At 44.9% G+C, this 72089-nt stretch overlaps 1 protein-coding gene and 2 long non-coding RNA genes across 3 annotated transcripts; all 3 read left to right on the forward strand.

The window, feature by feature from the left end:
- Positions 1–20240: 20240 nt before the first annotated feature.
- LOC127918464 (signal-induced proliferation-associated 1-like protein 2) lies at positions 20241–47532 on the forward strand. Its single transcript, XM_052501741.1, has 6 exons — positions 20241–20258; positions 20581–20797; positions 23907–24038; positions 36119–36236; positions 38361–38442; positions 47247–47532. Exons 1-6 carry the CDS (start codon positions 20241–20243, stop codon positions 47391–47393), a joined length of 714 nt encoding a protein of 237 aa, XP_052357701.1. The 3' UTR covers positions 47394–47532.
- Positions 47533–49141: 1609 nt separating this feature from the next.
- Positions 49142–52729, forward strand: LOC127918465 (uncharacterized). Its single transcript, XR_008100104.1, has 2 exons — positions 49142–52361; positions 52408–52729. It is a non-coding gene; the product is annotated as an uncharacterized LOC127918465 (long non-coding RNA).
- Positions 52730–62212: 9483 nt separating this feature from the next.
- LOC127918463 (uncharacterized) lies at positions 62213–66940 on the forward strand. Its single transcript, XR_008100103.1, has 3 exons — positions 62213–62312; positions 66397–66538; positions 66905–66940. It is a non-coding gene; the product is annotated as an uncharacterized LOC127918463 (long non-coding RNA).
- Positions 66941–72089: the final 5149 nt, after the last annotated feature.

Genomic DNA, 72089 nt, shown 5'->3' on the forward strand with positions numbered 1-72089 from the left:
AAACCAACTTTATGGAGAGGGTTAGCCGGAACCTAAAGATGATGTTAGTCTCTTACGTCAAGGCTAATCACCAGAACTGGGATATGTGTTTGGGAGCGTTCTGTTTTTCCATCAAAATTGCCTACCATGAGAGCACAGGCTTCTCTCCTGTCGGGGTCGCTCTGGGAAGAAAACTGAAAGGTCCTCTAGAGCGACTTTTGTCTCAGCCTCCAAACCAAAAAGCCTACGCTGAGATGGCAGTGGCAGATCCAACAACAGGGGAATATGACCCAGAAGTGTTAGGCTCGCAGCTACAACCGACGGCTGACAGCTGTTGCTTTCAAAGAAGCTGAGGATCAGGCTACACCCTACCGGGTAGCACCAATGAACTACAGGGTAGCACCAATGAACTACAGGGTAGCACCAATGAACTACCGGGTAGCACCAGTGAACTACAGGGTAGCACCAATGAACTACAGGGTAGCACCAATGAACTACAGGGTAGCACCAATGAACTACAGGGTAGCACCAATGAACTACAGGGTAGCACCAGTGAACTACAGGGTAGCACCAGTGAACTACAGGGTAGCACCAGTGAACTACAGGGTAGCACCAGTGATCTACAGGGTAGCACCAGTGAACTACAGGGTAGCACCAGTGATCTACAGGGTAGCACCAGTGAACTACTGGGTAGCACCAGTGATCTACAGGGTAGCACCAGTGAACTACAGGGTAGCACCAATGAACTACAGGGTAGCACCAGTAAACTACAGGGTAGCACCAGAGATCTACAGGGTAGCACCAGTGAACTACAGGGTAGCACCAGTGATCTACAGGGTAGCACCAGTGAACTACAGGGTAGCACCAATGAACTACAGGGTAGCACCAGTAAACTACAGGGTAGCACCAGTAAACTACAGGGTAGCACCAGTGAACTACAGGGTAGCACCAGTGATCTACAGGGTAGCACCAGTGAACTACAGGGTAGCACCAGTGATCTACAGGGTAGCACCAGTGAACTACAGGGTAGCACCAGTGATCTACAGGGTAGCACCAGTGAACTACAGGGTAGCACCAATGAACTACAGGGTAGCACCAGTAAACTACAGGGTAGCACCAGTGATCTACAGGGTAGCACCAGTGAACTACAGGGTAGCACCATGATCTACAGGGTAGCACCAGTGAACTACAGGGTAGCACCAATGAACTACAGGGTAGCACCAGTAAACTACAGGGTAGCACCAGTAAACTACAGGGTAGCACCAGTAAACTATAGGGTAGCAGCCGTGGAACTACAGGGCAGAACCAGTGAACTACAGGGCAGAACCAGTGAACTACAGGGCAGAACCAGTGAACTACAGGCAGAACCAGTGAACTACAGGGTAGCACCAGTGAACTACAGGGTAGCACCAGTGAACTACAGGGTAGCACCAGTGAACTACAGGGCAGCACCAGTGAACTACAGGGTAGCACCAGTGAACTAAGCAGGTAGCACCAGTGAACTACAGGGTAGCACCAGTGAACTACAGGGCAGCACCAGTGAACTACAGGGCACGCACCAGTGAACTACAGGGCAGCACCAGTGAACTACAGGGCAACACCAGTGAACTACAGGGTAGCACCAGTGAACTACAGGGCAGCACCAGTGAACTACAGGGTAGCACCAGTGAACTACAGGGTAGCACCAGTGAACTATAGGGTAGCACCAGTGAACTACAGGGTAGCACCAGTGAACTACAGGGTAGCACCAGTGAACTACAGGGTAGCACCAGTGAACCAGGGCAGCACCAGTGAACTACAGGGTAGCACCAATGAACTACAGGGTAGCACCAGTAAACTATAGGGTAGCACCAGTGAACTACAGGGTAGCACCAGTGAACTACAGGGCAGAACCAGTGAACTACAGGGTAGCACCAGTGAACTACAGGGTAGCACCAGTGAACTATAGGGTAGCACCAGTGAACTACAGGGTAGCACCAGTGATCTACAGGGTAGCACCAGTGAACTACAGGGTAGCACCAGTGAACTATAGGTAGCACCAGTGAACTACAGGGTAGCACCAGTGAACTACAGGGTAGCACCAGTGAACTATAGGGTAGCACCAGTGAACTACAGGGTAGCACCAGTGAACTACAGGGTAGCACCAGTGAACTACAGGGTAGCACCAGTGAACTATAGGGTAGCACCAGTGAACTACAGGGTAGCACCAGTGAACTACAGGGTAGCACCAGTGAACTACAGGGTAGCACCAGTGAACTACAGGGTAGCACCAGTGAACTATAGGGTAGCACCAGTGAACTACAGGGTAGCACCAGTGAACTACAGGGTAGCACCAGTGAACTACAGGGTAGCACCAGTGAACTAGGGTAGCACCAGTGAACTACAGGGTAGCACCAGTGAACTACAGGGGCACCAGTGAACTACAGGGTAGCACCAGTGAACTATAGGGTAGCACCAGTGAACTACAGGGTAGCACCAGTGAGGTCTACAGGGTAGCACCAGTGAACCACAGGGTAGCACCAGTGAACTATAGGGTAGCACCAGTGAACTACAGGGTAGCACCAGTGAACTACAGGGTAGAACCAGTGAACTATAGGGTAGCACCAGTGAACTACAGGGTAGCACCAGTGAACTACAGGGTAGCACCAGTGAACTACAGGGTAGCACCAGTGAACTACAGGGTAGCACCAGTGAACTACAGGGCAGCACCAGTGAACTACAGGGTAGCACCAGTGAACTACAGGGTAGCACCAGTGAACTACAGGTAGCACCAGTGAACTATAGGGTAGCACCAGTGAACTACAGGGTAGCACCAGTGAACTATAGGGCAGCACCAGTGAACTACAGGGTAGCACCAGTGAACTACAGGGTAGCACCAGTGAACTACAGGGTAGCACCAGTGAACTACAGGGTAGCACCAGTGAACTACAGGGTAGCACCAGTGAACTACAGGGTAGCACCAGTGAACTACAGGGCAGCACCAGTGAACTACAGGGTAGCACCAGTGAACTACAGGGTAGCACCAGTGAACTATAGGGTAGCACCAGTGAACTACAGGGTAGCACCAGTGAACTATAGGGCAGCACCAGTGAACTACAGGGTAGCACCAGTGAACTACAGGGTAGCACCAGTGAACTACAGGGTAGCACCAGTGAACTATAGGGTAGAACCAGTGAACTACAGGGCAGCACCAGTGAACTACAGGGTAGCACCAGTGAACTACAGGGTAGCACCAGTGGGGAACTACAGGGCAGCACCAGTGAACTACAGGGTACACACAGTGAACTAAAGGGTAGCACCAGTGAACTATAGATTACAGCACCAGTGAACTACAGGGTAGCACCAGTGAACTTTGCCAAGATCAGGGTAGCACCAGTGAACTACAGGGCAGCCATGGACAGCAATCCTAACACCCATGAAACGTTAGTGAGCATGTTGAGAACATGAAGATGGTCTTTGTGGGTTATACTTGGGGGTATAAAAATTAGATGAAACATTGCCCCTAAAATACATTAAAGGATGAACATACAAAAGAATGTGTGAGCATCTCTCCTTTGCAAAGATTACACTAACACACTGATTCCTTTAATATACTTAAATATAAATATATAATACACTTTGTAAAAATATATCCAGCATTCCTGTAAAGTTGAGTTTCATCTGAAATGTTGCCAAGATAACATTCATCCAGCATTCCTGTTAGTGAGCATCTCTCCTTTGCCAAGATCATTCATCCAGCATTCCTGTTAGTGAGCATCTCTCCTTTGCCAAGATCATTCATCCAGCATTCCTGTTAGTGAGCATCTCCTTTGCCAAGATCATTCATCCAGCATTCCTGTTAGTGAGCATCTCTCCTTTGCCAAGATCATTCATCCACATTCCTGTTAGTGAGCATCTCTCCTTTGCCAAGATCATTCATCCAGCATTCCTGTTAGTGAGCATCTCTCCTTTGCCAAGATCATTCATCCAGCATTCCTGTTAGTGAGCATCTCTCCCTTTGCCAAGATCATTCATCCAGCATTCCTGTTAGTGAGCATCTCTCCTTTGCCAAGATCATTCATCCAGCATTCCTGTTAGTGAGCATCTCTCCTTTGCCAAGATCATTCATCCAGCATTCCTGTTAGTGAGCATCTCTCCTTTGCCAAGATCATTCATCCAGCATTCCTGTTAGTGAGCATCTCCTTTGCCAAGATCATTCATCCAGCATTCCAAGATCTCTCCTTTGCCAAGATCATTCATCCAGCATTCCTGTTAGTGAGCATCTCTCCTTTGCCAAGATCATTCATCCAGCATTCCTGTTAGTGAGCATCTCTCCTTTGCCAAGATCATTCATCCAGCATTCCTGTTAGTGAGCATCTCTCCTTTGCCAAGATCATTCATCCAGCATTCCTGTTAGCATCTCTCCTTTTGAGCATCCAGCATTCCTGTTTTGATCATTCATCCAGCATTCCTGATCATCCAGCTCTGTTAGTGAGCCTTTTCATCCAGCATTCCTGTTAGTGCCAAGATCATTCATCCAGCATTCCTCTCCTTTGCCAAGATCATTCATCCAGCATTCCTGTTAGTGAGCATCTCTCCTTTGCCAAGATCATTCATCCAGCATTCCTGTTAGTGAGCATCTCTCCTTTGCCAAGATCATTCATCCAGCATTCCTGTTAGTGAGCATCTCTCCTTTGCCAAGATCATTCATCCAGCATTCCTGTTAGTGAGCATCTCTCCTTTGCCAAGATCATTCATCCTTCGCATCTCTCCTTTCCTGTTATCCAGCATTCCTGTGAGCATCTCTCCTTTGCCAAGATCATTCATCCACCTGACAGGTGTGGCATATCAAGAAGCTGAATAAACAGCATGATCATTAGGGGCGGCAGGAAGCCTAGTTGTTAGAGCGTTGGACGAGTAACCGACAGGTTACAAATCTGTTGTTCCTGAACAAGGCAGTTAGTAACCCACTGTTCCTGGGCTGTCATTGACAATGAGAATGTGTTCTTAACTGACTTGCCTATCCAAAAAAGTGTTAAACAAATAAAAAAATATTTTAGATTTTAGATTCTTCAAAGTAGCCAGCCTTGATGACAGTTTTGCACACAAACTTAAACTTTCGCCTTTTTTCAATCTTGATTTAAATATCATTGAGAAAACAGAAAGGTGTCAAATTTGGCAAACATCCTTTCAGAATTTAAAATGACTCCTAGAAGTAATCATCTATTCCTTCAAAATATCTGTAATCTGATTACAATATTTATGCTAGTAAAGTAACAGATTACAGTTACAGTTTTTTTGTAATCCGTTACTCCCCAACCCTGCCTCCCAAGAAAGTATTTGTTACCCCAGAAAAATAGTTACTTTCCACAAAGCATAGTTAAAACTATAGTTGTCCCAGGTTTGACATGTGTACATTTAATCATAACAAGTTCAATTTTAAATTTAACAAATTCAACATTAGACTCCTAAACTGCCCTTGCAGTTTAGATGCTGGGAGTTCATTTAAACTGAAGGAGGATTTACCCAGTTGAGACTAGAGGGACCTCAACCATCCCTGCTAACATGTTTGGTGTCTTGTATTTTTTTACTTTATTAAAAGTGAATTGAGAAGCTTGTTGGAAGCTTGTGCAGCTTATCGTTGTAAACGAAAAGGGAGGAATGAAGTGATCTATGGGACTTTGGTGAGTTCATTCGACGTTCTGATACAATATGATGAGTATTAAACCTGTCACCTGTGATAAGCGAAGGCTGAATCCAAATGTTTTTCTGTTTGGCTGCCTGCACTCCTGATAAATGGAGGCACCATAGTTCAGAGCTGGCAGGAAAATCTATGTCTGTATGTTTTTAAACGTTAGATTTTTGTCCAAAAGCCCAGATATTTAAAACCCAAGAGATGAGAGAACCATCCAATGAATACATGGGTAAAATCCATTTGAAACATTTGCAAAGAAAATTAGAAAAACAACATATTTCGTTTTTCCTGCATTTAGTGCTAATTTTAAACCACAGGGCTTTCTGCAAGGCAACAAAATCACAGCTCTAAATCAGCCTGGTCAGCTGTCGGAGTAATAGCATCACGGTGTTGTCTGCATACAGGTGAATGTTACAGGTTTCACACCAATATTATCATTAGTAAAGAGAACAGGTTCCAATATTCACCCTTGAGGGACACCTTTCATTATATCGAAATAAGTGACTGAGTGAAGAGCAAAATAATCCTAACATTTCCACACAACAAAGAAACGAAGCTTACTAGGTCCATAGTGCCACTAACAAAGATAGCAGGCAACAAAAACAAGATCCCACAAAATACAATGGAAAAAGGCTGCCTAAGTATGATCCCCAATCAGAGACAACGATAGACAGCTTTCCCTGATTGAAATCCATACTCGGCCAAAACATAGAAATAAAGAAACTAGAATGCCCACCTAGTCACACGCTTGCCTAACCAAAATAGAGAGAATAAAAGCCTCTCTATGGCCAGGTGTGACAATTGTCCTTGTCACGCCCTGACCTTAGAGCCTTTTTATTTCTCTATTTGGTTAGGTCAGAGTGTGATTTGGATGGGCATTCTATTTTTCTATTTCTTTGTTGGCCGGGTATGGTTCCCAATCAGAGGCAGCTGTCTATCGTTGGATCTGATTGGGGGATCATACACCAAACAGCCTGTTTTCCACCTTTAGTTTGTGGGATCTTGTTTTTGTTGCCTGTGAACCTAGTCGTTACGTCTCGTTTGTTGTATTGTGTTTCATTTGAATAAACATGTGGAACTCTATGTACGCTGCGCCTTAGGTCCGCTCATTTCAACGTGACAGTCCTGTTGATAGCCCATCAAGGGTGGACCGCTTTTTTGTATTCTTAAAATAACTCCAGCACAGAGAAGTGTGCTATTCCAAGAAAAGGAGACTTGAATAATTAAGCAATAATAAACTGCAACGTGTTGGTTAAAGCAATTGAATGCAGGAATTAATTCAAAATATGTGAAAATATTATTCTATTTTTTTTTAAATCTGTTTTTATGGCAATCAAACAAAAACACAGCATCTACAGTGAATCAAATCAAATCAAATGTATTTATATAGCCCTTCGTACATCAGCTGATATCTCAAAGTGCTGTACAGAAACCCAGCCTAAAACCCCAAACAGCAAGCAATGCAGGTGTAGAAGCACGGTGGCTAGGAAAAACCCCCGAGAAAGGCCAAAACCTAGGAAGAAACCAAGAGAGGAACCAGGCTATGTGGGGTGGCCAGTCCTCTTCTGGCTGTGCTGGGTGGAGATTATAACAGAACCAGGCCAAGATGTTCAAATGTTCATAAATGACCAGCATGGTCGAATAATAATAAGGTAGAACAGTTGAAACTGGAGCAGCAGCATGGCCAGGTGGACTGGGGACAGCAAGGAGTCATCATGTCAGGTAGTCCTGGGGCATGGTCCTAGGGAAGAAAGAGAGAAGGAGAGAATTAGAGAGAGCACACTTAGATTCACACAGGACACCGAATAGGACAGGAGAAGTACTCCAGATATAACAAACTGACCCTAGCCCCCAGACACATAAACTACTGCAGCATATATACTGGAGGCTGAGACAGGAGGGGTCAGGAGACACTGTGGCCCCATCCGAGGACACCCCGGACAGGGCAAAACAGGAAGGATATAACCCCACCCACTTTGCCCAAAGCACAGCCACCACACCACTAGAGGGATATCTTCAACCACCAACTTACCATCCTGAGACAAGGCCGAGTATAGCCCACAAAGATCTCCGCCACGGTACAACCCAAGGGGGGCGCCAACCCAGACAGGATGACCACATCATCATAGAAATAAGGAAACTAGAATGCCCACCCTAGTCACACCCTGACCTAACCAAAATAGAGAATAAAAACCTCTATACGGCCAGGGCATGACACTTTCTCTCTTGCATCAAAGGTTCAGAAAGTGTTGATAGGAGACAGAATGATCAGATCATCATCTAATTGACCAAAACTACTAGTGAAATGCATAGCACTCAGAATCAGAAAGTTTTTACCAGGTATTGTTCATCTTGATCAGACAGGTTTTTCCATGGACGATACATTGGAGACAATATACGACAACTACTAGAAAAACATGAAACATCAAAGAAGCAGAATGTATTGGGGCGGCAGGGTGGCCTAGTGGTTAGAGTGTAGAGGAGGCAGGGTAGCCTAGTGGTTAGAGTGTAGAGGTGGCAGGGTAGCCTAGTGGTTAGAGTGTAGAGGTGGCAGGGTAGCCTAGTGGTTAGAGTGTAGAGGTGGCAGGGTGGCCTAGTGGTTAGAGTGTAGAGGCGGCAGGGTAGCCTAGTGGTTAGAGTGTAGAGGTGGCAGGGTGGCCTAGTGGTTAGAGTGTAGAGGCGGCAGGTAGCCTAGTGGTTAGAGTGTAGAGGTGGCAGGGTGGCCTAGTGGTTAGAGTGTAGAGGTGGCAGGGTGGCCTAGTGGTTAGAGTGTAGAGGCGGCAGGTAGCCTAGTGGTTAGAGTGTAGAGGCGGCAGGTAGCCTAGTGGTTAGAGTGTAGAGGTGGCAGGGTAGCCTAGTGGTTAGAGTGTAGAGGTGGCAGGGTAGCCTAGTGGTTAGAGTGTAGAGGTGGCAGGTAGCCTAGTGGTTAGAGTGTAGAGGTGGCAGGGTGGCCTAGTGGTTAGAGTGTAGAGGTGGCAGGGTGGCCTAGTGGTTAGAGTGTAGAGGTGGCAGGGTAGCCTAGTGGTTAGAGTGTAGAGGTGGCAGGGTGGCCTAGTGGTTAGAGTGTAGAGGTGGCAGGGTAGCCTAGTGGTTAGAGTGTAGAGGTGGCAGGGTGGCCTAGTGGTTAGAGTGTAGAGGTGGCAGGGTAGCCTAGTGGTTAGAGTGTAGAGGAGGCAGGTAGCCTAGTGGTTAGAGTGTAGAGGTGGCAGGGTGGCCTAGTGGTTAGAGTCTAGAGGTGGCAGGGTGGCCTAGTGGTTAGAGTGTAGAGGTGGCAGGGTAGCCTAGTGGTTAGAGTGTAGAGGCGGCAGGTAGCCTAGTGGTTAGAGTGTAGAGGTGGCAGGGTGGCCTAGTGGTTAGAGTGTAGAGGTGGCAGGGTAGCCTAGTGGTTAGAGTGTAGAGGTGGCAGGGTAGCCTAGTGGTTAGAGTGTAGAGGTGGCAGGGTAGCCTAGTGGTTAGAGTGTAGAGGTGGCAGGGTAGTCTAGTGGTTAGAGTGTAGAGGTGGCAGGGTGGCCTAGTGGTTAGAGTGTAGAGGTGGCAGGGTGGCCTAGTGGTTAGAGTGTAGAGGTGGCAGGGTAGCCTAGTGGTTAGAGTGTAGAGGTGGCAGGGTAGCCTAGTGGTTAGAGTGTAGAGGTGGCAGGGTAGCCTAGTGGTTAGAGTGTAGAGGTGGCAGGGTAGCCTAGTGGTTAGAGTGTAGAGGTGGCAGGGTGGCCTAGTGGTTAGAGTGTAGAGGTGGCAGGGTGGCCTAGTGGTTAGAGTGTAGAGGTGGCAGGGTGGCCTAGTGGTTAGAGTGTAGAGGTGGCAGGGTGGCCTAGTGGTTAGAGTGTAGAGGTGGCAGGGTAGCCTAGTGGTTAGAGTGTAGAGGTGGCAGGGTGGCCTAGTGGTTAGAGTGTAGAGGTGGCAGGGTAGCCTAGTGGTTAGAGTGTAGAGGCGGCAGGTAGCCTAGTGGTTAGAGTGTAGAGGTGGCAGGGTAGCCTAGTGGTTAGAGTGTAGAGGTGGCAGGGTAGCCTAGTGGTTAGAGTGTAGAGGTGGCAGGGTAGCCTAGTGGTTAGAGTGTAGAGGTGGCAGGGTGGCCTAGTGGTTAGAGTGTAGAGGTGGCAGGGTAGCCTAGTGGTTAGAGTGTAGAGGTGGCAGGGTAGCCTAGTGGTTAGAGTGTAGAGGTGGCAGGTAGCCTAGTGGTTAGAGTGTAGAGGTGGCAGGTAGCCTAGTGGTTAGAGTGTAGAGGTGGCAGGGTAGCCTAGTGGTTAGAGTGTAGAGGCGGCAGGGTAGCCTAGTGGTTAGAGTGTAGAGGCGGCAGGTAGCCTAGTGGTTAGAGTGTAGAGGTGGCAGGGTGGCCTAGTGGTTAGAGTGTAGAGGCGGCAGGGTGGCCTAGTGGTTAGAGTGTAGAGGTGGCAGGGTAGCCTAGTGGTTAGAGTGTAGAGGTGGCAGGTAGCCTAGTGGTCAGAGTGTAGAGGTGGCAGGGTGGCCTAGTGGTTAGAGTGTAGAGGTGGCAGGTAGCCTAGTGGTTAGAGTGTAGAGGTGGCAGGTAGCCTAGTGGTTAGAGTGTAGAGGTGGCAGGGTGGCCTAGTGGTTAGAGTGTAGAGGTGGCAGGGTAGCCTAGTGGTTAGAGTGTAGAGGTGGCAGGGTGGCCTAGTGGTTAGAGTGTAGAGGTGGCAGGGTAGCCTAGTGGTTAGAGTGTAGAGGTGGCAGGGTGGCCTAGTGGTTAGAGTGTAGAGGTGGCAGGGTGGCCTAGTGGTTAGAGTGTAGAGGTGGCAGGGTAGCCTAGTGGTTAGAGTGTAGAGGTGGCAGGGTGGCCTAGTGGTTAGAGTGTAGAGGTGGCAGGGTAGCCTAGTGGTTAGAGTGTAGAGGTGGCAGGGTAGTGGTTAGAGTGTAGAGGTGGCAGGTAGCCTAGTGGTTAGAGTGTAGAGGTGGCAGGGTAGCCTAGTGGTTAGAGTGTAGAGGTGGCAGGGTAGCCTAGTGGTTAGAGTGTAGAGGTGGCAGGGTGGCCTAGTGGTTAGAGTGTAGAGGTGGCAGGGTGGCCTAGTGGTTAGAGTGTAGAGGTGGCAGGGTAGCCTAGTGGTTAGAGTGTAGAGGTGGCAGGGTGGCCTAGTGGTTAGAGTGTAGAGGTGGCAGGGTAGCCTAGTGGTTAGAGTGTAGAGGTGGCAGGGTAGCCTAGTGGTTAGAGTGTAGAGGTGGCAGGGTGGCCTAGTGGTTAGAGTGTAGAGGTGGCAGGGTGGCCTAGTGGTTAGAGTGTAGAGGTGGCAGGGTGGCCTAGTGGTTAGAGTGTAGAGGTGGCAGGGTGGCCTAGTGGTTAGAGTGTAGAGGTGGCAGGGTGGCCTAGTGGTTAGAGTGTAGAGGTGGCAGGGTGGCCTAGTGGTTAGAGTGTAGAGGTGGCAGGGTGGCCTAGTGGTTAGAGTGTAGAGGTGGCAGGGTGGCCTAGTGGTTAGAGTGTAGAGGTGGCAGGGTGGCCTAGTGGTTAGAGTGTAGAGGTGGCAGGGTGGCCTAGTGGTTAGAGTGTAGAGGTGGCAGGGTAGCCTAGTGGTTAGAGTGTAGAGGTGGCAGGGTAGCCTAGTGGTTAGAGTGTAGAGGTGGCAGGGTAGCCTAGTGGTTAGAGTGTAGAGGTGGCAGGGTGGCCTAGTGGTTAGAGTGTAGAGGTGGCAGGGTAGCCTAGTGGTTAGAGTGTAGAGGTGGCAGGGTAGCCTAGTGGTTAGAGTGTAGAGGTGGCAGGGTAGCCTAGTGGTTAGAGTGTAGAGGTGGCAGGTAGCCTAGTGGTTAGAGTGTAGAGGTGGCAGGGTAGCCTAGTGGTTAGAGTGTAGAGGTGGCAGGTAGCCTAGTGGTTAGAGTGTAGAGGTGGCAGGGTAGCCTAGTGGTTAGAGTGTAGAGGTGGCAGGGTAGCCTAGTGGTTAGAGTGTAGAGGTGGCAGGGTAGCCTAGTGGTTAGAGTGTAGAGGCGGCAGGGTAGCCTAGTGGTTAGAGTGTAGAGGTGGCAGGGTAGCCTAGTGGTTAGAGTGTAGAGGTGGCAGGGTGGCCTAGTGGTTAGAGTGTAGAGGCGGCAGGGTGGCCTAGTGGTTAGAGTGTAGAGGTGGCAGGGTTGCCTAGTGGTTAGAGTGTAGAGGTGGCAGGGTAGCCTAGTGGTTAGAGTGTAGAGGTGGCAGGGTGGCCTAGTGGTTAGAGTGTAGAGGTGGCAGGGTAGCCTAGTGGTTAGAGTGTAGAGGAGGCAGGTAGCCTAGTGGTTAGAGTGTAGAGGTGGCAGGGTAGCCTAGTGGTTAGAGTGTAGAGGTGGCAGGGTGGCCTAGTGGTTAGAGTGTAGAGGTGGCAGGGTAGCCTAGTGGTTAGAGTGTAGAGGTGGCAGGGTGGCCTAGTGGTTAGAGTGTAGAGGTGGCAGGGTAGCCTAGTGGTTAGAGTGTAGAGGTGGCAGGGTAGCCTAGTGGTTAGAGTGTAGAGGTGGCAGGGTAGCCTAGTGGTTAGAGTGTAGAGGTGGCAGGGTGGCCTAGTGGTTAGAGTGTAGAGGTGGCAGGGTGGCCTAGTGGTTAGAGTGTAGAGGTGGCAGGGTGGCCTAGTGGTTAGAGTGTAGAGGTGGCAGGGTGGCCTAGTGGTTAGAGTGTAGAGGTGGCAGGGTGGCCTAGTGGTTAGAGTGTAGAGGTGGCAGGGTGGCCTAGTGGTTAGAGTGTAGAGGCGGCAGGGTGGCCTAGTGGTTAGAGTGTAGAGGTGGCAGGGTAGCCTAGTGGTTAGAGTGTAGAGGCGGCAGGGTGGCCTAGTGGTTAGAGTGTAGAGGCGGCAGGGTGGCCTAGTGGTTAGAGTGTAGAGGTGGCAGGGTGGCCTAGTGGTTAGAGTGTAGAGGTGGCAGGGTGGCCTAGTGGTTAGAGTGTAGAGGCGGCAGGTAGCCTAGTGGTTAGAGTGGAGAGGTGGCAGGTAGCCTAGTGGTTAGAGTGTAGAGGAGGCAGGTAGCCTAGTGGTTAGAGTGTAGAGGCGGCAGGTAGCCTAGTGGTTAGAGTGTAGAGGAGGCAGGTAGCCTAGTGGTTAGAGTGTAGAGGTGGCAGGGTAGCCTAGTGGTTAGAGTGTAGAGGTGGCAGGGTGGCCTAGTGGTTAGAGTGTAGAGGTGGCAGGGTGGCCTAGTGGTTAGAGTGTAGAGGTGGCAGGGTGGCCTAGTGGTTAGAGTGTAGAGGTGGCAGGGTGGCCTAGTGGTTAGAGTGTAGAGGCGGCAGGGTGGCCTAGTGGTTAGAGTGTAGAGGTGGCAGGGTGGCCTAGTGGTTAGAGTGTAGAGGTGGCAGGGTGGCCTAGTGGTTAGAGTGTAGAGGTGGCAGGGTGGCCTAGTGGTTAGAGTGTAGAGGCGGCAGGGTGGCCTAGTGGTTAGAGTGTAGAGGTGGCAGGGTAGCCTAGTGGTTAGAGTGTAGAGGTGGCAGGGTGGCCTAGTGGTTAGAGTGTAGAGGTGGCAGGGTGGCCTAGTGGTTAGAGTGTAGAGGCGGCAGGTAGCCTAGTGGTTAGAGTGTAGAGGTGGCAGGGTGGCCTAGTGGTTAGAGTGTAGAGGCGGCAGGTAGTCTAGTGGTTAGAGTGTAGAGGTGGCAGGGTGGCCTAGTGGTTAGAGTGTAGAGGTGGTAGGGTGGCCTAGTGGTTAGAGTGTAGAGGTGGCAGGTAGCCTAGTGGTTAGAGTGTAGAGGTGGCAGGGTGGCCTAGTGGTTAGAGTGTAGAGGTGGCAGGGTGGCCTAGTGGTTAGAGTGTAGAGGTGGCAGGGTGGCCTAGTGGTTAGAGTGTAGAGGCGGCAGGTAGCCTAGTGGTTAGAGTGTAGAGGTGGCAGGGTGGCCTAGTGGTTAGAGTGTAGAGGTGGCAGGGTGGCCTAGTGGTTAGAGTGTAGAGGTGGCAGGGTGGCCTAGTGGTTAGAGTGTAGAGGCGGCAGGTAGCCTAGTGGTTAGAGTGTAGAGGTGGCAGGGTGGCCTAGTGGTTAGAGTGTAGAGGTGGCAGGGTAGCCTAGTGGTTAGAGTGTAGAGGGGGCAGCGTAGCCTAGTGGTTAGAGTGTAGAGGTGGCAGGGTGGCCTAGTGGTTAGAGTGTAGAGGCGGCAGGTAGCCTAGTTGTTAGAGTGTAGAGGTGGCAGGGTGGCCTAGTGGTTAGAGTGTAGAGGTGGCAGGGTGGCCTAGTGGTTAGAGTGTAGAGGTGGCAGGGTGGCCTAGTGGTTAGAGTGTTGGGGCGGCAGGTAGCCTAGTGGTTAGAGTGTAGAGGTGGCAGGGTGGCCTAGTGGTTAGAGTGTAGAGGTGGCAGGGTAGCCTAGTGGTTAGAGTGTTGGGGCGGCAGGTAGCCTAGTGGTTAGAGTGTTGAGGCGGCAGGTAGCCTAGTGGTTAGAGTGTTAGAGGCGGCAGGTAGCCTAGTGGTTAGAGTGTTAGGCGGCAGGTAGCCTAGTGGTTAGAGTGTAGAGGTGGCAGGGTGGCCTAGTGGTTAGAGTGTTGGGGCGGCAGGTAGCCTAGTGGTTAGAGTGTTGAGGCGGCAGGGTGGCCTAGTGGTTAGAGTGTAGAGGTGGCAGGGTGGCCTAGTGGTTAGAGTGTAGAGGTGGCAGGGTGGCCTAGTGGTTAGAGTGTTGGGGCGGCAGGTAGCCTAGTGGTTAGAGTGTAGAGGTGGCAGGGTGGCCTAGTGGTTAGAGTGTTGGGGCGGCAGGTAGCCTAGTGGTTAGAGTGTAGAGGTGGCAGGGTGGCCTAGTGGTTAGAGTGTAGAGGTGGCAGGGTAGCCTAGTGGTTAGAGTGTTGGGGCGGCAGGTAGCCTAGTGGTTAGAGTGTAGAGGCGGCAGGGTAGCCTAGTGGTTAGAGTGTAGAGGTGGCAGGGTGGCCTAGTGGTTAGAGCGTTAGGGGCGGCAGGTAGCCTAGTGGTTAGAGTGTAGAGGTGGCAGGGTGGCCTAGTGGTTAGAGTGTAGAGGTGGCAGGGTAGCCTAGTGGTTAGAGTGTAGAGGTGGCAGGGTGGCCTAGTGGTTAGAGTGTAGAGGTGTAGAGGGAGTGGCCTAGATGGTTAGAGTGTTGGGCGGCAGAGTAGCTAGTGGTTAGAGGTGTTGGGGGCGGCAGGTAGCTAGTGGTTAGGGAGTGTTGGGGCGGCAGGTAGCCTAGTGGTTAGAGTGTTGGGGCGGCAGAGTAGCCTAGTGGTTAGAGTGTAGAGGTGGCAGGGTGGCTAGTGGTTAAGAGTGTAAGAGGTGGCAGGGTGGCCCTAGTGGTTAGAGTGTAGAGGTGGCAGGGTGGCTAGTGGTTAGAGTGTAGAGGTGGCAGGGTGGCTAGTGGTTAGAGTGTAGAGGTGGCAGGAGTGGCCTAGTGGTTAGAGTGTAGAGGTGGCAGGGTGGCCTAGTGGTTAGAGTGTTGGGGGCGGCAGGTAGCCTAGTGGTTAGGTGTGAGGTGGCAGGGTGGCCTAGTGGTTAGAGTGTAGAGGTGGCAGGGTGGCCTAGTGGTTAGAGTGTGGGTGGCAGGGGTAGCCTAGTGGTTAGAGTGTAGAGGTGGCAGGGTAGCCTAGTGGTTAGAGTGTAGAGGTGGCAGGGTAGCCTAGTGGTTAGAGTGTAGAGGTGGCAGGGTAGCCTAGTGGTTAGAGTGTAGAGGCAGCAGGTAGCCTAGTGGTTAGAGTGTAGAGGTGGCAGGGTAGCCTAGTGGTTAGAGTGTAGAGGAGGCAGGGTAGCTAGTGGTTAGAAGTGTTGAGGTGGCAGGAGTAGCCTAGTGGTTAGAGTGTAGAGGTGGCAGGGTGGCTTCTAGTGGTTAGAGTGTAGAGGTGGCAGGGTGGCCTAGTGGTTAGAGTGTAGAGGTGGCAGGGTAGCCTAGTGGTTAGAGTGTGGGGTGGCAGGGTAGCCCTGGTGGTTAGAGTGTAGAGGTGGCAGGGTAGCCTAGTGGTTAGAGTGTTGGGGCGGCAGGTAGCCTGGTGGTTAGAGTGTAGAGGTGGCAGGGTGGCCTAGTGGTTAGAGTGTAGAGGCGGCAGGGGTGGCCTAGTGGTTAGAGTGTTGGGGCGGCAGGGTAGCCTGGTGGTTAGAGTGTAGAGGCGGCAGGGTGGCCTAGTGGTTAGAGTGTAGAGGTGGCAGGGTGGCCTAGTGGTTAGAGCGTGGGGCGGCAGGGTAGCCTAGTGGTTAGGTGTAGAGGTGGCAGGGTGGCCTAGTGGTTAGAGTGTAGAGGCGGGGGTAGCCTAGTGGTTAGAGTGTAGAGGTGGCAGGGTGGCTAGTGGTTAGAGTGTAGAGGTGGCAGGGTGGCCTAGTGGTTAGAGTGTTGGGGGTGGCGGGGTAGCCTAGTGGTTTAGAAGTGTTGGGCGGCAGCTAGTGGTTGTGCAGGGTAGCCTAGTGGTTAGAGTGTTAGGGCGGCAGGGTAGCCTAGTGGTTAGAGTGTAGAGGTGGCAGGGTGGCCCTGGTGGTTAGAGTGGGGCGGCAGGTAGCCTAGTGGTTGGAGTGTAGAGGCGGCAGGGTGGCCTAGTGGTTAGAGTGTAGAGGTGGCAGGGTAGCCTAGTGGTTAGAGTGTAGAGGTGGCAGGGTGGCCTAGTGGTTGGGTGTTGGGCGGCAGGGTAGCCTAGTGAGTTGGAGAGTGTTGGGGCGGCAGGGTAGCCTGGTGGTTAGAGTGTTGGGGCGGCAGGGTAGCCTAGTGGTTTGAGTGTTGGGGCGGCAGGGTAGCCTAGTGGTTAGAGTGTAGAGGTGGCAGGGTGGCCTAGTGGTTAGAGTGTTAGGGGCGGCAGGTAGCCTAGTGGTTAGAGTGTAGAGGCGGCAGGGTGGCCTAGTGGTTAGAGTGTAGAGGTGGCAGGGTGGCCTAGTGGTTAGAGTGTAGAGATGGCAGGGTGGCCTAGTGGTTAGAGTGTTAGGGGCGGCAGGTAGCCTAGTGGTTAGAGTGTAGAGGTGGCAGGGTGGCCTAGTGGTTAGAGTGTTGGGGCGGCAGGGTAGCCTAGTGGTTAGAGTGTAGAGGTGGCAGGGTGGCCTAGTGGTTAGAGTGTAGAGGTGGCAGGGTGGCCTAGTGGTTAGAGTGTTGGGGCGGCAGGTAGCCTAGTGGTTAGAGTGTAGAGGCGGCAGGGTAGCCTAGTGGTTAGAGTGTAGAGGTGGCAGGGTGGCCTAGTGGTTAGCGTTGGGGCGGCAGGGTAGCCTAGTGGTTAGAGTGTAGAGGTGGCAGGGTAGCCTAGTGGTTAGAGTGTAGGGTGGCAGGGTAGCCTAGTGGTTAGAGTGTAGAGGTGGCAGGGTGGCCTAGTGGTTAGAGTGTAGAGGTGGCAGGGTGGCCTAGTGGTTAGAGTGTTGGGCGGCAGGTAGCCTAGTGGTTAGAGTGTTGGGGGGCGGCAGGTAGCCTAGTGGTTAGAGTGGAGGGTGGCAGGGTAGCCTAGTGGTTAGAGTGTAGGGGCGGCAGGTAGCCTAGTGGTTAGAGTGTAGAGGTGGCAGGGTGGCCTAGTGGTTAGAGTGTTGGGCAGGGTAGCCTAGTGGTTAGAGTGTAAAGGTGGCAGGGTGGCCTAGTGGTTAGAGTGTAGAGGTGGCAGGGTGGCCTAGTGGTTAGAGTGTAGAGGTGGCAGGGTGGCCTGAGTGGTTAGAGTGTTGGGCGGCAGGTAGCCTAGTGGTTAGAGTGTAGAGGTGGCAGGGTGGCCTAGTGGTTAGAGTGTTGGGGCGGCAGGTAGCCTAGTGGTTAGAGTGTAGAGGTGGCAGGGTGGCCTAGTGGTTAGAGTGTAGAGGTGGCAGGGTGGCCTAGTGGTTAGAGTGTTGGGGCGGCAGGGTAGCCTAGTGGTTAGAGTGTAGAGGCGGCAGGGTAGCCTAGTGGTTAGAGTGTAGAGGTGGCAGGGTGGCCTGGTGGTTAGAGTGTAGAGGCGGCAGGGTGGCCTAGTGGTTAGAGTGTTGGGGCGGCAGGTAGCCTAGTGGTTAGAGTGTAGAGGTGGCAGGGTAGCCTAGTGGTTAGAGTGTAGAGGTGGCAGGGTGGCCTAGTGGTTAGAGTGTTGGGCGGCAGGGTAGCCTAGTGGTTAGGTGTAGAGGCGGCAGGGTGGCCTAGTGGTTAGAGTGTAGAGGTGGCAGGGTGGCCTAGTGGTTAGAGGTGGGGCGGCAGGTAGCCTAGTGGTTAGAGTGTAGAGGTGGCAGGGTGGCCTAGTGGTTAGAGTGTAGAGGTGGCAGGGTAGCCTAGTGGTTAGAGTGTAGAGGTGGCAGGGTAGCCTAGTGGTTAGAGTGTAGAGGTGGCAGGGTAGCCTAGTGGTTAGAGTGTAGAGGTGGCAGGGTAGCCTAGTGGTTAGAGTGTAGAGGTGGCAGGGTGGCCTAGTGGTTAGAGTGTAGAGGTGGCAGGGTGCCCTAGTGGTTAGAGTGTAGAGGTGGCAGGGTGGCCTAGTGGTTAGAGTGTAGAGGTGGCAGGGTGGCCTAGTGGTTAGAGTGTAGAGGTGGCAGGGTGGCCTAGTGGTTAGAGTGTTGGGGGGTGGCAGGGTAGCCTAGTGGTTAGAGTGTAGAGGTGGCAGGGTGGCCTAGTGGTTAGAGTGTAGAGGTGGCAGGGTGGCCTAGTGGTTAGAGTGTTGGGCGGCAGGGTAGCCTAGTGGTTAGAGTGTATGAGGCGGCAGGGTGGCCTAGTGGTTAGAGTGTAGAGGTGGCAGGGTGGCCTAGTGGTTAGAGCGTTGGGCGGCAGGGTAGCCTAGTGGTTAGAGTGTAGAGGTGGCAGGGTGGCTAGTGGTTAGAGTGTAGAGGTGGCAGGGTAGCCAAGTGGTTAGAGTGTAGAGGTGGCAGGGTGGCCTGGTGGTTAGAGTGTAGAGGTGGCAGGGTAGCCTAGTGGTTAGAGTGTAGAGGTGGCAGGTAGCCTAGTGGTTAGAGTGTAGGGGTGGCAGGGTGGCCTAGTGGTTAGAGTGTAGGGGCGGCAGGTAGCCTAGTGGTTAGAGTGTAGGGTGGCAGGTAGCCTAGTGGTTAGAGTGTAGGGGTGGCAGGTAGCCTAGTGGTTAGAGTGTAGGGGTGGCAGGGTGGCCTAGTGGTTAGAGTGTAGAGGCGGCAGGTAGCCTAGTGGTTAGAGTGTTGGGTGGCAGGTAGCCTAGTGGTTAGAGTGTTGGGTGGCATTTAGCCTAGTGGTTAGAGTGTTGGGTGGCAGGTAGCCTAGTGGTTAGAGTGTTGGGTGGCAGGTAGCCTAGTGGTTAGAGTGTTGGGTGGCAGGTAGCCTAGTGGTTAGAGTGTAGGGGTGGCAGGTAGCCTAGTGGTTAGAGTGTAGGGGTGGCAGGGTGGCCTAGTGGTTAGAGTGTAGAGGCGGCAGGTAGCCTAGTGGTTAGAGTGTAGAGGAGGCAGGTAGCCTAGTGGTTAGAGTGTAGAGGAGGCAGGTAGACTAGTGGTTAGTGTTGGGTGGCAGGTAGCCTAGTGGTTAGAGTGTTGGGTGGCAGGTAGCCTAGTGGTTAGGAGTGTAGGGGTGGCAGGTAGCCTAGTGGTTAGAGTGTAGGGGTGGCAGGGTGGCCTAGTGGTTAGAGTGTAGAGGCGGCAGGTAGCCTAGTGGTTAGAGTGTAGGGTGGCAGGTAGCCTAGTGGTTAGAGTGTAGGGGTGGCAGGTAGCCTAGTGGTTAGATGTAGGGGTGGCAGGGTGGCCTAGTGGTTAGAGTGTAGGGGTGGCAGGCCCTAGTGGTTAGAGTGTAGGGGTGGCAGGGTGGCCTAGTGGTTAGAGTGTAGAGGTGGCAGGGTGGCCTAGTGGTTAGAGCGTTGGACTAGTAACCAAAAGGTTGTAAGTTCATATCCCCAAGCTGACAAGGTACAAATCTGTCATTCTGCCCCTGATCAGGCAGTTAACCCACTGTTCCTAGGCCATCATTGAAAATAAGAATTTGTTCTTAACTGACTTGCCTAGTTAAATAAAGGTAAAATAAAAATAATGGATTTTGAAAAGAGCTATGATAAAGTAATACTGGAAGTCCTGGATTTTTCCATTTATCAAATGGGTAAAATAATAAATAGTAGCTACTTCTCAGAGAGTTTTGAATTGTCAGAGGAGTCAAACAAGGGTGTCCGCTGTTACCATATCTATTCGTTATGGACATCGAAATGAAATGCTAGCTATTAAAATCAGATTCAATAACAACATTAGAGGATTAGAAATCCAAGGCTTATAAACAAAGATGTCAATGTATGCTGATGACTCAAGTTTTATATTAAGTCTGCAAGTTAGATCCCTGCAATGTCTCATTTAAGATCTTGCAAAATTTTCTGGACCAGAACCTAATTATGATAAGTATACAATATTAAATATTAGATCTTTAAAAAATACAACCATTCCATTACCATGCAGTTTACCTATAAAATGGGCTGATGGTGAAGTAAACATACATTCATTTCACAAAATATATAAATAAGCTCTCCACAATTAATTTCAATAGAATCCTAGTAAAAATCGACATGATCCTGCAACCATGGAGAGGTAAATACCTGTCTATTTATGGAACAATTACCCTGATTAACTCCTTAGTCATATCTCACTTTACTCACTTATGGCCCTGCCTACTCCTGATGATTTGTTTTTCAAATCATATGAGCAAATTTATTTTCTTAATTTTATCTGGGATGATAAACCAGACAAGATAAAGCATGCCTATCTATATAATGAATATGCACTGTGTGGGTTGAGATTATTACATATAAAAGCACTAATCCGGTCTCTAAAAGTTTCAATTATACAAACGTTTTACTGGTATTGCTTGGGGGTGGGGAATGGATGGCAGCTCTGGGAACTGTGTGTGTGTGTGTGTGTGTGGGGGGGCGGGGGGGATGGTGGCCAGAACCCCATTCTGGATAAGTCCTATTTGCTTAACATTCTGAGAACATGGTAAACATTCTGGATAAGTCCTATTTGACATTAAGGTAATTGTCTGTTGGAAACCTTCCTTGTACATCAGGGGAACATTCCTATGAAATCCTTAGTTAATAATCTAATGAGACTCTTAGAGGAACGGAAAGGAACGTTCTATACATTTCTGGGAATTCGTTGTTAGCTGGGAAGGAGCAGATCTGCTCTTGTTGTGAATGTGTGTTGATGTGTTCTGTTCCCCCTCCAGATGTCTGCGACGGGCAGCCTATCACCACGGCGCTCCTGTACCGTACCCTATCAGACGAGTGTGTGTAGCAGCAACAGAAAGGGCTCGTCCTACGCCTCCTCTCATAGCTCCATGCTGGACCAGGCGCTGCCCAATGACATCCTGTTCTCCACCACTCCACCCTATCACGCCACCCTGCCACCACGCATGCCAGGACAGGGGGGCTCCAACCTCAGGAGTAAGTATTGCACAAACACATCCAGACATACAATGGAAATGCGTCTGTCATTAAGGTGCATTAAGACCTGTCACAACCAGCTAATGTTCACTGAGATTGAACGCTTGAGGCACTCACACTGAGATTGCATGAGTTGGACAGCTGTGTCCTGACTGACCAGCTGAGAGGAGGAGGTCTCTGACATGAACATGCTCAATCCTCATTAGGACAGCTATACTGTCAGTCACACAGAATGTCCTGTTCACCTGTCAGACCCTGTCTGTCTCTCCTCTCCCTTCCTCGGTTTCATTTCCATATTGGTATTCAGTGCTCTGTTGAGATAAAGAGAATGTCTTTGAAGTGCTGCTGTTCATCCTCTTAGCTGGTTCTTCTCTCTTTGCCCTCTTCGCTGGTTCTTCTCTCTTAACCTTCTTAGCTGGTTCTTCTCTCTTAACGCTCTTAGCTGTCTCTTTTCCTGTTGCCTTCTTGTAACTGTCATGCCTGATGGATGCCTGATTGTTGTGAAGGGTAGCTGTTACGAGCTCTCTCTTCTCTCTATCTTTCTCCTCCACACTAAAACCTACCAATTTGGTAAATAGTTGAGACTCAAATTGGAGGGAGTGAATTATCTCTCTCTCTCACTCTCTTGCTCGCTCTCCCCTCTCTCCCTCTCCTGTCACTTTCAAAGTGTTCTCTGTGAAATAAGAGCCTTTATATTACATTCCCTGTCTGTCAAGGAGAGTGCTGAAAGAGAGGGAGAGAGCAAGCAAGAGAGAGACAAAGAGATAGAGAGGGAGAGGGAGAGATAGTGACCAAGGAGAGAGAGGAGGGAAGAGAGAGAGAAAGAGAGAGGAGAGAAGGGGAGAGAGAGAGGAGAGAAGGGAAGGGAGAGAGAGGAGAGAAGGGAAGAGAGGAGAGAGAGAGAGAGAGGAGAGAAGGGAAGGAGAGAGAGAGAGAGAGGAGGAGAGAGAGAGGAGAGAGAGAGAGAGAGAGAGAGAGAGGAGAGAGAGAGAGAGAGAGAGGAGAGAGAGAGAGAGAGAGAGAGAGAGGCAGTGGAATAGTGGAAGTGAAAGGATAGGGAGGGAGAGTACAACCTAAAGCACCAAATAATGAATGCAGAGCAAAGTTAGACCGATACCTGCTGATTATCAAAATCCAGAAACAGTCGTTAAATTCTACAACCACCTAAAAGGAAGTCATTCCCAAACCTTCCCTAACAAATCCATCCCCTACAGAGAGATTAACATAGACACATATTGCTTAGAGTCCCCTAAGCAATCTGGTCCTGGGGCTCTGTTCACAAACACAAACTGACCCCACAGAGCCCCATGACAGCAACACAATTAGACCCAACCAAATCACGAGAAAACAAAAAGATAATTACCTGACACATTGGAAAGAAAAACTAGAATGAGCAAACTTGAATGTTATTTGGCCCTAAACAGAGAGTACACAGTGTCAGAATACCTGACCACTGTGACTGACCCAAACTTAAGGAAAGCTTTGACTATTTACAGACTCAGCGAGCATAGCCTTGCTATTGAGAAAGGCCGCCGTAGGCAGACATGGCTCTCAAGAGAAGACAGGCTATCTGCACACTGCCCACAAAATGAGGTGGAAACTGAGCTGCACTTCCTAACCTCATTCCCAATGTATGACCATATTAGAGACACATATTTCCCTCAGATTACACAGATTTCTAAAGAATTACAAAACAAATCCAATTGTGATAAACTCCCATATCTACTGGGTGAAATACCACAGTGTGACATCACAGCAGCAATATTTGTGACCTGTTGCCGCAAGAAAAGGGCAACCAGTGAAGAACAAACACCATTGTAAATACAACCCATATTTATGCTTATTTATTTTCCCTTTTGTACTTTAACTATTTTCACATCATTACAACACTGTATATAATATGATGTGTTACATCATTACAACACTGTATATAATATGATGTGTTACATCATTACAACACTGTATATAATATGATGTGTTACATCATTACAACACTGTATATAATATGATGTGTTACATCATTACAACACTGTATATAATATGATGTGTTACATCATTACAACACTGTATATAATATGATGTGTTACATCGTTACAACACTGTATATAATATGATGTGTTACATCATTACAACACTGTATATAATATGATGTGTTACATCATTACAACACTGTATATAATATGATGTGTTACATCATTACAACACTTATATAGACATAATATGACATTTGAAATGTCTCTATTCCTTTGGAATCTTTATGAGTTTAATGTTTAATTTTTGTATTGTTTTTCTTTTTGACTTGCTTTGACAATGTAAACATAAAGCATAAAGCCCCTTAAATTGAAATTGAACATTACGAAAGGGGTTGTTGATTGAGACATGAAGACATCCAGTGAGACAAGCCATTTATTACCCTTCAGACAGCTTCTTCAGAGGAGAGAGGAGAGATGCTGTAATGCTCACTTGGTCTTGGGTACGTCTCCCAGCCAAGGACACTGGGTCTTGTGGACGTCTCCCAGCCAAGGACACTTGGTCTTGTGGACGTCTCCCAGCCAAGGACATTGGGTCTTGTGGAGGGCTCCTAGCCAAGGACACAGGACCTTGTGGAGGGCTCTAGCCAAGGATACAGGGTCTTGTGGAGGCTCCTAGCTAAGGACACAGGGTCTTGTGGAGGGCTCTAGCCAAGGACACAGGGTCTTGTGGAGGGCTCTAGCCAAGGACACAGGGTCTTGTGGAGGGCTCCTAGCCAAGGACACTGGGTCTTGTGGAGGGCTCTAGCCAAGGACACTGGGTCTTGTGGAGGGCTCCTAGCCAGGACACTGGGTCTTGGGTACGGCACCTGGCCAAGGAGACTGGGTCTTGTGTACGTCTCTAGCCAAGGACACTGAGTCTTGTTTGGTCTTTCTTACAAGATTTAGTGAACTTGTTGACACAACAGTTGTTCCTGTTATTGGTTATAAGGGCCTTCTCCAGGACGGCCTGTTAGACATTTTCTCTGGTTCTGTGCTAGAGATTCATACATTTGGATTAATCTAAAAATTTCCTGAAGTCAAAAACCATGTGTGTGCTGGTCATTGACCTGCCTGTCTTCTTTCCTCTCTTTCTCGAGATGAGTTCTGGTTCTCTGACGGCTCGCTGGCTGACAGGTCAAAGTTCAACGACCCTGGTCTCATGCCCCTCCCTGACTCCGCCTCCGGACTCGACTGGTCACACCTGGTAGACGCTGCACGCACTTTCGAAGGTAAGAAACTGGGGAGTGTGTGTGTATGTGCATTAGCGTCTGTGTGATAGTGAGCATGTGTGTTACCGCCACTGTTTGATATTGTAGCTGCTTTGTGTTAGTCTCGCTCCTCTCTCCTTCCCACTACACTTCCAATCTGTTGCTTTGTGTTAGTCGTTCTCCTCTCTCCTTCCCACTACACTTCCAATCTGTTGCTTTGTGTTAGTCTCGCTCCTCTCTCCTTCCCACTACACTTCCAATCTGCTGCTTTGTGTTAGTCGTTCTCCTCTCTCCTTCCCACTACACATCCAATCTGTTGCTTTGTGTTAGTCGTTCTCCTCTCTCCTTCCCACTACACTTCCAATCTGTTGCTTTGTGTTAGTCGTTCTCTCTCTCCTTCCCACTACACTTCCAATCTGTTGCTTTGTGTTAGTCGTTCTCCTCTCTCCTTCCCACTACACTTCCAATCTGTTGCTTTGTGTTAGTCTCGCTCCTCTCTCCTTCCACTACACTTCCAATCTGTTGCTTTGTGTTAGTCGTTCTCCTCTCTCCTTCCCACTACACTTCCAATCTGTTGTTTTGTGTTAGTCGTTCTCCTCTCTCCTTCCCACTACACTTCCAATCTGTTGTTTGTGTAAGTCTCGCTCCTCTCTCCTTCCCACTACACTTCCAATCTGTTGCTTTGTGTTAGTCTCGCTCCTCTCTCCTTCCCTACACTTCCAATCTGTTGCTTTGTGTTAGTCGTTCTTCTCTCTCCTTCCCACTACACTTCCAATCTGTTGCTTTGTGTTAGTCGTTCTCCTCTCCTTCCCACTACACTTCCAATCTGTTGCATTGTGTTAGTCGTTCTCCTCTCTCCTTCCCACTACACTTCCAATCTGTTGCTTTGTGTTAGTCGTTCTCCTCTCTCCTTCCCACTACACTTCCAATCTGTTGCTTTGTGTTAGTCCTCTCTCCTTCCCACTACACTTCCAATCTGTTGCTTTGTGTTAGTCGTTCTCCTCTCTCCTTCCCACTACACTTCCAATCTGTTGCTTTGTGTTAGTCGTTCTCCTCTCTCCTTCCCCTACACTTCCAATCTGTTGCTTTGTGTTAGTCCTCTCTCCTTCCCACTACACTTCCAATCTGTTGCTTTGTGTTAGTCGTTCTCCTCTCTCCTTCCCACTACACTTCCAATCTGTTGCTTTGTGTAAGTCTCGCTCCTCTCTCCTTCCCACTACACTTCCAATCTGTTGCTTTGTGTTAGTCGTTCTCCTCTCTCCTTCCCACTACACTTCCAATCTGTTGCTTTGTGTTAGTCGTTTCTCCTCTCTCCTTCCCACTACACTTCCAATCTGTTGCTTTATGTTAGTCGTTCTCCTCTCTCCTTCCCACTACACTTTTAATCTGTTGCTTTGTGTTAGTCGTTCTCCTCTCTCCTTCCCCTACACTTCCAATCTGTTGTTTTGTGTTAGTCGTTCTCCTCTCTCCTTCCCACTACACTTCCAATCTGTTGTTTTGTGTTAGTCGTTCTCCTCTCTCCTTCCCCACTACACTTCAATCTGTTGTTTTGTGTTAGTCGTTCTCCTCTCTCCTTCCCACTACACTTCCAATCTGTTGTTTTGTGTTAGTCGTTCTCCTCTCTCCTTCCCCTACACTTCCAATCTGTTGCTTTGTGTTAGTCGTTCTCCTCTCTCCTTCCCACTACACTTCCAATCTGTTGCTTTGTGTTAGTCGTTCTCCTCTCTCCTTCCACTACACTTCCAATCTGTTGCTTTGTGTTAGTCGTTCTACTCTCTCCTTCCCACTACACTTCAATCTGTTGCTTTGTGTTAGTCGTTCTCCTCTCTCCTTCCACTACACTTCCAATCTGTTGCTTTGTGTTAGTCGTTCTCCTCTCTCCTTCCCTACACTTCCAATCTGTTGCTTTGTGTTAGTCCTCTCTCCTTCCCACTACACTTCCAATCTGTTGCTTTGTGTTAGTCGTTCTCCTCTCTCCTTCCCACTACACTTCCAATCTGTTGCTTTGTGTTAGTCGTTCTCCTCTCTCCTTCCCACTACACTTCCAATCTGTTGCTTTGTGTTAGTCGTTCTCCTCTCTCCTTCCCACTACACTTCCAATCTGTTGCTTTGTGTTAGTCCTCTCTCCTTCCCACTACACTTCCAATCTGTTGCTTTGTGTTAGCCGTTCTCCTCTCTCCTTCCCCTACACTTCCAATCTGTTGCTTTGTGTTAGTCTCGCTCCTCTCTCCTTCCCACTACACTTCCAATCTGTTGCTTTGTGTTAGTCGTTCTCCTCTCTCCTTCCCACTACACTTCCAATCTGTTGCTTTTGTAAGTCTCGCTCCTCTCTCCTTCCCACTACACTTCCAATCTGTTGCTTTGTGTTAGCCGTTCTCCTCTCCTTCCCACTACACTTCCAATCTGTTGCTTTATGTTAGTCGTTCTCCTCTCTCCTTCCCACTACACTTTTAATCTGTTGCTTTGTGTTAGTCGTTCTCCTCTCTCCTTCCCACTACACTTCCAATCTGTTGTTTTGTGTTAGTCGTTCTCCTCTCTCCTTCCCACTACACTTCCAATCTGTTGTTTTGTGTTAGTCGTTCTCCCTCTCTCCTTCCCACTACACTTCCAATCTGTTGTTTTGTGTTAGTCGTTCTCCTCTCTCCTTCCCACTACACTTCCAATCTGTTGCTTTGTGTTAGTCGTTCTACTCTCTCCTTCCACTACACTTCCAATCTGTTGCTTTGTGTTAGTCGTTCTCCTCTCTCCTTCCCACTACACTTCCAATCTGTTGCTTTGTGTTAGTCGTTCTCCTCTCTCCTTCCCACTACACTTCCAATCTGTTGCTTTGTGTTAGTCGTTCTACTCTCTCCTTCCCACTACACTTCCAATCTGTTGCTTTGTGTTAGTCGTTCTCCTCTCTCCTTCCCACTACACTTCCAATCTGTTGCTTTGTGTTAGTCGTTCTCCTCTCTCCTTCCCACTACACTTCCAATCTGTTGCTTTGTGTTAGTCCTCTCTCCTTCCCACTACACTTCCAATCTGTTGCTTTGTGTTAGCCGTTCTCCTCTCTCCTTCCCACTACACTTCCAATCTGTTGCTTTGTGTTAGTCTCGCTCCTCTCTCCTTCCCACTACACTTCCAATCTGTTGCTTTGTGTTAGTCGTTCTCCTCTCTCCTTCCCACTACACTTCCAATCTGTTGCTTTGTGTAAGTCTCGCTCCTCTCTCCTTCCCACTACACTTCCAATCTGTTGCTTTGTGTTAGCCGTTCTCCTCTCTCCTTCCCACTACACTTCCAATCTGTTGCTTTATGTTAGTCGTTCTCCTCTCTCCTTCCCACTACACTTTTAATCTGTTGCTTTGTGTTAGTCGTTCTCCTCTCTCCTTCCCACTACACTTCCAATCTGTTGTTTTGTGTTAGTCGTTCTCCTCTCTCCTTCCCACTACACTTCCAATCTGTTGTTTTGTGTTAGTCGTTCTCCTCTCTCCTTCCCACTACACTTCCAATCTGTTGTTTTGTGTTAGTCGTTCTCCTCTCTCCTTCCCACTACACTTCCAATCTGTTGCTTTGTGTTAGTCGTTCTACTCTCTCCTTCCACTACACTTCCAATCTGTTGCTTTGTGTTAGTCGTTCTCCTCTCTCCTTCCCACTACACTTCCAATCTGTTGCTTTGTGTTAGTCGTTCTCCTCTCTCCTTCCCACTACACTTCCAATCTGTTGCTTTGTGTTAGTCGTTCTACTCTCTCCTTCCCACTACACTTCCAATCTGTTGCTTTGTGTTAGTCGTTCTCCTCTCTCCTTCCCACTACACTTCCAATCTGTTGCTTTGTGTTAGTCGTTCTCCTCTCTCCTTCCCACTACACTTCCAATCTGTTGCTTTGTGTTAGTCCTCTCTCCTTCCCACTACACTTCCAATCTGTTGCTTTGTGTTAGCCGTTCTCCTCTCTCCTTCCCACTACACTTCCAATCTGTTGCTTTGTGTTAGTCTCGCTCCTCTCTCCTTCCCACTACACTTCCAATCTGTTGCTTTGTGTTAGTCGTTCTCCTCTCTCCTTCCCACTACACTTCCAATCTGTTGCTTTGTGTAAGTCTCGCTCCTCTCTCCTTCCCACTACACTTCCAATCTGTTGCTTTGTGTTAGCCGTTCTCCTCTCTCCTTCCCACTACACTTCCAATCTGTTGCTTTGTGTTAGCCGTTCTCCTCTCTCTTTCCCACTACACTTCCAATCTGTTGCTTTGTGTTAGTCGTTCTCCTCTCCTTCCCACTACACTTCCAATCTGTTGCTTTGTGTTAGTCGTTCTCCTCTCTCCTTCCCACTACACTTCCAATCTGTTGCTTTGTGTTAGTCGTTCTCCTCTCTCCTTCCCACTACACTTCCAATCTGTTGCTTTGTGTTAGCCGTTCTCCTCTCTCCTTCCCACTACACTTCCAATCTGTTGCTTTGTGTTATCGTTCTCCTCTCCTTCCCACTACACTTCAATATGTTGCTTTGTGTTAGTCGTTCTCCTCTCTCCTTCCCACTACACTTCCAATCTGTTGTTTTGGGTTCATCTCTCTAACTTCTGTAGAATCTCTAACTACCATAGAAGCTCTAACTACCGTAGAAGCTCTAACTACAGTAGAAGTTTTAACTACAGTAGAATCTCTATCTACAGTAGAAGCTGTAACTATCATGTAAAATCTAACTCCCGTAGGATCTCTAACTCCTTAGAAGTTCTAACTACTGTAGAATCTCTAACTACTCTAGAATGTCTAACTACAGTAGAAGTGTTAACTACTGTAGAATATCTAACTACAATAGAAGTGTTAACTACTGTAGGATGTCTAACTACTGTATAATCTCTCGTTCTGTAGAATCTAACTACTGTAGAATCTCTAACTACTGTATAAGTTCTAACTACTGTAGTATCTCTAACTACTGTAGAATCTCTAACTACTATAGTAGTGTTAACTACAGTAGATTATCTAACTACAGTAGAAGTGTTAACTACTGTAGAAACTCTAACTACTGTAGAATCTAACTACTGTCGTTCTTACTGTAGAAGTTCTAACTACTGTAGGATCTCTAACTACTGTATAATCTCTAACTACTGACGAATTTCTAACTACTGTAGAAGCTCTGACGAAGAGAGACCCATCATTTCACTGAGCTGAAATCCCCTAACCCTAAACCATCCTGCATCAGACTGCTAGCTTGCCTCTGAAGCTAATCAGGGTTGGTCCTGGTCGGTCCTTGGAAATGAGACCAGATGCTGCTGGAAGTTGTGTTGGAGCTCCAGTAGGGGGCACTGTTTCCTCTGCTCCCAGCGCATTGAAGGGTCACTTCGCTGATGTTTTTTTGGATGGGACATTAAATGGGTGTCCTGACTCTCTGTTGTCATTAAAAATCCCATGGCATTTATCCTAAGAGTAGGGATTTTAACCCTGGTGTCATGACAAAATTCTCATCATGGCCACCTAATCGTCCCTCTCATTCCCTAATTAGCATATATCACTCCTCGCCTCTCCACCTGATATCGGATGTGTAGATCAATCTGGCACGAATGTGACCCATTTCAGGAAACTAGTCGGAAGTCAATACATCACTAGTTTATCTTTTTTATTGTTTTTGTTTTTGGCAGAAATACCTTCTGGAACACGTGAACTTTCATGTGCCTTAATAACAAACATGTATAACCATCTGTAAATATGAATATATTAAATTAAGAGCCTTGTTGGTTAAGCCACAGAAAAGCGAGGAACCTTCCCACTAGCGATGATTGGCTGAAATAATGTGTAGGCTGGACATGCCGAGAAAATGGGTTGGATTGGTCTGCCATATTGAAGGCTTCTGTCTATTGGAGCTGGTCAGCCTGTTGGTAATCCCTGTAGAATGCAGCTTTTTAAAAAAAAAAAAGTGGAGCTGCATAAGTGTTGCTCTCCACTTTCTGGAGGATCAAGTTTTGAAATCAGTGGAATTAGAGTATGATAGTTAAAGAGATGGAGAAAATACCTGTCTCCGGATTACATCTTCAAACTAAGGGCAACCGTGGTATGGCATCCGTGACAGGGAGATGCGTCCATCATACATGATGATGTATACATGTTAGATAGTCTAGCATTAGCTAGCTACATTTTCAGATATTACATTTTACATTTTGACAGAAAGTAGTTTAATTTAAGCTAAAATGTACTGTTAGCTAGCTAGCTAGATAACGTTACATGTATGATGTTATTATTCGTATCCCAGAGCCGTTTACTTTGCTAGTCAGAGCCTATTGTTAGCTAGCTAACATTGAACTTGTTTGGTTAGCTCCCAGCAGATTCATGCAATGTAGTAATGACACGTTCATTGTTGGTTAACTAGCCAACTGCTCTTTAGCTAATGTTATGTGACATGTGTGACATGTGTGATCCTACATGTTGTTTACCTAGCTAGGTTCGTTTTTAGCTAGCTAGGTTCGTTGTTTACCTAGCTAGGTTCGTTGTTTAGCTAGCTAGGTTCGTTCTGGTTTAGCTAGCCAGGTCCGTTGTTTACCTAGCTAGGTTTGTTGTTTACCTAGCTAGGTTCGTTGTTTAGCTAGCTAGGGTTAGCTAGGTTTGTTTACAGCTAGCTAGGTTTGTTGTTTACTAGCTAGGTTCGTTGTTTAGCTAGCTAGGTTCGTTGTTTAGCTAGCTTGGTTCGTTGTTTAGCTAGCTAGGTTCGTTGTTTAGCTAGGTTACCTGGCTAGGTGCATGTCTTAAGCTAAACACCTGTTGAATATGGCCGGTGTCAGTAAACGTTGGCAAAGAAACGTAATGGCATTTTTGCCTTCAGAGCTGGTGAGGCTGTTTTCATGTTATCCAGAGTTAAACCAATCATCAGCCAGAGAGTCAAGTGTTCATTCAGAACGCTCCGAGAGCGAAACGAGATGGGTGGGGCTAAAGCAACAGGGCGTGAACGATACTGAATGGGTGTAGATAAAGAAGAGCTCTTCACTAGATGCAAAATATTCACAGGCCATTTTCTTAAAAGTGAGTTTACAAGTTGAAAGCAGAATGATATGATATACTATTTGTTAGCTCTGACTCTAGATTTATCCAATAAAAAAACCCACAATTAAACATTTTGCTTCATAACACTGTCAGGTGGCGATTCACAAATGGTCGCCGTGGTGGGTGCTACACATTGATGGTGGATGAGATGTTTCCCACTACTATGGAAAGCTCTTTGACTACCTCAGTTGGTAGAAAGTGCTATTTAAATCCAATCAATTATTAGATAATTGTATTTCCTCTCAGTCCCCTGCAGACAATAGTGATTGAACAGCATTGGCTCTCCTGGCTCTTTCTCTGTGCCTCAGTTTCTCTTCTCTATGGTCTACTAGCTAGCTGTCTATTCATAGCATTTACTCTTCTCCTTGCCTGGATTTAAGTCATTTACCATCAATACTGTTGATAGAGATAGAGGAGAGATCAACCTCCTGAATAACCTCTGCCTGTCTGAGACTTGATCTGTTGTAGTTGTTGATCACTTTCACTACGCACACGCGCGCACGCACACACACACACACACGCACGCACGCACGCAGACAGGCACAGCACAGGCACTGCATCCCTGTCTAACCGCACGCACGCACACACGCATACACACACACACACACACACACACACTCTGTGTCTGCTTGGTTTATGACTACTAACTACTAATTTGGCATGATTCAAAAGATGCTCAGCCAAGCTGTCTCTCTTTGTCTCCCTCTGTCTCTCTCTGTAGCCTCTAGCCAAGCTGTCTCTCTCTGCCTCTCTCTGTAGCCTCTAGCCAAGCTGTCTCTCTCTGTCTCTCTGTGTAGCCTCTAGCCAAGCTGCCTCTCTCTGTAGCCTCTAGCCAAGCTGTCTCTCTCTGCCTCTCTCTGTAGCCTCTAGCCAAGCTGTCTCTCTCTGTCTCCCCTGTCTCTCTCTGTAGCCTCTAGCCAAGCTGTCTCTCTCTGCCTCTCTCTGTAGCCTCTAGCCAAGCTGTCTCTCTCTGTCTCCCTCTGTCTCTCTCTGTAGCCTCTAGCCAAGCTGTCTCTCTCTGTCTCCCTCTGTCTCTCTCTGTAGCCTCTAGCCAAGCTGTCTCTCTCTGTAGCCTCTAGCCAAGCTGTCTCTCACTGTCTCTCTCTGTAGCCTCTAGCCAAGCTGTCTCTCACTGTCTCTCTGTGTAGCCTCTAGCCAAGCTGTCTCTCTCTGTAGCCTCTAGCCAAGCTGTCTCTCACTGTCTCTCTGTAGCCTCTAGCCAAGCTGTCTCTCTCTGCCTCTCTCTGTAGCCTCTCGCCAAGCTGTCTCTCTCTGCCTCTCTCTGTAGCCTCTAGCCAAGCTGTCTCTCTCTGTAGCCTCTAGCCAAGCTGTCTCTCACTGTCTCTCTCTGTAGCCTCTAGCCAAGCTGTCTCTCACTGTCTCTCTGTGTAGCCTCTAGCCAAGCTGTCTCTCTCTGTAGCCTCTAGCCAAGCTGTCTCTCTCTGTAGCCTCTAGCCAAGCTGTCTCTCTCTGTAGCCTCTAGCCAAGCTGTCTCTCACTGTCTCTCTCTGTAGTCTCTAGCCAAGCTGTCTCTGTCTGCCTCGCTCTGTAGCCTCTCGCCAAGCTGTCTCTCTCTGTCTCCCTCTGTCTCTCTCTGTAACCTGTAGCCAAGCTGTCTCTCTCTGCTTCTCTCTGTAGCCTCTAGCCAAGCTGTCTCTCTCTGTCTCCCTGTCTCTCTGTAGCCTCTAGCCAAGCTGTCTCTCTCTGCCTCTCTCTGTAGCCTCTAGCCAAGCTGTCTCTCTCTGTCTCCCTCTGTCTCTCTCTGTAGCCTCTAGCCAAGCTTCCTCTCTCTCTGTAGCCTCTAGCCAAGCTGTCTCTCACTGTCTCTCTCTGTAGCCTCTAGCCAAGCTGTCTCTCTCTAGCCTCTAGCCAAGCTGTCTCTCACTGCCCTCTCTCTGTAGCCTCTCACCAAGCTGTCTCTCTCTGCCTCTCTCTGTAGCCTCTAGCCAAGCTGTCTCTCTCTGCCTCTCTCTGTAGCCTCTCGCCAAGCTGTCTCTCTCTGTCTCCCTCTGTCTCTCTCTGTAGCCTCTAGCCAAGCTGTCTCTCTCTGCCTCTCTCTGTAGCCTCTAGCCAAGCTGTCTCTCTCTGCCTCTCTCTGTAGCCTCTAGCCAAGCTGTCTCTCTCTGCCTCTCTCTGTAGCCTCTCGCCAAGCTGTCTCTCTCTGTCTCTCTCTGTAGCCTCTAGCCAAGCTGTCTCTCTCTGCCTCTCTCTGTAGCCTCTCGCCAAGTTGCCTCTCTCTGTAGCCTCTAGCCAAGCGGTCTCTCTCTCTCCCTCTCTTTAATATCCCTCCTCTATTCAATACGCTGCCGTCTCTCTCTATCAAATATCCTTCCTCTAATCAGTACTCTGCCTTCTCTTTGTGGCTCCCTCTCTTCAATACTCTCCCCACAGAAACCATCTCTCTGGTCACGTGGGTTACAGGCGATTCTGTTGTTTGATTGAATATGGAACATGGAAATGCCTGAAAAGCAGCCTTTCTGTTATGTGAGTGCCAGACTCAGTGAATGGTTCCATCACAAATGACACCTTAGTCCCTATAGGTCCTGATTCAAAGCAGTGCACTACTGGGCTCTACTATATAGAGCCTGTCCACTAATAGGGAATAGGGTGCTATTTGGGAGACAATTCAGTCCCTGTCTCTGCTTTCGTGGAACTGTTTTGTTTCATCTTTGTGACGCAGCCTGTGAACAAGAAGGAAACCGTCCATTCATATGGAATAAGAGAGTGGTCTCCCTAACCTTCTGTAAGCCTGATGCAAACAGCTAACACAATGTTTCTGAACTGACACCCTGTCCACTATATAGAGCCCTAAGGGTCCTGGTCAACAGTAGTCCACTATATAGAGCCCTGTGGGTCCTGGTCAACAGTAGTCCACTATATAGAGCCCTGTGGGTCCTGGTCAACAGTAGTCCACTATATAGAGCCCTGTGGGTCCTGGTTAACAGTAGTCCACTATATAGAGCCCTGTGGGTCCTGGTTAACAGTAGTCCACTATATAGAGCCCTGTGGGTCCTGGTCAACAGTAGTCCACTATATAGAGCCCTATGGGTCCTGGTCAACAGTAGTCCACTATATAGAGCCCTGTGGGTCCTGGTCAACAGTAGTCCACTATATAGAGCCCTGTGGGTCCTGGTCAACAGTAGTCCACTATATAGAGCCCTGTGGGTCCTGGTCAACAGTAGTCCACTATATAGAGCCCTATGGGTCCTGGTCAACAGTAGACCACTATATAGAGCCCTATGGGTCCTGGTCAACAGTAGTCCACTATATAGAGCCCTAAGGGTCCTGGTCAACAGTAGTCCACTATATAGAGCCCTAAGGGTCCTGGTCAACAGTTGTCCACTATATAGAGCCCTATGGGTCCTGGTCAACAGTAGACCACTATATAGAGCCCTATGGGTCCTGGTCAACAGTAGTCCACTATATAGAGCCCTATGGGTCCTGGTCAACAGTAGTCCACTATATAGAGCCCTATTATTTTTTTTATTTTTTTATTTTACCTTTATTTAACCAGACAAGTCAGTTAAGAACATATTCTTATTTTCAATGACGGCCTGGGAACAGTGGGTTAACTGCCTGTTCAGGGGCAGAACGACAGATCTGTACCTTGTCAGCTCGGGGGTTTGACCTTCCGGTTACTAGTCCAACGCTCTAACCACTAGGCTACGCTGACGCCCTATGGGTCCTGGTCAACAGTAGTCCAGTTTTTAGAGAAGAGGTGGAGGTGGACATTTCAGACACACTCAGTGTTACAGACAGGGGCTTTTGTCTCAGAGATTTGGTTTGATTTGAGTCTACATTTATGGGACATTCTCTTTAAAGCAGTAAAGCATTAATCAGCAGTTGAAACAATAACCAACCCGACTTCCACCCCTGTTTCAGTAAAAAGCTGAGGGATGGAGCTGGAGAAATGTAACCCCTCTCCTAGATAGAGCCAAGCATTCAATGACCGACCATCCATGATCTCACAATGCTCGTTTTAAACATGTTTTGAGGCTCTGCAGTGTTGTTTTCAACTACATTGTTTACAAACATTAGAGTTAACAAGCTTCTATTTTGGGTTCTGATAGAACGTGACTGTTAAACTAAGCTGGTGAGGCATTTCAAAGTTATATTATTCCACAGTCAATGGTTATTTTTCATTAATACAGAAGTCCAAAAATGGATGGTGCAACTACAGATTGCCCCCCAGAGAGATCGACTAGAGCTGTCCTCATGGTAAGGTCACTTACCAAGTCAGTGTTTTCCGTTGGGAGAAAAGCAGGCAGAGCTGTTCTGGTGTAAGCCTAGAATACGCATGACTACAGCCTGACAGACGACTATGTAATCTAGACCTTCTAGGAGCCAAGCAGCAGGCTCTTCAGACACATGGGGAGAGGAGAGGAGAGGAGAGGAGAGGAGAGGAGAGGAGAGGAGAGGAGAGGAGGGGAGGGGAGGGGAGGGGAGGGGAGAGGATCTAATCTATTTATTAAAACCCAAATTATTTAAAATAATCTATATAATAAAACCCAATTTACTTAAAATTATCTATCTATTAAAACCCACATTATTTAAAATAATCTATATAATAAAACCCAAATTATTTAAAATAATCTATATAATAAAACCCAATTTACTTAAAAGTATCTATTTATTAAAACCCAATTTATTTTAAATAATCTATTTATTAAAACCCAAATTATTTAAAATAATCTATATAATAAAACCCAATTTATTTAAAATTATCTATATATTAAAACCCAATTTATTTTAAATAATATATATATTAAAACCCACATTATTTAAAATAATCTATATAATAAAACCCAATTTACTTAAAATAATCTATATATTAAAACCCAATTTATTTTAAATAATCTATATAATAAAACCCAATTTATTTTAAATAATCTATATATTAAAACCCAATTTATTTTAAATAATCTATATAATTAAACCCAATTTAAAGTTATCCATATAATAAAACCCAATTTACTTAAAATAATCTGTAAAATAATTTAACTGTCTTTATGGTTATATGTTGTTGATTGGAGATTGTTATAGATGCATGCAAACATTAACAATATCATGATTGAGCCTGTTTCCTGCTTGCTGTGTGTCCCAGACCAGCGGGTGGCGTCTTTCTGCACCATGACAGACATGCAGAGGGCCGAGGCGCTCCAAATCTCAAAGGAACTGACCAGACGCGTGGCTGCAGCTGAGGGGGCCGCCCTAGAGGCAGGGTGAGAGCCTCATCACTTGTAATACACATACCATACCATACGACACCATACCATACCATACCATACTCTACCATACTATACCGTACCACACCATACCATATTATACCATACCACACCATACCATACTATACAATACTATATCATACTACACCATACTATACCATACCATACTATACCATACCACACCATACCATACTATACACACTATACCATACTAACCCATACTATACCACTATACCATACCATACTACACATACCATACCATACCATACTATACCATACCATACTATACCATACCATACCATACTATACCATACTATATACCATACCATACTATACCATACTATACCATACCATACTATACCATACTATACCATACCATACCATACTATACCTATACCATACTATACCATACTATACCATACCATACTATACATACCATACCATACTATACCATACTATACCATACTATACCATACCATACACATACCATACCATACCATACTATACCATACCATACTATACCATACATACCATACTATACCATACTATACCATACCATACCATACTATACCATACTATACCATACCACCATACCATACTATACCATACTATACCATACTATACCATACCATACTATACCATACCATACCATACCATACTATACCATACTATACTATAATATACCATACCGTACTATACTATGCCATACCCTACTATACCATACCATACCATACCACACCATACTATATTATACTATACCATACTATACCATACTATACCATACTATATTATACTATACTATACCGTACCGTACCATACCGTACCATACGTACTACACCATACCATACCATACTATACTATACCATACTATACCACACCATGCCGTACCATACTATACTATACCTTACCATACTATAATATACCATACTATACCATACCACACCATAACATACTATACAATACTATACCATTCCATACTATGCTATACCATACTATACCATACCCTACTATTATATACTATGCCATACTATACCATTCTATGCTGTACCATACTATACCATTCCATACTATACCATACCACATCATACGATACCATGCCACATAATATCACACTATACAATACTATACCATACTATATTATACCATACAATACTATACCATACTATGCTATACCATGCCAAGCTATACCATACTATACTACACCTATTCCATACTAGTCCATACTATGCTATACCATACTATACCATACCCTACTATTCTATACTATGCCTTACTATACCATACTATGCTATACCATAATATACCATACCCTACTATTCTATACTATGCCCTACTATACCATACTATGCTATACCATACTATACCATACCCTACTATTCTATACTATGCCCTACTATACCATACTATGCTATACCATAATATACCATACCCTACTATTCTATACTATGCCCTACTATACCATACTATGCTGTACCATACTATACCATACCATACTATACCATGCGACATAATATCATACAATACCATACTATATCATACCATACAATACTATACCATAGCATGCCATACTATAGCATACCATGCTATGTCATACTATACCATACCATACTATACCATACCACATCAAATCATACTATACCATACCATACTATACCATACCACATCATATCATACTATACCATACCATACTATACCATACCACATCAAATCATACTATACCATACCATACTATACCATACCACATCATATCATACTATGGCACACCATACTATACGATACCGAACCCTACTATACTGTTCCATACTTTACTATACCATACTGTACTATACCATACCATACCATACCATATTATACCATACCATACTATACCATACATTACTATACATTACTACACCATACTATGCTGTACCATACAACCACACACTATACTATATTCTACCATACCATACTATACCATACATTACTACACCATACTATGCTGTACCATACAACAACACACTATACTATATTATACCATACCATAATATACCATACCATACTATACCATACTATACCGTATCATACTATACCACTTCAAATCACAACACTATACTACACTATAACATCTATGTGTTTGTCCAGGAACAACTCCCCCTCCACTCTGACTGGTAAAGTCAACCAACTGGAGGTGATCCTGAGACAACTGCAGTATGACCTCAGAAAGGTACGGCACTCTCTTCATTTCTTCGTCTTCTCTTTTTATTTTCCTTCTTTTCTCTTCCCACACCTCCAGAGACAATGGCCCTCAAAGGAAAATGTGTTGGCAACAATATTTTTAGGCTCCCGAGTGGCCCAGCGATCTAAGGCACTGCATCTCAGCGCAAGAGGCGTGGTATAGTGGTATACTGGTATGGTGTAATAGTATGGTGTAATGGTGGAACGGTATTGTGTAATGGTATGGTGAAATGGTGCGGCAGGGTAGCCTAGTGGTTAGAGCTGTTGGACTAGCAGCCGAAAGGTTGCAATTTCAAATCCCAAGCTGACAAGGTACAAATCTGTCGTTCTGCCCTTGAACAGGCAGTTAACCCACTGTTCCTAGGCCGTCATTGAAAAAAATAATTTGTTCTTAACTGACTTAACTGCCTCGTTAAATAAAGGTAAAAAAAAATGGTATAAAGATATTATGTAATGTAATGGTATACTGGTATGGTGTAGTAGTGTATTGGTATGGTGAAATGCTATAATGATACTGTGTAATTGTTTGGTGTAATGGTACAATGGTGTAATGGTGTGGTGTAATGGTATGGTGTAATGGTACGGTGTAATGGTATGGTGTAATGGTGTAATGGTGTGGTGTAATGGTACAATGGTGTAATGGTACAATGGTGTAATGGTACAATGGTGTAATGGTATGGTGTAATGGTATGGTGTAATGGTATGGTGTAATAGTACGGTGTAATGGTGAAATGGTGTGGTGTAATGGTATGGTGAAATGGTACGGTGTAATGGTACGGTGTAATGGTACGGTGTAATGGTATGGTGTAATGGTGTGGTGTAATGGTATGGTGTAATGGTGTGGTGTAATGGTATGGTAGAATGGTACGGTGTAATGGTATGGTGTAATGGTGTGGTGTAATGGTATGGTGTAATGGTACGGTGTAATGGTGCAATGGTATGGTATAATAGTGTAATGGTATGGTGTAATAGTGTAATGGTACGGTGTAATGGTATGGTGTAATGGTACGGTGTAATGGTATGGTGTAATGGTATGATGTAATGGTATGGTGTAATGGTATGGTGTAATGGTATGGTGTAATGGTATGGTGTAATGGTATGGTGTAATGGTGTGGTGTAATGGTATGGTGTAATGGAATGGTGTAATGGAATGGTGTAATGGTATGATGTAATGGTATGGTGTAATGGTGTGGTGTAATGGTACGGTGTAATGGTGTGGTGTAATGGTATGGTGTAATGGTGTAATAGTGTAATGGTACGGTGTAATGGTATGGTGTAATGGTATGATATAATGGTATGGTGGTGTAATGGTGTGGTGTCATGGTATGGTGTAATGGTGTAATGGTGTGGTGTCATGGTATGGTGTAATGGTGTAATGGTGTGGTGTAATGGTGTGGTGTAATGGTACAATGGTATGGTGTAATGGTATGTGTAATGGTACGGTGTAATGGTGTGGTGTAATGGTGTGGTGTAATGGTATGGGGCAATGGTACGGTGTAATGGTATGGTGTAATGGTACGGTGTAATGGTATGGTGTAATGGTACGGTATAATGGTGTGGTGTAATGTAATGGTATGGTATAATGGTATGGTGTAATGGTATAAATGATGTAATGATGTGGTGTAATGGTGTGGTGTAATGTAATGGTATGGTATAATGGTATGGTGTAATGGTATGGTGTAATAGTGTAATGGTATGGTGTAATGGTAGGGTGTAATGGTATGGTGTAATAGTGTAATGGTATAATGGTGTGGTGTAATGGTATGGTGTAATAGTGTAATGGTATGGTGTAATGGTATGGTGTAATAGTGTAATGGTATGGTGTAATGGTACGGTGTAATGGTACGGTGTAATGGTATGGTGTAATGGTATGGTGTAATGGTGTGGTGTAATATAATGGTCTGGTGTAATGGTATGGTGTAATGGTGTGGTGTAATGGTATGGTGTAATGGTGTAATGGTATGGTGTAATAGTGTAATGGTATGGTGTAATGGTACGGTGTAATGGTATGGTGTAATGGTATGATGTAATGGTATGGTGTAATGGTGTGGTGTAATGGTGTGGTGTAATGGTATGGTGTAATGGTGTGGTTTAATGGTGTGGTGTAATGGTATGGTGTAATGGTGTAATGGTGTGGTGTAATGGTGTGGTGTAATGGAATAATCTGCTAAATGACTTAAATGTAAATGTAATGTAAATGAATAATGGTATGGTGTAATGGTATGGTGTAATGGTATGGTGTAATGGTACGGTGTAATGGTGTGGTGTAATGGTATGGTGTAATGGTGTGGTGTAATGGTATGGTGTAATGGTGTGGTGTAATGGTATGGTGTAATGGTATGGTGAAATAGTGTAATGGTACGGTGTAATGTTATGGTGTAATAGTGTAATGGTATGGTGTAATGGTGTGGGGTAATGGTGTGGTGTAATGGTATGGTGTAATGGTATGGTGAAATAGTGTAATGGTACGGTGTAATGGTATGGTGTAATGGTATGGTGTAATAGTGTAATGGTATGGTGTAATGGTGTGGTGTAATGGTGTGGTGTAATGGTATGGTGTAATGGTATGGTGTAATAGTGTGGTGTAATGGTGTGGTGTAATGGTATGGTGTAATGGTGTGGTGTAATAGTGTAATGGTACGGTGTAATGGTATGGTGTGGTGTCATGGTATGGTGTAATGGTGTAATGGTGTGGTGTAATGGTATGGTGTAATGGTGTGGTGTAATGGTATAATGGTATGGTGTAATGGTATGGTGTAATGGTACTGTGTAATGGTGTGGTGTAATGGTATAGTGTAATGGTACGGTGTCATGGTACGGTGTAATGGTATGGTGTAATGGTATGGTGTAATGGTATGGTGTAATGGTATGGTGTAATGGTATGGTGTAATGGTATGGTGTAATAGTGTAATTGTATGGTGTAATGGTATGGTGGAATTGTGGAATTGTGTGGTGTAATGGTATAATGATATGGTGTAAATGTAAGGGTTTTCGTCAGGTGAAAGAGAGGCGGACCAAAATGCAGCGTGGTGGTTATTCATGTTTTTAATAAAGACGACTATACATGAACAGACTATACAAAACAAGAAAAGTGAAAACCTCAACAGTCCTATCTGGTGCAAACACAGAGACAGGAACAATCACCCACAAAACCCAACACAAAACAGGCTACCTAAATATGGTTCCCAATAAGAGACAATGACTAACACCTGCCTCTGATTGAGAACCATATCAGGCCAAATATAGAAATAGACAAACCAGACACAACATAGAATGCCCACCCAGCTCACGTCCTGACCAACACTTAAACAAGGAAAACACATACGAACGATGGACAGAACGTGACAGAACCCCCCCCAAGGTGCGGACTCCGAACGCACAATCAAAACCTATAGGGGAGGGTCTGGGTGGGCATCTGTCCACGGTGGCGGCTCTGGCGATGGACGTGGACCCCACTCCATAATTGTCTTAGTCCACCTCCTTAGGGTCCCTTGAGTGGCGACTCTCGCCGCTAACCTTGGCCTAGGAAACCTAACAACGGGCCCCACTGGACTGGGTGACTCGGGACTAAGGTGAAGCTCGGGACTGAGGGGAAGCTCGGGACCGAGGAAGCTCGGGACCGAGGGGAAGCTCGGGAGTGAGAGGAAGCTCAGGAGTGAGAGGAAGCTCAGGCAGGTTGATGGATCTACTAGATCCTGGCTGGCTGGTGGTTCCGGCAGATCCTGGCTGACTGGCAGATCCTGGCTGACTGGCGGATCCTGGCTGACTAGCGGATCTGGCAGATCCTGGCTGACTGGCACTTCTGGCGGATCCTGGCTGACTGGTGGATTCTGGCAGACTGGCGGATCCTGGCTGAATGGTGGATCTAACTGATCCTGGCTGACTGGCAGATCCTGGCTGAATGGCAGATCCTGCCGACTGGCAGATCCTGGCCGACTGGCAGTTCTGGCGGAGCCTGGCCGACTGGCGGAACCTGGCCGACTGGCAGATCCTGGCTGACTGGCAGATCCTGGCAGTTCTGGCGGATCCTGGCGCTGGGTAGACTGGCGGCTCTGGCGGCGCTGGGCAGACTGGCGGCACTGGCGGCGCTGGGCAGACTGGCGGCACTGGCGGCGCTGGGCAGACTGGCGGCACTGGCGGCGCTGGGCAGACTGGCGGCACTGGCGGCGCTGGGCAGACTGGCAGCTCAGACGGCGCTGGGCAGACGGGTAGCTCAGACGGCGCTGGGCAGACTAGCGGCACTGGCTCCGCTGGGCAGACTGGCGGCACTGGCGGCGCTGGGCAGACTGGTAGCTCAGACGGCGCTGGGCAGACTGGAGAAAAGGCTCTGGCAGCGCTGGACTGAGGAGCACTGGTGCCTCTGGAATGAGGGGCTCTGGCGCCTCTGGCATGAGGGCGGTAGCTCTGACAGCGCCGGACAGGCGGGAGACTCTAGCTGCGCTGGTGAGTAGGAAGGCTCCGGCAGCGCTGGACAGGCGGGGGCACTGTAGGCCTGATGCGTGGTGCTGGCACTGGTATGCCGTGCATACTATGCCAAACCAACAGCTTTCTTTCTACTCTGTCCAATACAACATTGTGGTCCTTCTGTAGCACAGTTGGTAGAGCATGGCGCTTGTAACGCCAGGGTAGTGGGTTCGATTCCCGGGACCACCCATATGTAGAATGTGTGCACACATGACTGTAAGTCGCTTTGGATAAAAGCGTCTGCTAAATGGCATATATACATCCTCCACACTCTCAGACTCAGCACTCAGCTTTGCCGACAGCTCCAATTCCATCCATGGCTCCTTACGGTAAACAGGGGGAGTTGGCTCAGGTCTGACTTCTGACTCTGCCACACTCTCCCTGTGTCCCCCCAAGACATTTTGGTGGTGCCTCTCGGGCTTCCAGCCGCTCTGCCGTGCTAGCTCCTCATAATGCCGCCTCTCTGCTTTCGCTGCCTCCAGCTCGGCTTTGGGGTGGAAATATTCCCTGGCTCTGCCCAGGGTCCTATTCCGTCAAGGATCTCCTCCCAAGTCCACTTATCCAAATAGTGCAGCCTCTCCCACTGCTGCTGCTGCACCTGTCGCTTCTCCTGCTGCTGCTGCTGCTGCCTCTGTTAACCACGCCACTTGGTCCTTGGTTGGTGGGTGATTCTGTAAGGGTTTTCTTCTGGTGAAAGAGAGGCGGACCAAAATGCAGCGTGGTGGTTATTCATGTTTTTAATAAAGACGACTATACATGAACAGACTATACAAAACAAGAAAAGTGAAAACCTAAACATTCCTATCTGGTGCAAACACAGAGACAGGAACAATCACCCACAAAACCCAACACAAAACAGGCTACCTAAATATGGTTCCCAATTTAGTCATTTAGCAGACGCTCTTATCCAGAGCGACTTACAAATTGGTGCATTCACCTTATGACATCCAGTGGAACAGCCACTTTACAATAGTGCATCTAAATCTTTTAGGGGGGTGAGAAGGATTACTTATCCTATCCTAGGTATTCCTTAAAGAGGTGGGGTTTCAGGTGTCTCCGGAAGGTGGTGATTGACTCTGCTGTCCTGGCGTCAATCAGAGACAATGACTAACACCTGCTTCTGATTGAGAACCATATCAGGCCAAACATAGAAATAGACAAACCAGACACACAACATAGAATGCCCACCCAGCTCACTTCCTGACATACACTAAAACAAGGAAAACACATACGAACGATGGACAGAACGTGACCGTAATGGTGAAATTATGTAATGATATGGTGTAATGTTATGGTGTATTGGTATAATGGTATGGTGAAATGGTATGATGAAATGGTGTAATTGTATGATGTAATGGTATGGTGTAATGGTATGGTGTAATTGTGTAATAGTGTAATAGTAAGGTGTAATTGTATGGTGTAATGGTATGGTGTAATGGTATGGTGTAATGGTATTATGGTATGTTTTAATGTTGTAATGGAATGGAATTGTGCAATGGTATAATGGTATAATGGTGTACTGGTATGGTGTAATGGTATGGTGTAATGGTGTGATGTAATGGTATGGTGTAATGGTGTAATTGTATGGTGTACTGGTATAATGCTATGGTGTAATGTTGGAATTGTGTGTATAATGCTGTAGTGGCATGGTGTTATGGTGTAATGGTATAATGCTGTAATGGTATGGTGTAATGGTGTAATGGTATAATGCTGTAATGGTATGGTGTAATGGTGTAATGGTATAATGCTGTAATGGTATGGTGTAATGCTGTAATGGTATGGTGTAATGGTGTAATGGTATGGTGTAATGGTGTAATGGTATGGTGTAGTATAATGGTGTAATGGTATGCTGTAATAGTGTAATGGTATAATGGTGTAATGGTATGGTGTAATGGTATGGTGTAATTGCATGGTGTAATGCTGTAATGGTATGGTGTAATGGTATGGTGTAGTATAATGGTGTAATGGTATGGTGTAATGGTATGGTGTAGTATAATGGTGTAATGGTATGGTGTAATGGTATGGTGTAGTATAATGGTGTAATGGTGTAATGGTATGGTGTTATGCTGTAATGGTATAATGCTGTAATGGTATGTTGTAATGGTATGGTGTAGTATAATGGTGTAATGGTGTAATGGTATGGTGTAATGCTGTAATGGTATAATGCTGTAATGGTATGGTATAGTGTAATGGTGTAATGCTATGGTGTAATGGTATGGTGTAATGGTATGGTGTAGTGTAATGGTGTAATGCTGTAATGGTGTAATGGTATAATGTTGTAATGGTGTGGTGTAATGGTATGGTGTAGTGTAATGGTGTAATGGTATAATGCTGTAATGGTATGGTGTAATGGTATGGTGTAGTATAATGGTGTAATGGTATAATGCTGTAATGGTGTAATGGTATAATGTTGTAATGGTATGGTGTAGTATAATGGTGTGGTGTGAGGGTGTAATGGTATAATGCTGTAATGGTATGGTGTAATGGTATTGTGTAATGGTATGGTGTAATGGTATAATGGTGTAGTGGTATGGTGTAGTGTAATGGTATAATGCTGTAATGGTATGGTGTAATGGTATAATGGTGTAATGGTGTAGTGTAATGGTATAATGCTGTAGTGGTATGGTGTAGTGTAATGGTATAATGCTGTAATGGTATGGTGTAATGGTATAATGGTGTAATGGTGTAGTGTAATGGTATAATGGTGTAATGGTATGGTGTAGTGTAATGGTATAATGTTGTAATGGTATGGTGTAATGGTATGGTGTAGTATAATGGTGTAATGGTATAATGCTGTAGTGGTATGGTGTAATGGTATAATGGTGTAATGGTGTAGTGTAATGGTATAATGCTGTAGTGGTATGGTGTAGTGTAATGGTATAATGCTGTAATGGTATGGTGTAATGGTATAATGGTGTAATGGTGTAGTATAATGGTGTAATGGTATGGTGTAGTGTAATGGTATAATGTTGTAATGGTATGGTGTAATGGTATGGTGTAGTATAATGGTGTAATGGTATAATGCTGTAATGGTATGGTGTAATGGTATTGTGTAATGGTATGGTGTAATGGTATGGTGTAGTATAATGCTGTAATGGTATGGTGTAATGGTATGGTGTAGTATAATGGTGTAATGGTATAATGCTGTAATGGTGTAATGGTATGGTGTAATTGTGTAATGTTGTAATTGTATGGTTTAACTGTGTAATGGTGTAATGGTATGGTGTAATGGTGTAATGGTATGGTGTAATTGTGTTATGTTGTACTTGTATGGTTTAACTGTGTAATGGTATACTGGTATGGTGTAATGGTATGGTGTAATGGTATAATGGTGTAATGGTATGGTGTAATTGTGTTATGTTGTAATTGTATGGTTCAACTGTGTAATGGTGTACTGGTATGGTGTAATGGTATGGTGTAATGGTATAATGGTGTAATGGTATGGTGTAATTGTGTAATGTTGTAATTGTATGGTTTAACTGTGTAATGGTATACTGGTATGGTGTAATGGTATGATGTAATGGTATAATGGTGTAATGGTATGGTGTAATTGTGTAATGTTGTAATTGTATGGTTCAACTGTGTAATGGTGTACTGGTATGGTGTAATGGTATGGTGTAATGGTATAATGGTGTAATGGTATGGTGTAATTGTGTAATGTTGTAATTGTATGGTTTAACTGTGTAATGGTATACTGGTATGGTGTAATGGTATGATGTAATGGTATAATGGTGTAATGGTATGGTGTAATTGTGTAATGTTGTAATTGTATGGTTCAACTGTGTAGTGGTGTACTGGTATGGTGTAATGGTATGGTGTAATGGTGTAATGGTATAATGGTGTAATGGTATGGTGTAATTGTATAATGGTCTCCTTTCTTAATCACCACCTAACCTCTCTACCTTCCTCTCCTTACTGTGTCTGGGCTCTCCAGTCCCTTATTTTAACCATGGGAAGAATACAGGGAAACCCATTTACCATACATAGTCCTGCCTGACTATAGAAGCCAGGGTCCCCTTTTTAAGTTGGTTAGAGAAACGTCACGTAGCTAGTCTTATAAGCCAAGAACAATAGGGTGTGTTTGTCATTTTACAGCTATATCTGAACCCATATTTATTCCAAGTGAGTGATAAGATACTGTTTATAGCCTCCACCTGAAATGGCATCCATTTCAGACAAAACCCTAATGTTGAGTGTTGATCTCCTCCTCGGGAGGAGGACCAGGAGGTGTTGCTGCATGTAGAGGTTAGGGTTAGGGTCAGGGTTAGGGTTTGGGGTCAGTGGTTAGAGGTCAGTGTTAATATGATATGTTCTCTCTCTCTCTACCAGGAGAAGGAGGACAAAATGTTGCTGCAGGTAGAGGTGCAGCACCTGAGACAAGACAACATGAGACTACAGGAGGAGAGTCAGACATCAGCCGCTCAACTCAGGAAGTTTACTGAATGGTTCTTCCACACTATCGACAAGAAACCCTGAAACTCTACTGGACTATTAATGCCCCTGGGGAACAATGGAACTCTACTACCCCAGGGCGTAACAGAACTCTGAGGACTACTGCCATTCTACTGCACTGAGAGAGACCTACTGCCCAAGGAGCAATGGAACCCTCTACTGCCCTGGGGGGGGCTTGACTTCTCAAATGACACATGGACAGAACATTTCTACAAACTACAAACTCCCTGGGGCCCCAGGGACAAAAACATAACTATTCAAGGAAACCCTGTTCTGTGTGGGAGAGCCTGTCCTGGGGGACCCCTCTTTCTCTGTCCCCTGGGGATCCCTCTGTCCTGGGGAACCCCTCTGTCTCTGTCCCCTGGGGAACCCTCTTTCTCTGTCCCCTGGGGAACCCTCTTTCTCTGTCCCCTGGGGAACCCTCTTTCTCTGTCCCCTGGGGAACCCCTCTTTCTCTGTCCCCTGGGGAACCCTCTTTCTCTGTCCCCTGGGGAACCCCTCTGTCCTGGGGAACCCCTCTTTCTCTGTCCCCTGGGGATCCCTCTGTCCTGGGGAACCCCTCTTTCTCTGTCCCCTGGGGAACCCTCTTTCTCTGTCCCTGGGGAACCCCTTTTTCTCTGTCCCCTGGGGAACCCCTCTTTCTCTGTCCCCTGGGGAACCCCTCTTTCTCTGTCCCCTGGGGAACCACTCTGTCCTGGGGAACCCCTCTTTCTCTGTCCCCTGGGGAACCCCTCTTTCTCTGTCCCCTGGGGAACCCCTTTTTTCTCTGTCCCCTAGGGAACCGTCTTTCTCTGTCACCTGGGGAACCCCTCTGTCCTGGGGAACCCTCTTTCTCTGTCCCCTGGGGAACCCCTCTGTCCTGGGGAACCCCTCTTTCTCTGTCCCCTGGGGAACCCCTTTTTCTCTGTCCCCTGGGGAACCCCTTTTTCTCTGTCCCTTAGGGAACTTTTTCTCCGTCCCCTAGGGAACCCCTCTTTCTCTGTCCCTGGGGAACCCCTTTTTCTCTGTCCCCTGGGGAACCCTCTTTCTCTGACCCCTGGGGAATCCCTCTGTCCTGGGGAACCCCTCTTTCTCTGTCCCCTGGGGGATCCCTCTGTCCTGGGGAACCCCTCTTTCTCTGTCCCCTGGGGAACCCCTCTTTCTCTGTCCCTGGGGAACCCCTTTTTCTCTGTCCCCTAGGGAACCCTCTTTCTCTGTCCTGGGGAACCCCTCTTTCTCTGTCCCCTGGGGAACCCCTCTTTCTCTGTCCCCTGGTGAACCCCTCTGTCCTGGGGAACCCCTCTGTCCCCTGGGGAACCCTCTGTCCTGGGGAACCCTCTGTCCTGGGGAACCCCTCTGTCCTGGGGAACCCCTCTGTCCTGGGGAACCCCTCTGTCCCCTGGGGAACCCCTCTGTCCTGGGGAACCCCTCTGTCCTGGGGAACCCCTCTGTCCTGGGGAACCCCTCTGTCCCCTGGTGAACCCTCTGTCCTGGGGAACCCCTCTGTCCTGGGGAACCCCTCTGTCCCCTGGGGAACCCCTCTGTCCTGGGGAACCCCTCTGTCCCCTGGGGTACCGCTCTGTCCTGGGGAACCCCTCTGTCCCCTGGGGAACCCCTCTTTCCCCTGGGGAACCCCTCTGTCCTGGGCAACCCCTCTGTCCTGGGCAACCCCTCTGTCCTGGGGAACCCTCTGTCCTGGGGAACCCCTCTGTCCTGGGGACCCCTCTGTCCCCTGGGGAACCCCTCTGTCCTGGGAACCCCTCTGTCCTGGGGAACACCTCTGTCCTGGGAACCCCTCTGTCCTGGGGAACCCCTCTGCCTGCTATCTGCACCAAGAGGAATCAACTTAATGTCTGTTCCTTTATCTGCACCACGAGGCACCAAGAGGAATCAACTTAATGTCTGCTATCTGCACCAGGAATCAACATGGTCTGCTATCTGCACCAGGAATCAACATGGTCTGCTATCTGCACCAGGAATCAACATGGTCTGCTATCTGCACCAGGAATCAACATGGTCTGCTATCTGCACCAACCATGTGGCAGACCTGGACTGTAAAGGCACAGTGGGATTAAAGAATGTAGCTGACCTGAGAAGTATTTTTTACTGTCTGTTTCCTCAACGTTCCTAAAGTCACAAACACTTAGAAGCCAACTTGATGTTTGATCCAAACGCTTTGATTTGAAATAGTTATGTTTAATCTTTATGTTCTTCAATGTTGTAATATAGAATCACGAAGGGGCAGTAGGGTTGATGTTAAAAGGTGCTCTCCTGTTGTCGCTGTCGGATGAACACTTCTTATCTCCACAACAGAACATTTTCAGGAAATGGGGGAAAACTGCCATATTTTCCCATTAACAATTTACGAAACCTCCAAAATAAAAATAAAAACTAAAATCAATTTCTCGTCCTCGAGTCATGAAGTGTTGAGAGTACACTACGGGGAGTTACCGCTTTCACTTTCTGTAAGCAAATCAAAATAAATACAAAATGGTCAAATTGCAAAAATTGAGTTCCAAGGTTTTCATTCGACAGCATTTCTAAAAACCTTTTCTATCACTAGTCTGTTTATATGCCGCTGTCAACACGTCTTAGCAATAACAAAGTAGTTGTTTTAGTGTGTTTTAAAAAGTTAGCAGCACAAATGTAAGCAGTTCCTGTGGGGAGAATGACGGTTGTATTGGACATGTGCTGATATCCTACAAGAGGCTGTGTGTTAATATAGGTGTAGACCAGAGCCCTATGGCACCCTATTCCCTACATAGTGCACTACTGTAGAATAGTATGGGTCCTTTCTCTTTGCTTTCCTTGTTACTACTCTTGCCTTGTCCATGGATCGCTCAGCTGATACACAAACCTGGGCCGCATGACACAAGGCACACTATTCCCTACGTAGTGCACTACTTTTGGTCAAGACTTTGGTCAAAAGTAGTGCACTTCACTCAAGGAATAGGGTGCCATTTGTGATGCAGGACCCAAATGCATTATAATCACAGTAGCAATCTGGGCCCATAGGGCTCTGGTCTACAGTAGTGCACTATGTAGGGAATAGGGTGCCATAGGGCCTGGTCTAAAAGTAGTGCACCGTATAGGGTGCCATGTAGGATACATCCACATCGCACTCACAATGTCAAAATGTCTCTCTCTGTACATAAGCTCCTCCACTGAAGTGTCTTGTTGTATTTCATATTTATTGAAACTGATTTCACCTCAAGTTGTTCATTTGATTAATTAATTTACATCAAATATAGATTTTCCTTTTCAGCACTAAGTTAGGAAAAAGCTCTGTTTTTGTTGTAAAGTACATATGAAGCTTCATTTACAGGGCAGAATTATTTTAAAATATACAAATTATTATTCTTGTTGATTGTGTCCCAGAGCTCTGGTCAAAATAAGTACACTAAATAGGGAATAGCGTGCCACAAGGCTCTGATCTAAAGTAGTGCACTATATAGGGAATAGGGTTCTATAGGGCTCTGATCTAAAGTAGTGCACTATGTAGGGAATGGGGTGCCATAGGGCTCTGGTCTAAAGTAGTGCACTATGTAGGGAATAGGGTGCCATAGGGCTCTGGTCTAAAGTAGTGCACTATGTAGGGAATAGGGTTCTATAGGGCTCTGATCTAAAGTAGTGCACTATGTAGGGAATGGGGTGCCATAGGGCTCTGGTCTAAAGTAGTGCACTATGTAGGGAATAGGGTGCCATAGGGCTCTGGTCTAAAGTAGTGCACTATGTAGGGAATAGGGTTCTATAGGGCTCTGGTCTAAAGTAGTGCACTATGTAGGGAATAGGGTTCCATAGGGCTCTGGTCTAAAGTAGTGCACTATGTAGGGAATAGGGTTCTATAGGGCTCTGGTCTAAAGTAGTGCACTATGTAGGGAATAGGGTTCTATAGGGCTCTGGTCTAAAGTAGTGCACTATGTAGGGAATAGGGTTCCATAGGGCTCTGGTCTAAAGTAGTGCACTATGTAGGGAATAGGGTTCTATAGGGCTCTGGTCTAAAGTAGTGCACTATGTAGGGAATAGGGTTCTATAGGGCTCTGGTCTAAAGTAGTGCACTATGTAGGGAATAGGGTGCCATAGGGCTCTGGTCTAAAGTAGTGCACTATGTAGGGAATAGGGTGCCACAGGGCTCTGATCTAAAGTAGTGCACTATGTAGGGAATAGGGTTCTATAGGGCTCTGGTCTAAAGTAGTGCACTATGTAGGGAATAGGGTGCCATAGGGCTCTGGTCTAAAGTAGTGCAATATGTAGGGAATGGGGTGCCATAGGGCTCTGGTCTAAAGTAGTGCACTATGTAGGGAATAGGGTTCTATAGGGCTCTGATCTAAAGTAGTGCACTATGTAGGGAATAGGGTTCTATAGGGCTCTGATCTAAAGTAGTGCACTATGTAGGGAATAGTGTTCTATAGGGCTCTGATCTAAAGTAGTGCACTATGTAGGGAATAGGGTTCTATAGGGCTCTGATCTAAAGTAGTGCACTATGTAGGGAATGGGGTGCCATAGGGCTCTGGTCTAAAGTAGTGCACTATGTAGGGAATGGGGTGCCATAGGGCTCTGGTCTAAAGTAGTGCACTATGTAGGGAATGGGGTGCCATAGGGCTCTGGTCTAAAGTAGTGCACTATGTAGGGAATGGGGTGCCATAGGGCTCTGGTCTAAAGTAGTGCACTATGTAGGGAATAGGGTTCTATAGGGCTCTGGTCTAAAGTAGTGCACTATGTAGGGAATAGGGTTCTATAGGGCTCTGGTTTAAAGTAGTGCACTATGTAGGGAATAGGGTGCCATAGGGCTCTGGTCTAAAGTAGTGCACTATGTAGGGAATAGGGTGCCATAGGGCTCTGGTCTAAAGTAGTGCACTATGTAGGGAATAGGGTGCCATAGGGCTCTGGTCTAAAGTAGTGCACTATGTAGGGAATAGGGTGCCATAGGGCTCTGGTCTAAAGTAGTGCACTATGTAGGGAATAGGGTGCCATAGGGCTCTGGTCTAAAGTAGTGCACTATGTAGGGAATGGGTGCCATAGGGCTCTGGTCTAAAGTAGTGCACTATGTAGGGAATAGGGTTCTATAGGGCTCTGGTCTAAAGTAGTGCACTATGTAGGGAATGGGTGCCATAGGGCTCTGGTCTAAAGTAGTGCACTATGTAGGGAATGGGGTGCCATAGGGCTCTGGTCTAAAGTAGTGCACTATGTAGGGAATGGGGTGCCATTTGGGACATATTGTGTTTTGTTTTGGAGATGACTCCAACATTGGGATGCTGCTAGATGATAGGTCTGTTGGTCTGTTGCTTTTTCAGGATAATAATATTTCTACATTTAACAGTTTCAGCTCACATGATAGGTTGCTTTGGTTTTCTAAATAAATGTAGTATGAAAATAATGAATTACTTTTTCTTATGGTGTTTTCGCTCACAAAACAGTGACCACAACATGTACTAGACCACTGGCTGTAATGCAGAAACTGGGGTCTACTTTTTCTGACCACAAAGCTGTTGACGCTTATTCTGTCTGGTAAAGGTCTTATATGTACAGTGTTACTATAGTTACCCTACTATACTGATAGTGGTAGCAGTGAAAAGTATATATATATTTTACCTTTCTTTAACTAGAGAAGTCAGTTAAGATCAATTTCTTATTTTCAATGACGGCCTAGGAACAGTGGGTTAACTGCCTCTTCAGGGGCAGAACGACAGATTTGTACCGTGTCAGTTCAGGGGGGTTTGAACTTGCAACTACTCTATTGACTATGGTAGTAGTGGTCGTAGTATGTTACCAGTGCAGAGTGGATCGGCAGGAATACCAGGTAATAACATGGATATATACAGGGAGTACCAGGTAATAACATGGTTATATACAGGAGGTAATAACATGGTTATATACAGGAGTACCAGGTAATAACATGGCTCTATACAGGAGTACCAGGTAACAACATGGTTATATACAGGAGTACCAGGTAATAACATGGTTATATACAGGAAGTACCAGGTAATAACATGGCTATATACAGGGAGTACCAGGTAATAACATGGTTATATACAGGGAGTACCAGGTAATAACATGGCTATATACAGGAGTACCAGGTAACAACATGGTTATATACAGGAGTACCAGGTAATAACATGGTTATATACAGGAAGTACCAGGTAATAACATGGCTATATACAGGGAGTACCAGGTAATAACATGGCTATATACAGGGAGTACCAGGTAATAACATGGATATATACAGGGAGTACCAGGTAATAACATGGATATATACAGGAAGTACCAGGTAATAACATGGATATATACAGGAAGTACCAGGTAATAACATGGATATATACAGGGAGTACCAGGTAATAACATGGTTATATACAGGAGGTAATAACATGGATATATACAGGAGGTAATAACATGGTTATATACAGGGAGTACCAGGTAATAACATGGTTATATACAGGAGTACCAGGTAATAACATGGTTATATACAGGGAGTACCAGGTAATAACATGGATATATACAGGGAGTACCAGGTAATAACATGGATATATATACAGGGAGTACCAGGTAATAACATGGCTCTATACAGGAGTACCAGGTAATAAAATGGCTATATACAGGGAGTACCAGGTAATAACATGGCTATATACAGGGAGTACCAGGTAATAACATGACTATATACAGGAGTACCAGGTAATAACATGGCTATATACAGGAGTACCAGGTAATAAAATGGCTATATACAGGAGTACCAGGTAATAACATGGCTATATACAGGAGTACCAGGTAATAAAATGGCTATATACAGGAGTACCAGGTAATAACATGGCTATATACAGGGAGTACCAGGTAATAACATGGCTATATACAGGAGTACCAGGTAATAACATGGCTATATACAGGAGTACCAGGTAATAAAATGGCTATATACAGGAGTACCAGGTAATAACATGGCTATATACAGGGAGGTAATAACATGGTTATATACAGGAGTACCAGGTAATAACATGGCTATATACAGGAGTACCAGGTAATAACATGGCTATATACAGGGAGTACCAGGTAATAACATGGCTATATACAGGAGTACCAGGTAATAAAATGGCTATATACAGGAGTACCAGGTAATAACATGGCTATATACAGGAGTACCAGGTAATAACATGGCTATATACAGGAGTACCAGGTAATAAAATGGATATATACAGGAGTACCAGGTAATAACATGACTATATACAGGAAGTACCAGGTAATAACATGGCTATATACAGGAGTACCAGGTAATAACATGGCCATATACAGGGAGTACCAGGTAATAACATGGATATATACAGGGAGTACCAGGTAATAACATGGATATATACAGGAGTACCAGGTAATAACATGGCTATATACAGGAGTACCAGGTAATAACATGGATATATACAGGAGGTAATAACATGGCTATATACAGGAAGTACCAGGTAATAACATGGTTATATACAGGGAGTACCAGGTAATAACATGACTATATACAGGAGTACCAGGTAATAACATGGCTATATACAGGAGTACCAGGTAATAACATGGATATATACAGGAGTACCAGGTAATAACATGGTTATATACAGGAGTACCAGGTAATAACATGGCTATATACACAGAGTACCAGGTAATAACATGGCTATATACAGGAGTACCAGGTAATAACATGATTATATACAGGGAGTACCAGGTAATAACATGGATATATACAGGGAGTACCAGGTAATAACATGGATATATACAGGGAGTACCAGGTAATAACATGGTTATATACAGGGAGTACAAGGTAATAACATGGTTATATACAGGAGTACCAGGTAATAACATGGCTATATACAGGAAGTACCAGGTAATAACATGGTTATATACAGGAGTACCAGGTAATAACATGGCTATATACTGGGAGTACCAGGTAATAACATGGTTATATACAGGAGTACCAGGTAATAACATGGCTATATACTGGGAGTACCAGGTAATAACATGGTTATATACAGGGAGTACCAGGTAATAACATGGCTATATACAGGAAGTACCAGGTAATAACATGGCTATATACAGGAGTACCAGGTAATAACATGGATATATACAGGAGTACCAGGTAATAACATGGTTATATACAGGGAGTACCAGGTAATAACATGGTTATATACAGGGAGTACAAGGTAATAACATGGTTATATACAGGAGTACCAGGTAATAACATGGCCATATACAGGGAGTACCAGGTAATAACATGGATATATACAGGGAGTACCAGGTAATAACATGGTTATATACAGGGAGTACCAGGTAATAACATGGTTATATACAGGGAGTACCAGGTAGTAACATGGTTATATACAGGGAGTACCAGGTAATAACATGGCTATATACAGGAAGTACCAGGTAATAACATGGTTATATACAGGAAGTACCAGGTAATAACATGGCTATATACAGGGAGGTAATAACATAGTTATATACAGGGAGTACCAGGTAATAACATGGATATATACAGGGAGTACCAGGTAATAACATGGTTATATACAGGAGTACCAGGTAATAACATGGTTATATACAGGGAGGTAATAACATGGTTATATACAGGAGGTAATAACATGGTTATATACAGGGAGTACCAGGTAATAACATGGTTATATACAGGAGTACCAGGTAATAACATGGCTATATACAGGGAGTACCAGGTAATAACATGGCTATATACAGGAAGTACCAGGTAATAACATGGTTATATACAGGAGGTAATAACATGGTTATATACAGGAGGTAATAACATGGTTATATACAGGGAGTACCAGGTAATAACATGGTTATATACAGGAGTACCAGGTAATAACATGGCTATATACAGGGAGTACCAGGTAATAACATGGCTATATACAGGAAGTACCAGGTAATAACATGGTTATATACAGGAGGTAATAACATGGCTCTATACAGGAAGTACCAAGTAATAGCATGGCTATATATACAGGAAAGGTAATAACATGGTTATATACAGGAGGTAATAACATGGTTATATACAGGGAGTACCGGGTAATAACATGGCTATATACAGGGAGGTAATAACATGGTTATATACAGGGAGTACCAGGTAATAACATGGTTATATATACAGGAGTACCAGGTAATAACATGGTTATATACAGGGAGTACCAGGTAATAACATGGTTATATACAGGGAGGTAATAACATGGTTATATACAGGGAGGTAATAACATGGTTATATACAGGGAGTACCAGGTAATAACATGGTTATATACAGGGAGTACCAGGTAATAACATGGCTATATACAGGGAGTACCAGGTAATAACATGGCTATATACAGGAAGTACCAGGTAATAACATGGTTATATACAGGAGGTAATAACATGGCTCTATACAGGAAGTACCAAGTAATAGCATGGCTATATATACAGGAAGTACCAGCTAATAACATGGATATATACAGGAGTACCAGGTAATAACATGACTATATACAGGGAGTACCAGGTAATAACATGGCTATATACAGGGAGTACCAGGTAATAACATGGCTATATACAGGGAGTACCAGGTAATAACATGGTTATATACAGGGAGGTAATAACATGGTTATATACAGGGAGGTAATAACATGGCTATATAAAGGAAGTACCAGGTAATAACATGGCTATATACAGGGAGTACCAGGTAATAACATGGTTATATACAGGGAGTACCAGGTAATAACATGGTTATATACAGGGAGTATCAGGTAATAACATGGCTATATACAGGGAGTACCAGGTAATAACATGGTTATATACAGGGAGTATCAGGTAATAACATGGCTATATACAGGGAGTACCAGGTAATAACATAGTTATATACAGGGAGGTAATAACATGGTTATATACAGGGAGTACCAGGTAATAACATGGTTATATACAGGGAGGTAATAACATGGTTATATACAGGGAGTACCAGGTAATAACATGGCTATATACAGGAGTACCAGGTAATAACATGGTTATATACAGGAGTACCAGGTAATAACATGGCTATATACAGGAAGTACCAGGTAATAACATGGTTATATACAGGAGGTAATAACATGGCTATATATACAGGGAGTAACAGGTAATAACATGGCTATATACAGGAGGTAATAACATGGCTATATACAGGAAGTACCTGGTAATAACATGGCTGTATAAAGGAAGTACCAGGTAATAACATGGCTATATACAGGAAGTACCAGGTAATAACATGGATATATACAGGAGTACCAGGTAATAACATGGCTATATACAGGGAGGTAATAACATGGCTATATACAGGGAGTAACAGGTAATAACATGGATATATACAGGGAGTACCAGGTAATAACATGGCTATATACAGGGAGTACCAGGTAATAACATGGTTATATACAGGGAGGTAATAACATGGTTATATACAGGGAGTACCAGGTAATAACATGGATATATACAGGGAGTACCAGGTAATAACATGGCTATATACAGGGAGTATCAGGTAATAACATGACTATATACAGGAGGTAATAACATGATTATATAAAGGAAGTACCAGGTAATAACATGGCTATATACAGGAGTACCAGGTAATAACATGATTATATACAGGGAGTACCAGGTAATAACATGGCTATATACAGGGAGTACCAGGTAATAACATGGATATATACAGGGAGTACCAGGTAATAACATGACTATATACAGGGAGTACCAGGTAATAACATGGCTATATACAGGAGTACCAGGTAATAACATGGCTATATACAGGGAGTACCATGTAATAACATGGATATATACAGGGAGTACCAGGTAATAACATGGCTATATACAGGGAGTATCAGGTAATAACATGGCTATATACAGGAGTACCAGGTAATAACATGGCTATATACAGGAGTACCATGTAATAACATGGATATATACAGGGAGTACCAGGTAATAACATGGATATATACAGGGAGTACCAGGTAATAACATGGATATATACAGGGAGTACCAGGTAATAACATGGCTATATACAGGAGTATCAGGTAATAACATGACTATATACAGGGAGGTAATAACATGATTATATAAAGGAAGTACCAGGTAATAACATGGCTATATACAGGGAGTACCAGGTAATAACATGATTATATACAGGGAGTACCAGGTAATAACATGGCTATATACAGGAGTACCAGGTAATAACATGGCTATATACAGGGAGGTAATAACATGGCTATATACAGGAAGTACCTGGTAATAACATGGCTGTATAAAGGAAGTACCAGGTAATAACATGGCTATATACAGGAAGTACCTGGTAATAACATGGCTATATACAGGAAGTACCTGGTAATAACATGGCTGTATAAAGGAAGTACCAGGTAATAACATGGCTATATACAGGAAGTACCAGGTAATAACATGGATATATACAGGGAGTACCAGGTAATAACATGGCTATATACAGGGAGGTAATAACATGGATATATACAGGGAGTACCAGGTAATAACATGGCTATATACAGGAGTACCAGGTAATAACATGGCTATATACAGGGAGTATCAGGTAATAACATGGTTATATACAGGGAGTACCAGATAATAACATGGTTATATACAGGGAGTACCAGGTAATAACATGGTTATATACAGGGAGTACCAGGTAATAACATGGATATATACAGGGAGTACCAGGTAATAACATGGCTATATACAGGGAGTACCAGGTAATAACATGGCTATATACAGGAGGTAATAACATGGCTATATACAGGAAGTACCTGGTAATAACATGGCTGTATAAAGGAAGTACCAGGTAATAACATGGCTATATACAGGAAGTACCAGGTAATAACATGGATATATACAGGAGTACCAGGTAATAACATGACTATATACAGGGAGTACCAGGTAATAACATGGCTATATACAGGAAGTACCTGGTAATAACATGGCTGTATAAAGGAAGTACCAGGTAATAACATGGATATATACAGGAGTACCAGGTAATAACATGGCTATATACAGGGAGTATCAGGTAATAACATGACTATATACAGGAGGTAATAACATGATTATATAAAGGAAGTACCAGGTAATAACATGGCTATATACAGGGAGTACCAGGTAATAACATGGCTATATACAGGGAGTACCAGGTAATAACATGGATATATACAGGGAGTACCAGGTAATAACATGGCTATATACAGGAGGTAATAACATGGATATATACAGGAGTACCAGGTAATAACATGGATATATACAGGGAGTACCAGGTAATAACATGGTTATATACAGGGAGTACCAGGTAATAACATGGCTATATACAGGGAGTACCAGGTAATAACATGGTTATATACAGGGAGGTAATAACATGGTTATATACAGGGAGGTAATAACATGGCTATATACAGGGAGGTAATAACATGGCTATATACAGGGAGTACCAGGTAATAACATGGCTATATACAGGGAGTACCAGGTAATAACATGGTTATATACAGGGAGTACCAGGTAATAACATGGCTATATACAGGGAGTACCAGGTAATAACATGGTTATATACAGGGAGTACCAGGTAATAACATGGTTATATACAGGGAGTACCAGGTAATAACATGACTATATACAGGGAGGTAATAACATGGCTATATATAGGGAGTACCAGGTAATAACATGACTATATACAGGGAGTACCAGGTAATAACATGGCTATATACAGGGAGGTAATAACATGGTTATATACAGGGAGTACCAGGTAATAACATGGCTATATACAGGGAGGTAATAACATGGTTATATACAGGAAGTACCAGGTAATAACATGGCTATATACAGGGAGTACCAGGTAATAACATGGCTATATACAGGAGTACCAGGTAATAACATGGCTATATACAGGAGTACCAGGTAATAACATGGATATATACAGGGAGTACCAGGTAATAACATGGTTATATACAGGAGTACCAGGTAATAACATGGATATATACAGGGAGTACCAGGTAATAACATGACTATATACAGGGAGGTAATAACATGATTATATAAAGGAAGTACCAGGTAATAACATGGCTATATACAGGGAGTACCAGGTAATAACATGGCTATATACAGGGAGTACCAGGTAATAAAATGGATATATACAGGAGTACCAGGTAATAACATGGCTATATACAGGGAGTACCAGGTAATAACATGGTTATATACAGGGAGTACCAGGTAATAACATGGTTATATACAGGAGGTAATAACATGGATATATACAGGGAGTACCAGGTAATAACATGGCTATATACAGGAGTACCAGGTAATAACATGGTTATATACAGGGAGGTAATAACATGGATATATACAGGGAGTACCAGGTAATAACATGGCTATATACAGGAGTACCAGGTAATAACATGGCTATATACAGGAGTACCAGGTAATAACATGGATATATACAGGAGTACCAGGTAATAACATGGATATATACAGGGAGTACCAGGTAATAACATGGTTATATACAGGAAGTACCAGGTAATAACATGGCTATATACAGGAGTACCAGGTAATAACATGGATATATACAGGAGTACCAGGTAATAACATGGTTATATACAGGGAGTACCAGGTAATAACATGGCTATATACAGGGAGTACCAGGTAATAACATGGATATATACAGGGAGTACCAGGTAATAAAATGGATATATACAGGGAGTACCAGGTAATAACATGGTTATACACAGGGAGTACCAGGTAATAACATGGTTATATACAGGAGGTAATAACATGGCTATATACAGGGAGTACCAGGTAATAACATGGTTATATACAGGGAGTACCAGGTAATAACATGGCTATATACAGGGAGTACCAGGTAATAACATGGATATATACAGGAGTACCAGGTAATAACATGGTTATATACAGGGAGGTAATAACATGGCTATATACAGGGAGTACCAGGTAATAACATGGCTATATACAGGAGTACCAGGTAATAACATGGCTATATACAGGAGGTAATAACATGGCTATATACAGGAAGTACCTGGTAATAACATGGCTGTATAAAGGAAGTACCAGGTAATAACATGGCTATATACAGGAAGTACCAGGTAATAACATGGATATATACAGGAGTACCAGGTAATAACATGGCTATATACAGGGAGTACCAGGTAATAACATGGCTATATACAGGGAGTACCAGGTAATAACATGGCTGTATAAAGGAAGTACCAGGTAATAACATGGCTATATACAGGAAGTACCAGGTAATAACATGGATATATACAGGAGTACCAGGTAATAACATGGCTATATACAGGAAGTACCAGGTAATAACATGGATATATACAGGAAGTACCAGGTAATAACATGGCTGTATAAAGGAAGTACCAGGTAATAACATGGCTATATACAGGAAGTACCAGGTAATAACATGGATATATACAGGGAGTACCAGGTAATAACATGACTATATACAGGGAGTACCAGGTAATAACATGGATATATACAGGGAGTACCAGGTAATAACATGGTTATATACAGGGAGTACCAGGTAATAACATGGATATATACAGGGAGTACCAGGTAATAACATGGCTCTATACAGGGAGTACCAGGTAATAACATGGTTATATACAGGAGTACCAGGTAATAACATGGATATATACAGGGAGTACCAGGTAATAACATGGTTATATACAGGAGTACCAGGTAATAACATGGTTATATACAGGGAGGTAATAACATGGCTATATACAGGGAGTACCAGGTAATAACATGGTTATATACAGGGAGTACCAGGTAATAACATGGCTATATACAGGGAGTACCAGGTAATAACATGACTATATACAGGGAGTACCAGGTAATAACATGGATATATACAGGGAGGTAATAACATGGCTATATACAGGGAGGTAATAACATGGCTATATACAGGGAGGTAATAACATGGCTATATACAGGGAGGTAATAACATGGATATATACAGGGAGTACCAGGTAATAACATGGCTATATACAGGGAGTACCAGGTAATAACATGGCTATATACAGGGAGTACCAGGTAATAACATGGTTATATACAGGGAGTACCAGGTAATAACATGGCTATATACAGGGAGTACCAGGCTATATACAGGGAGTACCAGGTAACAACATGGCTATATACAGGGAGTACCAGGTAACAACATGGTTATATACAGGAAGTACCAGGTAATAACATGGTTATATACAGGGAGTACCAGGTAATAACATGGCTATATACAGGAGGTAATAACATGGATATATACAGGGAGTACCAGGTAATAACATGGCTATATACAGGAAGTACCAGGTAATAACATGGTTATATACAGGAGTACCAGGTAATAACATGGTTATATACAGGAGGTAATAACATGGCTATATACAGGAGGTAATAACATGGCTATATACAGGAGGTAATAACATGGCTATATACAGGAGGTAATAACATGGTTATATACAGGGAGGTAATAACATGGCTATATACAGGGAGGTAATAACATGGATATATAGAGGGAGTACCAGGTAATAACATGGCTATATACAGGAGTACCAGGTAATAACATGGCTATATACAGGAGTACCAGGTAATAACATGGCTATATACAGGAGGTAATAACATGGCTATATACAGGAGTACCAGGTAATAACATGGATATATACAGGGAGTACCAGGTAATAACATGGCTATATACAGGAAGTACCAGGTAATAACATGGTTATATACAGGGAGTACCAGGTAATAACATGGTTATATACAGGAGGTAATAACATGGCTATATACAGGGAGGTAATAACATGGCTATATACAGGAGGTAATAACATGGCTATATACAGGGAGGTAATAACATGGTTATATACAGGAGGTAATAACATGGCTATATACAGGAGGTAATAACATGGATATATAGAGGGAGTACCAGGTAATAACATGGCTATATACAGGAGTACCAGGTAATAACATGGCTATATACAGGGAGTACCAGGTAATAACATGGCTATATACAGGAGGTAATAACATGGCTATATACAGGGAGTACCAGGTAATAACATGGCTATATACAGGAGGTAATAACATGGATATATAGAGGAGTACCAGGTAATAACATGGCTATATACAGGGAGTACCAGGTAATAACATGGCTATATACAGGGAGTACCAGGTAATAACATGGCTATATACAGGAGTACCAGGTAATAACATGACTATATACAGGAGGTAATAACATGGCTATATACAGGGAGGTAATAACATGGCTATATACAGGAGGTAATAACATGGCTATATACAGGAGGTAATAACATGGATATATACAGGGAGGTAATAACATGGTTATATACAGGAGGTAATAACATGGCTATATACAGGAGGTAATAACATGGTTATATACAGGGAGGTAATAACATGGCTATATACAGGAGTACAAGGTAATAACATGGATATATACAGGGAGTACCAGGTAATAACATGGCTATATACAGGAGTACCAGGTAATAACATGGCTATATACAGGAAGTACCAGGTAATAACATGGCTATATACAGGAGGTAATAACATGGCTATATACAGGGAGGTAATAACATGGTTATATACAGGGAGGTAATAACATGGCTATATACAGGAGGTAATAACATGGATATATAGAGGGAGTACCAGGTAATAACATGGCTATATACAGGGAGGTAATAACATGGATATATACAGGGAGTACCAGGTAATAACATGGCTATATACAGGAGTACAAGGTAATAACATGGATATATAGAGGGAGTACCAGGTAATAACATGACTATATACAGGAGGTAATAACATGGCTATATACAGGGAGGTAATAACATGGTTATATACAGGGAGGTAATAACATGGCTATATACAGGGAGTACAAGGTAATAACATGGATATATACAGGGAGTACCAGGTAATAACATGGCTATATACAGGGAGTACCAGGTAATAACATGGCTATATACAGGAAGTACCAGGTAATAACATGGCTATATACAGGGAGGTAATAACATGGCTATATACAGGGAGGTAATAACATGGTTATATACAGGGAGGTAATAACATGGCTATATACAGGGAGGTAATAACATGGATATATACAGGTAGTACCAGGTAATAACATGACTATATACAGGAGGTAATAACATGGATATATAGAGGGAGTACCAGGTAATAACATGGCTATATACAGGAGTACCAGGTAATAACATGGCTATATACAGGAGGTAATAACATGGTTATATACAGGAGGTAATAACATGGATATATACAGGAGGTAATAACATGGATATATAGAGGAGTACCAGGTAATAACATGGTTATATACAGGAGGTAATAACATGGCTATATACAGGAGGTAATAACATGGATATATAGAGGGAGGTAATAACATGACTATATACAGGAGGTAATAACATGGATATATAGAGGGAGTACCAGGTAATAACATGGTTATATACAGAGAGTACCAGGTAATAACATGGCTATATACAGGGAGGTAATAACATGGCTATATACAGGAGGTAATAACATGGCTATATACAGGAGGTAATAACATGGATATATAGAGGGAGTACCAGGTAATAACATGGTTATATACAGAGAGTACCAGGTAATAACATGGCTATATACAGGAGGTAATAACATGGCTATATACAGGAGGTAATAACATGGCTATATACAGGAGTACCAGGTAATAACCTGGTTATATACAGGGAGGTAATAACATGGCTATATACAGGGAGGTAATAACATGGCTATATACAGGAGGTAATAACATGGCTATATACAGGAGGTAATAACATGGCTATATACAGGAGGTAATAACATGGCTATATACAGGGAGGTAATAACATGGATATATAGAGGAGTACCAGGTAATAACATGACTATATACAGGGAGTACCAGGTAATAACATGACTATATACAGGAGTACCAGGTAATAACATGGATATATACAGGGAGGTAATAACATGGTTATATACAGGGGAGGTAATAACATGGATATATAGAGGGAGTACCAGGTAATAACATGGTTATATACAGGAGGTAATAACATGGCTATATACAGGAGGTAATAACATGGCTATATACAGGAGGTAATAACATGGCTATATACAGGGAGGTAATAACATGGCTATATACAGGAGGTAATAACATGGCTATATACAGGAGGTAATAACATGGCTATATACAGGAGGTAATAACATGGCTATATACAGGAGGTAATAACATGGCTATATACAGGAGGTAATAACATGGCTATATACAGGGAGGTAATAACATGGATATATAGAGGGAGTACCAGGTAATAACATGGCTATATACAGGGAGTACCAGGTAATAACATGGCTATATACAGGAGTACCAGGTAATAACATGGCTATATACAGGAGTACCAGGTAATAACATGGATATATACAGGGAGGTAATAACATGGATATATACAGGGAGGTAATAACATGGATATATACAGGGAGTACCAGGTAATAACATGGCTATATACAGGAGGTAATAACATGGCTATATACAGGGAGGTAATAACATGGATATATAGAGGGAGTACCAGGTAATAACATGGCTATATACAGGGAGTACCAGGTAATAACATGGCTATATACAGGGAGTAACAGGTAATAACATGGCTATATACAGGAGGTAATAACATGGATATATAGAGGGAGTACCAGGTAATAACATGGTTATATACAGGGAGGTAATAACATGGTTATATACAGGAGGTAATAACATGGCTATATACAGGTAATAACATGGTTATATACAGGGAGGTAATAACATGGTTATATACAGGGAGGTAATAACATGGCTATATACAGGGAGTACCAGGTAATAACATGACTATATACAGGGAGGTAATAACATGGATATATACAGGGAGTACCAGGTAATAACATGGCTATATACAGGGAGTACCAGGTAATAACATGACTATATACAGGGAGTACCAGGTAATAACATGGTTATATACAGGGAGGTAATAACATGGTTATATACAGGGAGTACCAGGTAATAACATGGCTATATACAGGGAGGTAATAACATGGCTATATACAGGGAGGTAATAACATGGCTATATACAGGGAGTACCAGGTAATAACATGGCTATATACAGGGAGGTAATAACATGGCTATATACAGGGAGGTAATAACATGGCTATATACAGGGAGGTAATAACATGGATATATACAGGGAGTACCAGGTAATAACATGGCTATATACAGGGAGTACCAGGTAATAACATGGCTATATACAGGAAGTACCAGGTAATAACATGGCTATATACAGAGAGTACCAGGTAATAACATGGCTATATACGGGAGGTAATAACATGGCTATATACAGGGAGGTAATAACATGGCTATATACAGGGAGGTAATAACATGGCTATATACAGGGAGGTAATAACATGGCTATATACAGGGAGGTAATAACATGGCTATATACAGGGAGTACCAGGTAATAACATGGCTATATACAGGGAGGTAATAACATGGCTATATACAGGAGTACCAGGTAATAACATGGCTATATACAGGGAGGTAATAACATGGCTATATACAGGGAGTACCAGGTAATAACATGGTTATATACAGGGAGTACCAGGTAATAACATGGCTATATACAGGGAGTACCAGGTAATAACATGGTTATATACAGGAGGTAATAACATGGTTATATACAGGAGGTAATAACATGGATATATAGAGGGAGTACCAGGTAATAACATGGTTATATACAGGAGGTAATAACATGGCTATATACAGGGAGGTAATAACATGGATATATACAGGGAGTACCAGGTAATAACATGGCTATATACAGGGAGTACCAGGTAATAACATGGTTATATACAGGGAGTAACAGGTAATAACATGGTTATATACAGGGAGTACCAGGTAATAACATGGTTATATACAGGGAGTAACAGGTAATAACATGGTTATATACAGGAGTACCAGGTAATAACATGGTTATATACAGGGAGTAACAGGTAATAACATAGTTATATACAGGGAGTACCAGGTAATAACATGACTATATACAGGGAGTACCAGGTAATAACATGGTTATATACAGGAAGTACCAGGTAATAACATGGTTATATACAGGGAGTACCAGGTAATAACATGGTTATATACAGGAAGTACCAGGTAATAACATGGTTATATACAGGGAGTACCAGGTAATAACATGGTTATATACAGGGAGTACCAGGTAATAACATGGTTATATACAGGGAGTACCAGGTAATAACATGGTTATATACAAGGAGTACCAGGTAATAACATTGTTATATACAGGGAGTACCAGGTAATAACATGGATGTATTCAAGGTGTTACCAGTACAGACTGGATGTGCAGGAGTACCAGGTAATAACATGGTTATATACAGGGAGTACCAGGTAAAGTGCTGTACAGAAACCCAGCCTAAAACCCCAAACAGCAAGCAATGCAGGTGTAGAAGCACGGTGGCTAGGAAAAACTCCCTAGAAAGGCCAAAACCTAGGAAGAAACCTAGAGAGGAACCAGGCTATGTGGGGTGGCCAGTCCTCTTCTGGCTGTGCCGGGTGGAGATTATAACAGAACATGGCCAAGATGTTCAAATGTTCATAAATGACCAGCATGGTCGAATAATAACAAGGCAGAACAGTTGAAACTGGAGCAGCAGCACAGTCAGGTGGACTGGGGACAGCAAGGAGTCATCATGTCAGGTCGTCCTGGGGCACGGTCCTTGGGCTCAGGTCCTCCGAGAGAGAGAAAGAAAGAGAGAATTAGAGAGAGCGTATGTGGGGTGGCCAGTCCTCTTCTGGCTGTGCCGGGTGGAGATTATAACAGAACATGGCCAAGATGTTCAAATGTTCATAAATGACCAGCATGGTCGAATAATAGTAAGGCAGAACAGTTGAAACTGGAGCAGCAGCATGGCCAGGTGGACTGGGGACAGCAAGGAGTCATCATGTCAGGTAGTCCTGGGGCATGGTAGGGCTCAGGTCCTCCGAGAGAGAGAAAGAAAGAAGGAGAGAATTAGAGAACGCACACTTAGATTCACACAGGACACCGAATAGGACAGGATAATTACTCCAGATATAACAAACTGACCCTAGCCCCCCGACACAAACTACTGCAGCATAAATACTGGAGGCTGAGACAGGAGGGGTCAGAAGACACCATGGCCCCATCCGAGGACACCCCGGACAGGGCCAAACAGGAAGGATATAACCCCACCCACTTTGCCAAAGCACAGCCCCCAGAGGGATATCTTCAACCACCAACTTACCATCCTGAGACAAGGCTGAGTATAGCCCACAAAGATCTCCGCCACGGCACAACCCAAGGGGGGCGCCAACCCAGACAGGATGACCACAACAGTGAATCTACTACTGTGACTAGATGCTGTACTACTGTGACTAGCTGCTGTACTACTGTGACTAGATGCTGTGTTACTGTGACTAGATGCTGTGTTACTGTGACTAGATGCTGTACTACTGTGACTAGATGCTGTACTACTGTGACTAGATGCTGTGTTACTGAGACTAGATGCTGTACTACTGTGACTAGATGCTGTGTTACTGAGACTAGATGCTGTACTACTGTGACTAGATGCTGTGTTACTGTGACTAGATGCTGTGTTACTGAGACTAGATGCTGTACTACTGTGACTAGATGCTGTACTACTGTGACTAGATGCTGTACTACTGTGACTAGATGCTGTACTACTGTGACTAGATGCTGTACTACTGTGACTAGCTGCTGTACTACTGTGACTAGATGCTGTGTTACTGTGACTAGATGCAGTACTACTGTGACAAGATGCTGCACTACTGTGACTAGATGCTGTACTACTGTGACTAGATGCTGTACGACTGTGACTAGATGTTGTGTTACTGTGACTAGATGCTGTACTACTGTGACTAGATGCTGTGTTACTGTGACTAGATGCTGTACTACTGTGACTAGATGCTGTACGACTGTGACTAGATGTTGTGTTACTGTGACTAGATGCTGTGTTACTGTGACTAGATGCTGTGTTTCTGTGACTAGATGCTGTACTACTGTGACTAGATGCTGTACTACTGTGACTAGATGCTGTACTACTGTAACTAGCTGCTGTACTACTGTGACTAGCTGCTGTACTACTGTGACTAGATGCTGTACTACTGTGACTAGATGCTGTACTACTGTGACTAGATGCTGTACTACTGTAACTAGCTGCTGTACTACTGTGACTAGCTGCTGTACTACTGTGACTAGATGCTGTGTTACTGTGACTAGATGCAGTACTACTGTGACAAGATGCTGCACTACTGTGACTAGATGCTGTACTACTGTGACTAGATGCTGTACGACTGTGACTAGATGTTGTGTTACTGTAACTAGATGCTGTACTACTGTGACTAGATGCTGTGTTACTGTGACTAGATGCTGTACTACTGTGACTAGATGCTGTACGACTGTGACTAGATGTTGTGTTACTGTGACTAGATGCTGTGTTACTGTGACTAGATGCTGTGTTACTGTGACTAGATGCTGTACTACTGTGACTAGATGCTGTACTACTGTGACTAGATGCTGTACTATTGTGACTAGCTGCTGTACTACTGTGACTAGCAGCTGTACTACTGTGACTAGATGCTGTACTACTGTGACTAGATGCTGTACTACTGTGACTAGATGCTGTACTACTGTGACTCGTGTTTGTGACTGTGTTCTCTGGGAGGGATGTGAGAGTTTCTAACTAGATTATTTTTGTCTGTCTGTCTGTCTGTCTGTCTGTCTGTCTGTCTGTCTGTCTGTCTGTCTGTCTGTCTGTCTGTCTGTCTGTCTGTCTGTCTGTGTGTGTGTGTGTGTGTGTGTGTGTGTGTGTGTGTGTGTGCGTGCGTGCGTGCGTGCGTGCGTGCGTGTGTGTGTGTGTGCCGGTGGCTGCGTGTTGTGTGTTCATTCTAAACAACAGATGCTGTTTTCTCTGTGGGGATTTATTGAATAATTAATTCAGTCTTTTCTATCACGGATAAATAAAGTTGTTTTCTTCCTTCTGCTATACGACTACAGTCAGGAAGCCTGGGTCTCTGCAGGAGGCTCTCCAATCACTCTCCAGGAGGAGGCTGTCCAATCACTACTCTGCAGGAGGAGGCTCTCCAATCACTCTCCAGGAGGAGGCTGTCCAATCACTACTCTGCAGGAGGAGGCTGTCCAATCACTACTCTGCAGGAGGAGGCTGTCCAATCACTACTCTGCAGGAGGAGGCTCTCCAATCACTCTCCAGGAGGAGGCTGTCCAATCACTACTCTGCAGGAGGAGGCTGTCCAATCACTACTCTGCAGGAGGAGGCTCTCCAATCACTCTCCAGGAGGAGGCTGTCCAATCACTACTCTGCAGGAGGAGGCTGTCCAATCACTACTCTGCAGGAGGAGGCTGTCCAATCACTACTCTGCAGGAGGAGGCTGTCCAATCACTACTCTGCAGAAGGAGGCTTTCCAATCACTACTCTGCAGGAGGAGGCTCTCCAATCACCCTACTCTGCATGAGGAGGCTGTCCAATCACTACTCTGCAGGAGGAGGCTGTCCAATCACTACTCTGCAGGAGGAGGCTCTCCAATCACTCTCCAGGAGGAGGCTGTCCAATCACTACTCTGCAGGAGGAGGCTGTCCAATCACTACTCTGCAGGAGGAGGCTGTCCAATCACTACTCTGCAGGAGGAGGCTCTCCAATCACTCTCCAGGAGGAGGCTGTCCAATCACTACTCTGCAGGAGGAGGCTGTCCAATCACTACTCTGCATGAGGAGGCTGTCCAATCACTACTCTGCAGGAGGAGGCTGTCCAATCACTACTCTGCAGGAGGAGGCTGTCCAATCACCCTACTCTGCAGAAGGAGGCTGTCCAATCACTACTCTGCAGGAGGAGGCTGTCCAATCACTACTCTGCAGGAGGAGGCTGACCAATCACCCTACTCTGCAGGAGGAGGCTGTCCAATCACTACTCTGCAGAAGGAGGCTGTCCAATCACTACTCTGCAGGAGGAGGCTGACCAATCACCCTACTCTGCAGAAGGAGGCTGTCCAATCACCCTACTCTGCAGAAGGAGGCTGTCCAATCACTACTCTGCAGGAGGAGGCTGACCAATCACCCTACTCTGCAGGAGGAGGCTGACCAATCACCCTACTCTGCAGAAGGAGGCTGTCCAATCACCCTACTCTGCAGGGGTTTATGGGTATGCAGTGCTGAATTTGAGCTGGATCCAGCCGGAACAGAATAGGACACTTCTACATTCTGGACTGTTTTGTTCCTGAACATATTTGGTCAGATCCGGTATCTCTCATTAGCAATGTAAAAATGTTCAATTAAAGATGTTACAAACAGACAATGTTAATTCGACTTAATTCTCCTGCCCCCCCGCATCCCGAATGTGAACTAGAATGAGATTCCTTTTCTATCACCTCTCTCATTCTCTCAGCTCTGATAGACATGAGCCAACTCTCAGCCCTCCAGCGTTTCACTTCATCATTTATTTCCTTATAGGATCATAGCTGCGTAAAGCGTTCCTTAGGAGCTGCAGAACCCCTGAGAAAGTCAAATCAATTGGCCAACATTATACAATTACTGCTGTCTTTTCAGAAGGAATTGAAATCATTCAGAATAGCCAGTTATGGTCTACAATCGGGAACACGTGGTAGATCTGTCATATAGACAGACA

This window comes from Oncorhynchus keta, unplaced genomic scaffold (assembly GCF_023373465.1).
Source record: "Oncorhynchus keta strain PuntledgeMale-10-30-2019 unplaced genomic scaffold, Oket_V2 Un_contig_14263_pilon_pilon, whole genome shotgun sequence".
Classification (NCBI taxonomy): Eukaryota; Metazoa; Chordata; class Actinopteri; order Salmoniformes; family Salmonidae; genus Oncorhynchus; species Oncorhynchus keta.

Coding starts and splice junctions, on each gene's coding strand:
- LOC127918464 (XM_052501741.1), top strand. Junction 24,039..36,118: donor CGCTGCACGCACTTTCGAAG/GTAAGAAACTGG, acceptor TGTGTGTCCCAG/ACCAGCGGGTGGCGTCTTTC. Junction 38,443..47,246: donor TGCAGTATGACCTCAGAAAG/GTACGGCACTCT, acceptor TCTCTCTACCAG/GAGAAGGAGGACAAAATGTT.